Raw genomic sequence first — 72089 nt, 5'->3', positions numbered from 1 at the left:
AATGTTTTGTAACTTTCAATGTCTTGCTTACTCTGGGCAGACTATCACTTACTTTTACTCATAAAATTAAAGAGGGACATCTGAAATTGTGTATATAAAATATTTCACTTATTTACAAGCATGAGCCATGCCCGAAGATTCATGCAGTTTGAGCAGCTTTAAAGGACTGCAGCTAAAATCAAGGGCAATGCCACTGAGAATTTTCTCACGTAATGCCATATGTCAGGTTCATTAGTATATTTGCTTCTGCCATTTACAAGCACAACTGTAAATTGTACTCTTCCTACCCTAGCAGATTTCAGAGAATATTGACACAGGAGAGTGTCTGACCCCAATTACAGCTCACAAAAGTCAAAGTTACAAGACATAAACACCTAGGACAAATGAACTAGAGGGAAAGAAAAGCACAGTTCAAGAAAGCTCAGAAATAAGGACTATTAATAGCTGTGGACCCATAGGACTAGGAGAGCAGCACACATGGGTAGACAACAGTGCCCTACATTCACAAAAAGGTTACAGAGAGCACAAGCAGGCCATGAATCACACTTGCAAATAGAAGGGCTGCTCCACAAATAAGCTTTCTTAACTTTCTTGTGATAAAAATGAGTTTTTTTGTTGCAGTATTTTTTTTTAACTCTTCCTCTATTGAACCTAAATATGCTAAGTGTTGTCTCAGAGACAAAAACACAGGAACTTAGAAGCACAGGCTCAACCTGACTGCTTTCATATAGAACATATAAAAATCAGTATATACGACACTGATTAACAGACTGCAGATAATTTTTCATTCATATCTTGAATTCCACAGACACAGTAACCTCATGAATACTGCTCATATTTATATATGATAAGGATTAAGGATTTATATAGGATAATTTTATGATTCTAAGATTCAGTAAGCTTTGCTTATTCTGTATGGAAGGGAAGTCCATACCTGTCCATACAATGTTTTTACTATATATAAGGCCGCTGCTAACTCTTTATTCCATGCTTTAAAAGGACAGACGCACAAGCTAACCAAGCATTACTCGAGTCACATCATGCTCAGGTTGTGAACAGACAAAAAGACACATTAAGATGAAGAGGCAAGCTTTGGCTAGGCAGCATGGTGGTGGCTCCCAGCAACAACAATGCTGCTCCTTGCCTCCATTCTCTGCAGCCCTGAACTACTCCCGGTGTAACCACCATAAATAGCCTTTAAAAAGCCATCCTAAAGGCATTAGGATCCAAAGGCTGATTTTTTTTTACAGTAGTAAATCTTGAAATTAGGTTGTTTTTAAGTTTTGTGGATTGGTTTTTCCCTCTCAAAGACTGAAGCAGACTGGCATCAGAGAAGCTTGAATTACTGAAACCGCTGGTAATGTAAAGTATATTTTAATGTTTCAGCTCCATTCAGGTGCTAGATTAGGTGTATTTATGGAAGCACTTTCAGGGACCAGAGATTTGGATTTTGGCATATGTGATCAAAGTAATTCTATAAAGAGGTGCTAAGGCCAGAATCTGTTGACCTTTATATTTGTGAAAGTTGTTGGTTCAATAAAGGTCAAGATGTGTGACAAAATTCAAGCCTGTCTGAGCCAATTAATGACAAGTAACCAGACCATTAAAAATCTCATTTATGCTGAGCAGTCAAGTGGGTTATATGAGAGCAGTCTGTACCTGAGGCAGCCTATACATTCAGTTACAGGCTTGCAACAGAAAGATAAAGGATACAAGGATGCAGAATGAAAGAATGCTTAGTTTTAAGAGGAATAAGAAAATATTTCCAGGTCTACCAGCAGAGACAGAAACATACAAATAAATATATACATATATCTTAATGAAACAGTAGTATTTATCTAATTGTAAATATTGGTATTTCGAAAAGGAAAATTAGGAAAATATTGAAAATTAAGAATTCATGGATATATTGCCTATACAATCATTGATAAAACTCATGGGAATAAACTCTTATACATGGCCATATGCAGATCATTAAATATCAGTGATACACAGCAATAAAACATTAAAGAAATAGTTTGGAAGTACCAAACAGTTCAGGGATCTCCTTCAAAACTTTGAGAAACTGAAGAAATAAAAAAAAGTATGGCAGTGATCATGAGGGAAAAAAAAGGAAAATGAAAACCTGAAATATACTATTAGTGTCTAGTAAATCTAATTTTAGTCCCTAAAAATACTTGGGCTTTTTGTTTGTTTGTTTTTGTTTGTTTTAAGGGTGGAGAAAATAAAATGTTGGTATTAAGCCTTTCTCTGCTTCAAGGTCTTAAATGTTTGTATTTAAGGCCCACTGAAACCAAAGGACAAAAGAGCCAACAGATTTCTTTTATTCAGACACCTTGGATTTTATGATAATGGCAAAAAGATTTCACTGTTTCAGATTTCAGTTTCTCCTGAGAGTAGCAGTAATCTTTAGTTCATAAAAACGTAAGAAATTGTGCTTTGTTAGATAAGGCATGATGCCAGTGAAGGGGATATGTCCAAATATAAAAGCAGCTTGTACGTATTTTCTGTTAAATAGGGACATATAAACTATAGGTTTTATTTCAACTTTCACATAACTCTTTGTTAAAACCAGCACTAAATATTGCAAAGTATCAGTTGTATTTCTAGTAAAATTGTGTTCCCAATAGGCACAACAAAAATTATATCCACCACCATCTCTGCAGCTGAAAGCCCTGCGCTGGGTTTAACTTACCGACTCCAGTGCCTGCACTGCCCACACAGACATTGGCTTAAACATCAGTAGAAGACAGCTTCTGCCAAGGACCTGCAAGCTGGAGCTGGAAAGGAAGGTGAGGCATGTCCCAGCACCGTGGGGGAACAGACCAGCACAGCTTGGAGTTGCAGAAGCCACAGCACGAGGAGCTGCAGCCCCAAGATCAGACCCCGCCTGAGGGCCATACAGTGCAGGCAGCTGCCCCATGATCGGGGTGTGGGAATGAGATCAATAGAACAAAATTGGTGTTTTGGGGCCATATATGTGAGGCAAAGGGGCAAAAGGGAAGATGTTGTGGGGCAGGGTTGATAAAACAGCAAAAAACACCTCAGGGTTGCTGTGTAGATCAACTGTTCTCTCCCACAGCAGCCAGGAGCACCAGCCTCAGTGGCGCTGCACTGGCAGCTGCGGCCCTGGTGGCAGGAAAATGGTGCCTGTCCTCACACCCCCTGAGAGACACGAAGAAGAAAAGCATTTGCAGCATGTTTTCTCAGAGTTGCTTAAATTATCTGACAGTGCCCTTTCTTCTAAAGGCTCATCAAAATTCCCCTGAAGGCATTTTGCTGGTTTGGTAAATTCCAATTTGCAGTGTGCTGTTTTTAAAACAGTCTGACAGACACCTTCACAGATTACACATAAGAATCAGCGGCTTTCAATTTTTATGCAGCATAGAAGTTATACTTTCTTAATTGGACACTGCAAATCACATACAATGTGCGTCTGCTACCACGAGGCAAGGCTGTGTTGTCCCCATGCCTGGTGGCCTTCTTCAGACAGAAAACGGATTCTGGTACTGTCACAGACCTTCTGTATGGTCTTATGCTTTGCATCCATGTGGTTTCTACTTCTCATGCACATAAACCTAAGGACATATTAGTCTCTAATAATGCAAATGTATGACACTGAATGCCCTAAAAAGCAGCTACCAAGATCAGGACCTGGGACCCATATCACAAGGTCCAGCTTTGTCACTTTCTGGAAAAGCCTTTTAAAGAAAACTCAAAGTCACCTACAAGGGCAACATTTACCTCATGATTTCTTTCTTCCTGTCACCACACGTCTCCAGTGCTGTTTTAGTCCTAATTCAGCAACTCTTCTCCCTTCTCAGCATGTGCCCAAGATAACAAACGCCTAGAGGTGTTCCTAACCTGCCTCCCTGCAGCCTCTCCTCACCACAGGTGGGCTCTCTCCTGGAGCCTCTTCCCTTCCCTTTTGTCCTCGTGCCTCTCAAGCACGTTTGGCTGCCTGCTGTTCTGCCAGCCTTCTGGGGAGGCCACCTAACTTTGTCCCAGCCCCAGAGCTCTGGGCTTGGGAGAGACAAGGAGGACACCAATGCCTCATTCAGCTGAAGGAGGAGAAGCCTTTTGCTTCCCTCCACACCACTTCCCCCCCATTGCCAAGACTCATGCAGTGGCCATTTGGCACCACCTTGTTTATTCCAGACCCCGCTTTTTACCGTACTTGGATCAATACAGGTTACCGGCGCTGTGAGGAGGAAATCTTTTTTCTGTTTTGAAAAAGCACAAAGATGCTAATAAAAAATAATAACGTGTAAAGATTTATCCTTCGGGTTTTTGTTGCATGGCATGTGACAGAGCAGAGCAGTACTCCACAACAGACGTGAGACCCAACAGCCACAACACCTACTCTTCAAAGACATGCACGTAATCAGGCAGTCAGGAAGCAGATGTTTTCATCAAAGTACCAGCAATGCCTGGTCACACCTTAAACTCATAATAAAAACATGACAGCTTTTGGTTTCATAATTTTCTTTCCCATAACACCAGGTAATAGGCAGGTGATAGGAGATCTGGTGGAAGCCTCAGTGCAGGCTGGCTGATGAGTTTCCTTTCTTATTTTAACTTTTATTCAGAAAAACACCCTTACTTTATTAAGCAAGCATATAAGCTTTTGTTTTAATAAGCGTAGCTGAAAAACATACATTTCTATGCATAGAAAATATTTGTATAGTTTGCTGTTACCATTTTAACCTTTGCACCTAAGACCTTTCATTGATGAAGTGAGGAGTATCTTAACATTTTCCCACTTTGAATGAGATTTATTTTCCTGTTCAAAATTTGTTTGCCAATATTCATGAGACTTATGGTTTTAAAATAGTGCAAAATTTTTGATTTTATGATGGATGCAATAATATTGTATTCTGCATTCCGTCTGTGACAGCAAAGCAAGTCCCAAGAAAAACATGTTCATCCAAAATGAAGGAATTTGAAGCAAGCACATGAAATGCTTGTTTCCTTCACAACCGTTATTTTTGTGGGTGTTGCTGGAGATGAGATAGACCTTAACAGAATGTCTTCTCATAGCCTTCTGCTAGACTGCAGATCTTTAAATAAGACCAAGCAAAGGAGTATATATAAATACATCCAAGAATAAGATGCAACAATGGAGTAAACTACTTCTACTTCAGCCTTTACCAGGAAAAGTCCCAGTAAATTATGAGCCTAAACAACTTAGTGTTTTGGTTTGTTTGTTGTTTTTGAGTGTGTTGTGGTTTTTTTTTTTAACAATGTGTGGCAGAAATTGTACTTTGAATTTGGGGGATCTGCAAATTATATTTATGAAAACTTACATATTTGTTTTGTGCAATGCTAGGTCACCCACAATGTTCATGAACTTATTTATAGCAATGAAATGCTATCGGAATTGAACATCTGAATGACTAAATATTCAGAATATACTTCACATTCCCCAAAAAACCCAACCACCGCATCCTATTAACAACATGCAAAAATCTGTACTCCCAGGACTCAGACAGGGATAAATCTATTGTGTGGGAATGTCCCTGGAAATTTCAAACTTTAAATAACGCACATAAAATTTGGATTTTTTTTTTTTAATTTGGAGCATCTTAGATATGATGCAACTGTGCAGGATCTCTTTTTAATTCTTTTTTTCCTTTTTTTTTCTTTTTTTTTTTAACAGCCAGAAAACGTGTTAACTACTGGAGAATCTGCAACATCCAAACTGGAAATTCTGCAGAAAGCCAATCCCTTTAAAAAGACTTGGTCTGTACATTCTCAGCATTTATCTTCCTCCAAATACCATGATTAAAGAAACTGAAAACTCTCTATTAGTATTTCTGTAATGCAATTTAAAACTTGATTCCTCTCTGCGTTTTACAGGTATTAGATAGTACAATTGCCTTTCACACAGCATGGAGTTGAAGCACTAGCTTTACAAATAGACACAAAGCCTGAGCATCTGAAAACGAAGTTAATAATGTGTTTTTCCTAGCCTAACTCCTTTACCCATATATCTTCAGAATAACTGATGAACAAATAAGCTGCAGGTAAACTAGCAGGTTTTCAATTTATTAGTACATTGCAGCTTCTGTATACTTTATCTTAGTCTGCATTTTATTTTGCTGACAGCATCCTGTAACAGAATGCAGCTTAATTGTGCTCAGCAGGACTTTACTTCTGTGAAACTCTGATTTTGGACCACTAAATGTATGAATTAAATCTAAACATAGCTAACTCTACTATTTCCAGTGCTTAATTTAATAGCCTATGTTACATTATGGTTATATTCAAAAAGAAATGTAATCACAAAATGATTTGTAGATGGTCACAGTTGTCTTCATAATGAGCATCCAAATAACTAGCAAAAATTGATCGTGGAGTTTCCATGCCTTGGGAACCAGTGTACAATATATGAACTCTTTGTAAATCTGTGTCAGTCTGCAAACTATGTTTTGACTGCACAGCTCATCTTTGCCATCTCCCATCCTGAACTACAGTTTACAAGGGTGACAGGAGAGGATTAACAGCACAGAGATGACAGAATTAGGTAACTTTCTATTTTAAAGGACACACTCTTAGATGTCTCTCATCATAGGCAATTCCGTTTGCCGATTTTTTTTTGTTGTTTGTTTCAAATTTAAGCTCTGTGTGGGTGGCCACCAAACCAAAAACCAGCTGGCCAAACAAATGATGAGAAGGCAGGAGGGATAGAAGATGACACATGAGAAAAGAAATGCAACATTATAAATCAAGAAGTCTCTTGGTAGAAAGGTAAGCTGACTTGCAGCAAAAGCAGCCAGGCAAGACTCCAGGTGTCTAGAGGGAAAGGGAAAGGGAAAGGGAAAGGGAAAGGGAAAGGGAAAGGGAAAGGGAAAGGGAAAGGGAAAGGGAAAGGGAAAGGGAAAGGGAAAGGGAAAGGGAAAGGGAAAGGGAAAGGGAAAGGGAAAGGGAAAGGGAAAGGGAAAGGGAAAGGGAAAGGGAAAGGGAAAGGGAAAGGGAAAGGGAAAGGGAAAGGGAAAGGGAAAGGGAAAGGGAAAGGGAAAGGGAAAGGGAAAGGGAAAGGGAAAGGACCACAAATTGGAAAAGGCTGTCCTGTCCTTGACCTTTCAGGGGCCTTCACCCTCAGCCCATGTACATATGAGTGGTGTGAAGGTCAAGGTGGCTCAATGTCTTGTGTTGTCTCTAGCACTGTCTCTCTCTACAGATCCCAACAAGGAGTAATTTGCTGCAGAATCTATCTTTGACTAGCTCTGCTTTAAAGCAGGCAAGAGATTATTCCTGGAGCATGGACTTGACCAGACTGTCCAATACAGGCTAGCATTCTGCTAAAGGCATGGCCTGAGCTCTTTTATCAACCCTCCTAGAGACTGGGCACAGACTCACAAGGGAGTTGGGAAAGTCAGAGCCTCCCTGTCCCCTCCCCAGGAACACAGCAGCCAAAGCACTCACCCAGGAGATGGTGAATTGTATCCAGCTCCATCTCCTGATGCCAACTCAGACACATGTTCCTCCCAGAAAGGACCGTAGGTGTAAGGTGGGACCTAAAGAAGTCCTGAACTTTGCAGTCAGTCTTGTCATTTTGGCCTTTCTCCTATGCTCTAAATAATCTCTCTATCACCTTTATTTTGCAAGCACACCTTCCCACCATGAGGCCATAACATCCAATGATGACATTTGCCCTCTGTTTCTTCTCTCAGAGCTGTTCTACTTCTTAGACTAGAAATGTTCACAGAGCCAGAGAGAACAGCATGGAGCACAGCTCTGCAGGCTGACATCACTAAGTGCAGAAGGTTGTAGTTTCTAGGCCCTGCTCCAAGGTCATTCACAAATGTCACATTAAATGCTATTTGGACAAAATAACATTCTTGTTATATCTTCTGGGGAAAAAAAAAAACAGAAAAAAAATCCATATAATGTGCTCCAGAACTTTATTAAGTCCTATATTATATATAGTAACTTTATTAACTAGAATACCAGTTATAATAAAAAAGTCAACAAGGAACAACTGCTTTACAATAGGCATAAGATCAGGCACATTATGGTTTATGTAGTGTCCTCTGTCTTATTCCAGAATCTAGCTCATTAGATCCAGTCTAGGTTGCTTTCATCATCTTTTAAATTCCCATGCAGTTTTTAAGTTACAACCACAGCAAACACAAATTAAAGATTCAGACACTTTTAAACACACTCTTTAAAGGGCACAGCTATTCCAAACCACAACAAAATATTCTGTAGAAAGTCCTGAGCTGGTACTACCTCCTTAGGCATAACAATGAAACAGAACAAATCAGAGATTGTATGAGCACTCATCTTGGAAGTGCAGACTATCAGCTTTCTTCACAAGGTGCTACAAGCCTCCATTAACCATCCCAAGAGGAGCTAGGAGTAAAAAAGACCTGGATCTGGGTTCACATTTTCACTGTCTCTAGGGCTCAGGACTCTAGGGATGCCCAGGATGGGTGCTAAAACAGCATTCCATGAGAAGCTCTAAAATGATGAAAAACCTGTATTATTTATTGAAACAATTAATTAGGTTTTGGCTACACACCTCCCAGGTCAGGCAAATATACACTCATAACTTCCCAACATTGTTCTGAGGATTTCAGCTCTAGTGTACAACTATTCAATGGTAGGGAGGATTTTGGTGGGTGCTTAATTCCAGATTCTGTACTAATAAGATCTGGGTATGATGTTTTACTATTCTTGGGCATGGGAGGTGTGTCCTGGGAGTAGGGGCATCCAGGCTGCACTAATGCTCATGATACCTTGCTAATCTACCTCAAAGGATACATGTACATAATACCACGGACTTCACCACATTTAAATTAAAATAAAAAAGTTTAGGCACCTACTTATGGCCCCGACTCAAGAAAGCTCTCCCAATTAATCATTCATCGTAAGCGCAGACTCAAGGCCTAGCTTAAGTGATCTTAAGCATCTTTGAGCACTGCTGTCTTCCAGAGGAGTTGTTTTTCAGACCTTATGTGCATACTCAGGGGGATAGTGGCAGGTATAACAGAAATCAGCCAACCTTTCCACATCGCCTGCCTTTTTCCATGTGCAAAAGCTGAAAAACACATCTGCCTCACTCTGAGTATAATTGCTACAAATTGAAAATAACAGTGTTTCCTTTCTACATTGTTTCAGCCTCAATAGCTGTACAGACACCGAAGATTGAAATCAAGAGTTGTAGATGAGAAATTTAGATACAATTGACTGTGAAGCATCTCATTTCAGATGAATTGTTTCACTTTAATACGTACAAGGGTATGGGTAAAGGATGTTTTGAATTGCAAAATCCAATCAATGAAAGTGTAAAAGAAATTAGTTACATTTTGCAAAACACAAGAAAAAATGTTTTCAATTGAAGTAAAAAGAATGGTTCCTTTCTCATGAAATAGGAGGTTTTTTAGTAACCATTCTATGGTACATAAATCACATTCAGCCTAAATGTACACGTATTAAAGAATTTCAGTAGCTGCTACAGCTCAAGTTCTTACCTTTGCTGAATAGCTAATTACAGCAGCCATTTATCATTCAAAAAAGGCTTAGAAAAGATAAAAAGAGAAGAAAACAAAAGAGACAACAAATATATTTGGTGGCCAGACAACTGAATAAGCTATGTCCTCAGCTGAATTTAGTGGGTCTCAGATTTTCTGTTGACAGAAATAAAGTGAAAATACGATTGCTGGGAGATTCTGCAGTATGGCAAAGGTGGTTCAAGCAGCCTCTTGGGAGCTCATAAGCAGCCACTGTGCAAAGCCATAGTCATATTACTGATTTTTACATCTACCATATTAGGAATTTGTGGTAAGCTGATGAAATTAATGGTCTGTTTTACCTAGGGCTCATTTCTTCTTAGACAACTAACCATAAATGAAAATCTCTGTGACTCAGAGTTTGTAATGATGGGGTTTTACAGAGCTTCCTTATCTGGATGCTGTATTCCTTTCCAATATCTCACTGAAGACCTCTGGAGTTCCTAACCCTAAAGTACAATAACAAACACAATAGAAAGCATTTATTGGCTTGAACCACCAATTTCCTCACCTTGCTTTCTACTTTCTTTTATGTAAGAAACATTATCCAGTGCATCTTTTGGGACAGCTTGTGTATAAACTCCTTCAACTTAGATACACAGTCAGATCACAATCAGTTCATAAAAAGCTATCTTTCAGGTACTCAAAATCCTCATCTACCTGTAAAAGTCTCTGTGTAGAAGAACAACGTCAGAGAAGGCAGGAGGGAAGTGGTCAATATGTGAAGCACTGGAAAAAAATCAGAGTGCTAGAGCAAGTAAATGAAATGGAAATGAGCTGAAGAGCTGAAAAAGAAAGACAAAGTTCAGATAACTCAAAGGACAGTGCCCTATTTTGTTTTTATTCAGCCTGCCCTCGTCCCCATTTCTAACAAACTGTTCTGGTGGTGACACCAGAGGAGAGCACTGATCAGGATTTGCATTGCATTGTGTTAAGTTGTTCTCCGTAATGGAATCCATTATAAAAATATGTGCAGCTCTGATGATAAAATTCTGACTATGTCCAACAGTCCCTTACAGGAAAAGGTAGCAATAAGGATTTTATTAACTAAAATCAGTCACGTACAGAACTGGAACTTGTTACAACTACAAAACTGATTGCATTGCAACTGGAGAAAAGACAAGAAGTTATATGTTCTCTGAAGCCACGCACCAAAAAAATGAAAAGCCAGACATTTGTATGGTATCATCATACTAAAATGAGGACTGACTGCTTTTTGAAATCCTTATTATATAGAAAAAGACATTTATCCGGTATGCAAGTAACAAATCAATGTAGCAGCAAGTATAAAACTAACAATGTGTTTTGCAAAATTTACTGCATGACAGTATAGTTTTTGCGACATGCTTAGCATACTTTGGTTCTGATGTGAAAATTAGACAATGATAAGATGATTTTGTGAATACAAAGTCTTATGAGGCCTACCAGGTTTTATGTATTTTTCCTTGAAATAGACCAGATGACTTGTTAGCCTCATCTCTAGAGGGAAAGCTCTTGCTTCATAAAACTTGTACTCATAACTTGACACCATTTAGCAATTTCTGCTTATCGAAGTTGAATTAATTCACAAAGTATGTGAATTACAACACTTGTTACTTGAACAGAAAATGTGCCTACATGATTGCTGTTGAGGTCAGTGAAGGGACACTAGAAGTGCCTATAATGTATTAGTTTGTACAGAAGAGTTTCCAGCTCCGTTTCTTTAACCCCTGGAGCATAAGTGTCTGAAACACATGGAAATAAAAGCTGAAACCTGAAATAAAAACTAAAACCTGAAATAAAAGAATCAAGGTAAGGTGTTTTCAAGAAATGAGAAGACAGCTGTTTTTGATAGAGTATGGAATTATTTTAGGCTAGATAATATTATTCACTATGGATGTCATTAATTTTGGGATGCAAGAATACCCATGATTAACATGGACAGATCATTTGTTCAAGTGCATATTTCTAAACTATGAAGTTCTCATCACCTGCCAGTGTTTAATACTTATTTTTTTTTTACTTCTCCATTTAGTATAAACTATGCAGCAGCACATGAGGCTGCTCTTTCCTCATACATAAAGTGGTGATCCACTAGGCATTTATTCCTTTTTTCCATTATGTTTCTGATGGTACTGGATGGACCCCACATGTCCATTTTCATTTCATAGCAGTTGAGCACAAACCTGAACCACAAGCCATTACTATACTACAGAATTATAAATTCCAGCTCTGCCTGAGCATGGGAAAATCCCTCTCTGTTGATACGTTTATTCCTATCTTCTTTAATAAAAGCCTGATTTTGAATCACAATATTCATGGAAAGATCATGTACTTGATGAAGGATGTTATCTTTGTATAACAATAGGATATGTCAGAGAACAATAGCATCCCCTTAGTGAATACCACTTAAGCACAGATTCCCCTTCCTTTCTACATGTTTTTAAATTATTTTTTTCCTGCTAAAATCTCAGTGGAAGAGATCCAATACTGCTTTTGGTTATTTTAAATGTTGTTTAAATGCAATACAAATTAAATTTCTGGGCCTAGCCTCCCCACTATTGAGAAGCTGTAGTTTCTCTGTAGTTGATTTTTTTTTTTTTTTTAGGATGAAGTAAACAGCTACATTACTGAAAAAAAAACCTTTGTGAACTGAAGAGATTTTTGTTAGTATATACAGACAATTCTTCCATCCGTAATATATTGTCCCTACATGTATAGATTAGTACCCGCGCATGCTGACATGCCAGCCAGACTGAAAGAACAAGGAAAGGAGCACAATAGATGCAGGTATATTAACAGCTAAGAGACAATGCCACAAAAAGGGGCAACGGGATGCCCCTTCCCAAGTGAGAGCTCAGGCAAGATCAATCTGCTGAAGCCCTTTATACAAATGAAAAAATACCGTTAACACACATCCTAGGAAAAATCCAAATAAAACCTATCTACAGCACAGCATTAACTCATACTCAGTTGAAACAACTGCTGCATCATAGCCCTGAGGCAATAGGAAGTCAGTGAAGATAAAACAATTCTTTTGTACAGTGTATATTTTTGCCAGGGGCTTGAGGAACCTTCTGCCTACAAGGTGTTTGAGGAATTAAAGCTGTTATCTTGATTGTAATTGTTATGAATGCTTTTGATCAAACAACAACCCTTTAATCAACAAACATGGTTACTGCTGCACAGATACGGCCCACTAACTATTCTATGTTTTTGAAATGAATTTAAAATAAATATGAAAACCAAAGGAGATCCAAGTTTCTCTGGGTACTACAAAATCCCTGATTTCAGATTCAAATGTATCCTTTTGGTGCAGCAGGCACAACCCGCCCTTTCTGTAACAACAGCATGAGCAACAAAAACATGAGCAACATGAGCCTCTTTGAGCCTGGGGTGTTACAACTCAACAGCAAGCAATATCCTTGGGCTGGTACTATCACAAGAGGTCTTGGACAGGGAAGAATACTTAAAATAAAAGAAAAATTAAAAAAAAAAAATCAAACCTCTAGGCAGTTCTGGGAAAGTGTAAAGGAAGTAATATAAAACCTTTAAAGTCTTCTAGATCTGTAATATTTGTGCAGTGGACTGAAAGGACAGGAGGGTAGATTACTAGACAGAGAAGGGGAGTTTTAATTGGTTAAGTACCAAAATACTCAGTATGAAAAGGATTGTGATCCTTGACCGAGGAGAAAAAAGCAAAGTAAGCATGATTTGATTTTAGGACTGAGATGCTCACACAGTGAAAGGCAAGCAAGCCACCACTGGACAATAAATGCAGTCATGAGAATGGATGTTTAAGTAATGCTAGCAATTTGATGGGAATTCAAAGATGCCACAACTGGGTTCCAACATTTTGCACCCTACTATTAGTAGGCACAGCAATACTGCAATTTCCATGTCTTTCAGAAACAGCTGTGCTATCAGACACTCAGGACAAATGAACTGGTACTTACACTTTCATTTCCCTTCCTTCAGTGTATTTAAATTATGCTACACCTGTTTGTTTTGTTGTCATTGTTTGCTTTTGTTTTTACTCTTTTCTGTCTAGTTTTTGTATGAATGAGGATCCCTGTATCTGGAAAGATTCCCAAATGTTTTAATCAGCATTAATTGAATCCTATCCTACATAGGAAGCACTCCCAGTCCTCGTGTTATTCATGTTATGCACCTCCACTTGGGTATCCTTCTCCCTCTATTCCAGATAGCTGCTGACAAATAGGACATCTTAGAGTTACTGCAATGGCCACAGATTAGTATGCTTATTATATAGCTCAGAACCTGTTACATAGCCTAAAACCTACTACATAGCCCAAAATCTTGTGTAAAATTTTTCGTGAGGTTTTACAAGACAAAAGTACCTGGGGAATCTTCACTGGTCTTGATGCAATTCCTGCTACACTATTTTCTTTATTTAAGACAATACCTAGAGGGCAAAGGAAATTAAACTTCTTCCAGAATGAACTCTGACATTTGGGCTATCAGAAACAAGAGAGTCAATACTGAAAGGCTCCCCCTCCATCTTTGATGCATCCTTTTTCTTTGTATTGACTGTAGCTCCTGAACCAATGCACTATATCAGGTTGCCTGATGATCACAATCCCCTGCACCACACAGGTACCATGCAGTAAGTCAGGAATAAGAAAAATTCTTAAAACATTTCCCTATTATTTCCCAGAACTATTTTTTTCATTGGATTCATTCTTTTAACCCCAAACCAAGGTTTTCAATTTGCGCGCCAAGTTCAGAAGCATGTGGCTCATCCTGACTGCTTAATAAACCCTAGTAAAGCCCAACTGCTTTAGTGCAAAAAGATCTATACAGGCTTCAAAGCATGTTTTTCTGAGCTTGTTTAATGGCAATGAGCACAGAGTAGTGGGTTACATCTAATCTGCATTCCCTCTTTCTTTTGGTTGCATTTTACCCTTGGGTTTTGAATTTTGAAATCCTCACCATGCTGAAAGGAAAACACAAAAATATTAGAGGCAAATTGCCTTTAGTGCAGCTCATCATTCACACGTTTTTAAAGACCCAAACACAGCCTCATTTTGACAAGAATGAGGCCTCCAGTAAGAGCAGCATGTGGTTATGATGCTCTTCATCTATCTCCTGTGCCAGCCCTAAATGTTATGAAGTAAGGGTTGCTCTGAATATTCCACTCAGTTCTTACTATAAGCCATCTCTCCCCTTTCAGGAAAGGGTTTCAGCACGTTGATTATATTTCAGTGCTGAGTTTCCTGAAATCATTAATCTAAAGTGACAATTTGACTAAATCCAGTAGCTGCCATTTTACATTGCCAGCAGGAGAGGTGAGGAAGTCAGCCTGCTACTTCCATTCATGAAATGGATAATACAGCTCAAAGAATAGACGTATAATATTTTCTGTCCTTCACTCTACTGCTTTCATTTTACAGTTTTATCTGCTATCTAAAAGCTGCTTGCTTACCCAGTCACTCTTATCTTCCCTCTTTGTGAAACTTCTTTGCAATAAATAAAATGTCTTGTGTGTTTGCTGTGCCTTCAGATCATTTTGATTTCAAATACACTCAAGATTTCATTTCAATCGCCCTTCTAAAAATGGTATTTCATATTATTCCATAGCATCAAAATGGACCAATGTAAGATACCATTTCTGACCTTTTCCCCCACATTTGTTTGCCATATAAAACTAAATACAGACTCTATACATATAGAGAATGATTCTTCATATTTAGTTTATATATATATATATATATGTATATACATATATATATATAAAGATGACCATAAGCTAAGTTGAATAGTAATAACTTCCTATAAGAAAGAGAAACTATAGTACTGATTAATCTACTAGTGAAACAGGTCTTAACAAGATTATTTTCACTGTTCATTGAACTTCATAAAATATTTAGATGATCTCAGAACTTCATCTGACAAACATACTGATGGCAATAAGAAGAGTTTTAGCCTGATACAATGATGCTAGAAATAAAAATGAAGTTCCCCTATTGATAGCATTAGAAATCAGCTTCTTTGCATGAACCTAGGAATATAATTTTGCTTTTTCCATTCATATGCAAATGCACTATGCCAAGTGCACAAAAGATATTCCAAGGAAGAAATTAAAATATTATAGATTCTAATACTAGGGTTATTACATGCCAAACAAGTTTCGTGCTAGGCTTTGTTTCAGGTTATGTGTGATATGACAGCTGTTTCTATTCAGATGGTATTTTAAAGGAAACATTTTCTGTAATTTCAGCTGACTCATATTCAGACTAGCAATACTCCATTTTAAAATACCATTGAGAACATGCAAAATGTTTCTTCACTGAAGACAGCATTTACCGTTGTAATCTAATGCAAATGTTAGTTAGAAACAACAAGCCTGCACAAATGTCAATACCACTTGTCCCCCTTAAGATGATTTCACACCTAGCACAGCAACAGATAATTTGCCAGAAAACATATTAAAAAGCAGTTTAAAATGTATCACTGTATTATCTCTATGGTAAACAACACAGTAGGTCCCAGATGGCTTCCAAGGACCTTACGTTCTAAATAAAGAAAAAAAAAACATAAAAACAATCCCAAAACACATCAAAATCTGTGATATAAATTCAGGTTGGGGCTATTATTGCAATCCTTACATGGCCACTACCTGGACATTAACAAAAGCTTCTTTCTACTAAGAGACAGTCAACAGGTCGAGTTAACATATTATTTTATTTTGAAGGCAGAAATGTTAATTTAAAAAGTAAAACCAGCTTTTCCTCATTTGTTGGCAAGCCCCATCCCATTTCACTAAGAGGATAGATGTATGGACTAATAAAAGGCTTATTTATGTGAAGATGAAGCATGCAGAAGTCTCAGGGAAGGCCACAACACCGAGCTCACTGTCTTATAAGAAGTCACACAAACAACGACCACAAACAGCCCTGAATCTGTGAGGAACGTTAGGCAGCAAAGCTTGTTGGCTAGGCGATATGAGAGCACTGTACGATCCACTGAGGTATGAGCCATATGGTAATAAGAAAATGGCAGCCATTTAGGTGGTCAGAGGAGGACCATTTGCTTTGTGGGCTGTGATCAAAACCAAAAGGGAAAAAAGCAGGAAGACTGGTGAAAGCACCTGGTGCTGCCAACTGGAACAGCTGATGAAATAAAGCAGGTTGGTGATTATGCAGATGTAATCCTTAATAAATCTGTGACAGCATATGGTGAACAGGGGAATGAAGGTGACCAAAACACCAAAGCACGCTTCCTACCAGGGGCTGCTGAAGGTATCTAGAGGGTATAAGAATATGGCCAGACTTGACTCTAAGACTGGTGAACACATATGTGCGCTCAAGAGGAGGATGATAAAGGCCAAAACTAAGGCTCTGAATCTGTTTTAAAATGTCAGTCTGAGCACCAGCAGAATTGTTTCCAGCTCCTTTACATGCAGGATGACCACTCTTGAAGTGCTGTGTGTTTCTCACCATTTGGACATGGCTGAGAGCCACAAGCCAGGGTTGTGCAAAGCAGACCAATACTGACATATCCATCTTGTGATGGAGCGTGCATGAAGCCAAGCTTCAGTACACCTCTTGTCTCAGCACTCTCCAAACATTTTATTTTAACAAGACTATTTCTCCTTACTCTTTTCTCACTCCTGACTGTTTACAAGAGCATGGCCTCAGCTGACAACCCTCAGTCTTGCACTGTGCACTGCTACAATCTCTCCTTCGATGAATCGTATAATTTATTCATCCTGGGGCTCATGACAGGGTCTGCAGTGAGAAAGGCAAATGTGATGGGGTCAGTGGTGGGGAAGTGAGTCACTGACACACCTTGGAAGCCAAGTCCTGACCAACCCCAGTGTTGGCACTTGCTCCATTCAGCAGCGTGGGTGCTGTATCTTACACTGTGAAATACTGATCACATTAATTAAAGCAGCACTCCCCCAAACCATCATTTGGTTACCAACCAGCACTTACACGGTACTGAACTGAAGACACTACTCGGTAAATGTTGCCTGAGTGAATGTTTGAAAAGGTTTGCTTCTACTTGAGATGTTTACCTAATATACTATGCATAACTGTGCCTCCTGAAAGCATCAGGGTTTGCACTCCATCCTTTCCAGAATAAACGAAAAACTACCTACCCAATAGGAAAAAATTGTACCGTAAATTCAACTTCTATATCCCCCAATATCCTGTGGATCTGATCATCATCAGTATGCACAGCAAATCGCATCCTGTGGGACACAGACACTCCCAAGGCTGTGTCAAATCCATCATCGGTTTTGCTAATTGATAAAAGAATGTCTGAGGACAGAAACCAGCTCAGGTTCGTGTCACGTTCCCCTCCCAGACAGCGCTGAAATTTCATGTTGATGCTGAAAGTAGCAACAACAGGGTTCTCCTCAAAGACCTATTGCCATCTGTTGGCAAACCACATCAGAAGGGCATGACAAGAGTCTTCAGCCCATCAAACTCTCATGTGCCAAATGGAGAGACAGGACGCAGCAGAGACATTTGCATGCTGTTAAGCATTTCAGCAATGGATTAATTGAAACTGGCAGATAGAAATGGGCTGATATGGCCTAACCAGAGTGAAATTACTGAACATTTGGCCAATTCGAGTATATGTAATTTTTATGGAATTTTTGTGAGAACGTTTCATTCTGCTTTAATTATCATCAAATAAGCGACGGGTGGGAAACAGAGGCCAAGTGGAAAAGGTGCATACACAGCATAGGCATCATGTTTTCATGGCAGATTCCAAAGCAGAAGCCAGGACCCTCAGGTCTGCATCTCTTGCTCTAGGTTGGGAACTTCAAAAGGAGCAGATCCTTTATAAAGTGAGCTCAGTGGCTCTAACACATTTCAAAGGGAAACACACATCTACTATGGATTGCCCTGCATTGACAATGAAACTATTTCATTCCATATTCTCATTATATTTGCTTTCAGGTCAGTTGAATTTATTTTGTCATATTTTCAGCTCTTATTAGAGCATAGAAGATATAACTGGGTGCTAGTTCAAAATTATTTCTATTCTATTCTAAGTATTTATCAGCCAAAAGACACAAAGTAGTAAGAATGAAAACAGGTACTATTAAAACATAGAATAAATCATTATATTATAAAGCTTGCAAGAATAACCAGGTATTAAATTACTCTTGATCAACACGGTTCCTTGAAAGTCCTACATCTGTAACTGGCACAAATTAAAGTGAGAAGTACAAAGGCAATTTCTTGAATTGTATGGGAAGAAGTGTTTATAACTTCAGATTATGGCTGGACAAGAGCAGACACACTCATAGTACTCTCAGTCACGCGACACTGAAAACTGATTACTAGAGCCATTACTGCACTGCACAGTGCCTGTTAAATTGAAAGCAAAAGCCAAAATGTAAAATCTTTATCCGATCTTATTAAGTGGCTATTAAACAATAGAAATGCACCAGCAAGTATTTCAGAATGACATTTGCAAGCAATAAAGCACATAAGACAAGGCAGACAATTTTCACCCAAGTGTATTACTGTAACACAGACGCTTTTTAGACAGGTGCCAAGGGGCATCAGCAGGTCACTACAAGGATTCTGGTTTTGTGCCGTTTCTAACATCTCTATTTCATGCAGTTACTCTTCATGTGTGTTGCCACTGCAGACCTTGGCCATACTGCTGTGGCGTTCCCTGCTGCCATGGATGAGGCTGCAGCAAGAGATTTCTGTGCTCTGCTGAGTTCTGGCTGCTGAATGGCTTTGTAATCAAGCTTATCATGAATGACTCTTACTAAAACAATGGGATACTTTCTTTTGTAATAGTGGCATAATTGCTATGGGGGAATACAAGAAACAATACAACAATACCAAAGTGACAGAGGAAGCAAGCAGATGTGCCTCAGCACCACTACACAGGCTTCCTGGCCATTTGCAAGTGTTTTTATTTACATTACGTTTACAGCTGCAGCTGACAGCAAGGAGAGCTCGAGGTGTTACTGTCTTGCAATGCAAACCAAGACCCTTCTTCTTTGCCTCAGGTAGAAAACCTCCTAGCTTGGTGATATTTCTCTGGAATTGCTCCCTCACTCAGCACCTCCAAAGACTGTATATTCTAAGCCAACATTGCATTGTCTTCCTTGCCGATTTATCCAGTGGTAATAAACCTTAACAGAACAGTAGGCATATTGTCCCACAGACAAACCTGCTGCAATGACACAATCCACTACCCTATTTTCTACCTCATATTTGTAGGTCCAATTTCCTTCCCTAACCTCCAGGACAGCACCAGCAGTGTGGACATCCCGTAGAGGCAAGGATCTGCACATCCCTACCAACTCTGCCCTCTTTGCTGAGAGCTGTTCGACAATCTGCATGCAATGGAGAGTGCTGCTGTTTAAACAATTTAGCAATTAACAAACCAAAAGACACTGTCAAATGTGCTGTGTATACAGATATTTTCCACAGATTATTGTTGCTGTCTTGTGTTGGAAGAAATGTGTCACAAGATGAGCATTGTTTCCTTTCTCACCGTGGTGTTGCCATGATTTTATATTTGTATGAACAAGCAATGCAAATACTTCATAAAAGCCTTTAATAGTGTTATTCAGCTAACAGTGGCAACAGTAATCAGCATCTTGCATTCAGACACAGAACAATCTGACAGCTTTGCCTGATTGCATCTCAATATTTTGCTAAAAGAAAAGATTGCTGTAAATGGGTGGATTAAAGAAGAAAAAGTATGATTAAACAGGTGTGTATGGGGGACAATCACGGTCACTACGAACTATTCATGCTGTGCAAGGGAAAACAAACTGGAAAGGTGAAGAAAAATAGGCATCTTCAAATTTTGTCCATATTAAATGAATACCAATTGTATCCACTTCAAATGAATTATAAGTACTGCCACTGAGCAGATTTATGTATGCTTTGACAAGGTACTGAATAACCTTCTCATTAACAAAAATAGCTCAAACGTGACAGATGTAAAAGAAATTCTGATATAGGTGCAACTAATTACGTATATTTTGGGGAGATTGGATAGTCTCATATGTGCTGGCTCTAGCAGAGGTGGATATTTCAAAAATCAAGTGAACAAACTCAAGAGCAGCATTATTTATTCATTCATTTTTTAAGAGGTGAAATGCCCAAACCAACTGGTAAGTTGTTTCTTATTTAGTTATGCCTCTTCCATATTTAGGAAGGTATAACCCTAAAATGTGTTCACAAAATATCTCCTGTGTTTTCTTAACCTCATGCTTCACCAGTTCTGCGACACCCCCTTAACTGTAATTATACTTCCTTTGGAGTTGTAACCTAAATAGAAATTGAACTATTCGTGCTGCAAATTGAAGTTCTTCAATGCGAAGCCATATAAATATCATGCATTAGCATTAACCTACTCCCAAAATTTGATAAGATCGCTCCTGTTTCTCAGAAAGATGATACTAATTGCTGTTATTTTATCAAGTCCAGGCAGAAACATTCAAACAAGCAAAGGCTTGAATGACCCAGAAAATTTTCCCTTTAACCTCTGGAATATGTGAATGACCTCATGCAAAGACCCACTAACCAGCCAGCCACTGTCAGCACATGGGAGGTAACAGAGTGACAGCTGGCAGCACTTCACCCGTTAAAATCAGGTTTTGTGGCACTGTGCACTCAAAATAAAAACACTTCAGGGATTATGTAGCAACTGAGGGAGAGGTGACAAGAAAATCCTTGCAAGGATTGTTAGACTGAGGTCCAAGCAACCCATGAACTTTGGTGGTACTCATTTGTGTTCCTGCTACCCTACTCCAGCCCTTCCTGAGCACCCCACACAAACTCCCAAGCCACAGCTCTCCAGAAAGTACCCAACAAGCACTTGCCCCAGCCTCCACAGTACCTTGGCACTTGTTAAATGAAAGGACACTTACTGTTTTATCGCCACCATTCATTTCTTCCCTTCTACCGTCACCTTTACCCTCCCTCCTGCTTCCCTGCGAGCTTGGGTCACTGTAACTCACGAAGCCTCATGCTTCATTTAAGGCACAGACCTTCATCATCCCAGCCTTTGGGAGAGCCAAACCAACAGAAATCAGTAATAATATTTTTGAGCAATCCTCTATTCCATTGTTCATCTAGGAAATATGACTAGTAAATGTTACTTTTTTTTTTTTCTAAGCACTGATATTGAGAGCAGATTCTATGGCTCAGAGGATCGACTTATTGCCACGTGTTACAACAGCAGGACACACAGACATAAAATTGTACTGCTTTTCCACACCTAGAGGAATTTCCACTGGGAAGATCTGATCATCCACCCCACTGCATCACTAAGCCAAAGTAAGGAGAATTTCCAGTTCTTCTGCTTGCCATACTTAACAGCAGAGTTGATATCTGTTATATGAAATCATCACTCAATAAAAACAGAAGTTCTGATTTCAGTAATGTCGGAATTTAACACAATTTGTCTAACTCCCGGGGGAGGCTATTCTGTGGTATCAAAAATCAGCATGTATTCTAGGGGAACCAACTCTGTGAGGGAAAAGGACTGGGCTGTAGGAATAAACACATCATTTTCACCTCTAATTTCTACAATTTCATAATGGAAGACTTTGGAATATTTACTTGGAGTAAATGAATGACTTGTCTATGAACCAGAGGGGCTGGAATTAAGTTATTTCAACAGAAAAAAAAAATGTATTAACATTTGTTCTTGAAATGAAGCATTAAGACAACACACTTTACACTGGGAACGTTTCTGCAAATGCTCTTTTTTTTTTTTTTTTTAATGGATAATGCCAGTTGTTCTTGTGCTGAACAGACCATAAACATCCTCAGGTAATTAATTAGTAAGAGAGTCCAAGTAATTACTTACTGTGGGCCTAGTTATATATCATTACATTTGTTAAAGGGACACAGTCATGATTAACGTTCACTGACAAAATTCATGATATTCATCTACAGAATGCGGAAGATTTGATACAGAAACAACTCCACCATGTAAAAGGAAATTCAAGGAGTCACCCACATGGCCTTGCCTCTAGGATATAGATTACTGCCTAAGCTCAGAGAGGAGCTGTCCTACATTGCTTCAAGGGTCAACGGTAAGACACCTGCCCCTGAGAGCAATGCAGGGTGTGTTCCTGAGCACCCAACCCTGAATCCCCACTTTCCACAAACCCTCGTATTAACTGTATATGTAACATGGCCTGACTTTTAAAAAACCCAGTGACCCTTCTTCCAGCCCATCTTGTGCAGGGAGCCAGGTCTTTCCTACTTTGCCAGGGTTAGCATGGGAAGGTGACTCCTGGAACCAGCCCCAGGCAAGCAAGGGAGGCAGCCAGCAGCTGTGTTGGTTGAGGAATGATGCTTCATTTTGTGTTGCCTTGTGAGTTTCTTTTTTGTTGTTGTTGTTTGAATTAATAAACAGTGCCCTGAGGAAGAGCCTGAAAGTGATTTGAGTTTGTCGTTTAATCCTTACTGCCTGCTTCTATGTTAATCATGACCGGCACCATCTGAAAACTGAAACACACAGCTGCCTCGCTGCCTTCATTATATTTATTAGATAAAAGTCGCCTGCAAAAAGATGATAATAAAGAAAAAATCTTCTATCTTAACATTACTGCAGATAAACCCTGGAAATAGAGGTATGCTGTACTTGTACAGACATTTTCAGGTTAGATTTGTGCTCTTTAATTAAGCAAAACAAGAACAAAAGAGAGCAGAAGCAAATGCCAGTGAAAGTCAGCTCACGCTACCTTTCCTGCCGGTTGTAAAACTGAATTTTAATAGCTCGCTCTGCTATTCTCTTCGCTCCAGTTTCAAAATCACGTTATAGGCAACTACAGCGCAAGTTTAGCATCTTCAAGAGTCCTTTGCAATTTGTCTCTCTAGAAACAGCATCTGTGAATCTGATTGTCATCTGAACCCTTGTGTTACTTTATATCAGCCATGAAACTTCTTATGCTAACAGGGGATAACAGAACATTTCCCTGTGGATTTGAGAGCCCAAACTCCACCTACTGTCTATGGACACTTTGCACCTGGTCTCCTTTGTGAGCCATTATATATCAAGCCATGAGAGCAACAAGAGGATGCTAAAAAAAATAAATACATTTAAATCTTAAATTCTGCATAAATCCCTATGCAGCTAACACTGGGAAACCTTGCTCATTGAAGTGCATTACAAACATGATTCAGAAAGAGAAAAATATGTAAAATATTCCTAAAGGGGCTAACATATTCACCTGCTCAGAGATAGAAGGTATGAAAATAATCATTCTCACCTATAAGTATGTTGCAAGACTTAAAATTTGAATGCAAGCCCTGGGAAGAGTACATGTCCAATAGAGAAGGAACATAAAAAAGTGATCATTTTCAGACTTTCAGGAAGTCCACTTGAGAAAAGAAGAACGTTTTTGTTATCTTTTGGATACTCTTTTTCCTGGCTGTGGGCAGCAACACTACATATCAGCCAGCATCCACCACTGCACTGCTACCATTCCACAGCAGCAGGAAGATTTGCCATCATGTACGTCTGGCATCCTAAACCTCTTAAGGGATGTTCCCTGTCTCAGCAAGACAATAAATACTATGAAGAAAAGATGCTTCAATTCAAAAAGGCTGAAAACAGAGAATGGTGGAACAATTCAGAGACCGGGCACACACAACAAAACACCAGAGACAGCTGCTAAAAAATGGGAAAAGATGAGCATCTCTACAGAAGCTGCCTGGTTTCAGTCACCCCAAGATAATAGCAACCAAGACTGAACTTTAATGGTGGACAGATTGTTCTCACCTGCTTACAAAAGGGCAGCTCCTGGCCCAAATGAAGTGGACAAACACAGGTTTCTCCAAGGCTGGAGAGCAGTCACAGCCTCCCGGCTCCCTCCAGCCTCCCCAGGGAGCGTGAGTCAGTGACGCAGTTTTTCAGACCTCCCCCCTGCACCATTCTCTGTCCCACTTGTGCTTCCAGTCCTCAGGCTTGGATCAGAAAATAGAATTTTGTCTGCTCTGCTGAGAAGCCTTGATCCGGTCTAAGAAGCACTACAGGGTTGTTACAGCTTCCACTGAAATTTCTGGGCTATTTGCTAAGTTTGCAGATGTATGAGCAAAAGACAGGAGCAACATATGCAGATACCTAAGGACAGTGTAACTCCATTGTTAGCTGGGTTAGGAATGGCATCACCAGCTAAGAATATTGCCTCTAAATAATAATTTCTGTTTCTTCTTTCCTTGCTTTTCAATCCATCTTAAATAAATTTATAAGGATCCCAGGTTTCCAAAACACACCTAGAAAAACCAAGACCTCAGCAACAAAGAGTCCAATGACTACCACAGCACGAACAAGTAACCAAAAAGGTAACACATAAGCAGGTGATCGTAAAACCCAGAATGTCCCTGAGGAGAGCCCAGGGCGTCATCAGACTCCCATTCCTGACCCGCATCTGGTCCCTACCTGCTCCCTGAGTGCATGGGACAGAAACCCACCGGAAAACCCAAAAAACAGAAGTCGCCAAGGACAAAATTTGCCATCCAAATTCACCAATGAATGGTTCTCGTGCCTAATCAAGTTTTAATAATAAAACAACTTTATACCATATAATCCTAACACACATTTCAGCCAAGGTAATATTAGCCTTGTCTTAAGAATAAAAGCCATTATTGTCAATCATAACAAGTAGTTTAACTCAGCTATAGTATTTACTAGCCTCTTTGAATGGTGTATTATACCATCTCATTTTTTCTTTTTGATTAAAAGAAATAATTTTCTTTCCTTGTGGGTTTATAACAAATAGGAATTGATTATTCAACATTATCAGAGAATCCATTCATCAGTAATGATATGGTCTTAAAAAGAAACAACCAAAAAGTTGCAACTAGTGAATTCAAGGTCTTTTACCTTTTCTCTTTCCCCAGGTTTCAAGTGGACAACATTATGGTTTTCTTCTTCTCTTGATTACCACTGCAGCCAGTCCATCTGAAAATAGAATAATATAGATTTTCTGAAAAGTCTGATAAGACTTTTTAACAGACATAATTCATGATTTAAGTAATAATTTAAACCTACTAGCAAGCTTGTTTTTTTTTATATAATTTAATTCAGTTGTGACAATAACATACGTAGAAATATGTTGCCAATGAACATTAGCTACATTTTGTGTCTCTTTATTATCTTGTATTTTACCAGGTTGTCAAGAAACATATTCACAATAGAAAGCTAAATATGAATATCTCTAGAGTCCAAACATAGCTGGATGGTACATTCTCTAGCATTTGTATGAAATTTTTAGTAGTTTGCATATACAAGGCTCAGTTTATAGCAACCAAGCCTATATATGAATTCACTTGCATCAAAAGCCCATTTTACTATTTTGTGCAAGGAGAACAGTTTCTTAACTGACAATGCTTGGCTTTAATGAGTCCTATATCACACAAAACACACGGTCTGAGTTTCATGGAAAGAAGACACTACAGGATATAAATGCATCAACCAGAATACATTGTTGTAAATTATTCTTAAAACAATGTTTTGGCTTCAGTCAGGAACAGCAAAAAGGATCTCTAGCAGCACACTTGCAAGTCAAACACTCAGCATCATGCATCATGCCTGCAGGCTGATGGTCACCACGGGTCCCCAGGCAAGTGAGTTCATTGCTGCATGTACCGCATTTCTCTGTCACTAGGAAAATGTCACTGTTGGTTTGATTTTACTTTTATTGGATTTGTGCTGATATACAGTGTTTCCTATGTCTGAACTCTTTGTCTTGTGCGTGGTTTCTTTTCCATGAACGGTTTCTGATTTGATTACAGATACCACTCTCTGAAATAATTTATTTTAGTTAGGACATTAACCCACTGCCAGTCCTCAAGCTAACATGATGACACATGATAACGTAGAGAAAGGGACCAGACAACTTGTTGACTTCATTCACTGTTTTTCTTTTTCTAGAAACTCAAGTAAAATTTTGACAAAATCATAAGTAAGAATGTATTTTTAACAAAGATTCTACTTCTTTTGTCTCTATTACAAAATGAAAATGACAAGGATGTATGTGCTAAAGGGGGGAAAAATGTGATCAGAAAGGCAGATACCTCTTAGATCAGGACCGAGTCTCTGGTCTAATTAATACTATTCAATTATAAATTATTGCCACATAGAATAAAGTGTTTGTAAGGCAGTAATTAGGTATTAGTATTTGTTTTCATGAAGCATCTGGGAACACTACAAATATTACATCCTCTTTGAAATATCTAATGAAAGCAAATACAACACAGCAGAAAGTCACTTTTTCTTTGCATTATTACGTGCACATCAAACATTTATTGGCTACTGAGGCAAAATTAATGCATACAGGAAAAGACCAGATGTCTGTTATTAGGGGGTTCTTCTGAAAGGAACAGAGCTACATATGGGATTTGTTCTGGAAATCTGAGAGATACACTGTGTTAAAATAAAATTCTTACCTGTAGTAACACTGGACATTACAATACAGAGCAGAAACATGATCTAAAAGTTCTCTTCTGTGCCTGCATAAGCAGATGATCAGGTAGAAAAGTAATTCACTCTTCTGGCAGGCCATGAACTGACAATGAAAAACTGAAAAGTGATCTTGAGTATAGATTGCTAAATGTGCAGATGAAATGCTAGGAAATACACAGCACAAATTCTAGAACAGCCCAACAGTGCTTAGAAAACCAATTTATAAACAGCCTTTGCTGGCTCTCCATTACTTCACTCCACACAATAAATGTGGAGTGACCTTGCATCCTAGCATAACATATATGTTATATGTTACTAGCATAACATGTATGTTATATATAACATATACGATATTATTTCTACATCAGTGTAACTGATGTAGAAATGTGACCTCATATCCTAGCATCTATGTCCAAGATTCCTCAAAGAGCTCAGAAAAACTTACGGTAAATAAGCACAGCAAAAGGGAGATCTCCCCTACCGGTGAAAAAACATCTACAAGTGCAGGTTCCAGTGCCCAAAATGACAAACTATTTCATTTAAAACATCTCTTTTGCCTACTTTTCTAAACTCTTATAGGATTACATCACCATGAACTGTTTTCTGAGTCAATTCTTTCCCAGGTACTTTCTCAATGTAAGGAAATGAGCTCAAGACAGCAGGTGGGTGTAAGAACAGTTCAGGGCAACATGACCCATAACGTGCTCTGCAAGAAAAGAAATCAAAGTGTTTCACATAACACTTCACAGCAGTCTCTCTAAAAGTCTGATCTTCCCATATGCTAAAAAATCTTACCTCCTGAAGCCTACAGGGCAGGAAAACACTAGTAACTGTGTAGAGCCCCTTGATATTTACAGCTCTGCAGAACGGCAAAAATAAATCCAGGTCTCCTAAACATGGTTTCAAAGAGAAAAAGAGGGAAGAAGAGGGCCATGCCTCACATCAGACCTCAACACAGCAAAGCTATTAATTCAGGAGCCTGGTGTCAGGTGTGCTGAGTAAACAGACCAAAGATCTGGCACGGTGAATTCTGGCTGGGGTCGGATGGTTCAGAGCAGAGCACGCAGGAGCTGGTCTGCAGGGCCTCAGCTTCAGTGCTATTTCCAGGGAAACAGGCATGGCCATCCCAGTGACTGAGAAAGAGGGAAGCATGCTGCTGCTGCTGGAAAAAAAAATGGCAAGGAGAAAGATCAGAGGATGAGCAAAGCATCCCATGCGCAGCTTCAGTCAGAGGTTCCTGTTAATGGAAGGTTCTGCGAGGTCATCCTTTACACCCACAGCTGGGTCTCCTGAAGAATGCTGCTCTTTAGTTCTCTGCCCATCAGAAAATAACTGCATTTAACACAGCACAACAAAAGATTAACAAAACCGTACTAACCACCAGAGAAATGTGTCCTACAAAAGTAGCTCGGCGTAAATCAAAGGAAATTCTTTCTATGCATGAATAAGGCTCAGCTCTGAAAAATCTCTGAAAAAAACAGTTCTTGCCATTAAGGCATTTGACTAACAACTAAACATTCCCTTTACACTATCATATTTTTAGCAACCAAGAGGACACATTACGTGCATAAACAGTAACACACTTAAACAGCTTGGCACATGGACAGCAGAGCCCTTGGGACCATATCGGGGATCTTTGAATGGAAATTGGAACCTGGTTCTTTTTCTAATCTCTTCTCCAGCCTCTCCTGCTGGAAGACGGACCGTGTGCAGTCAGGCTGAAGCATGCTTTTCGATGGAAACCACAGAAACAGGAATGGGAAGGGAGACAAAAAGAGACCTGGCCCACTTTGGTGGGACAGAGAGCTGGAGCCAGAGGGTTTTCTGCATCCCCCAGCCCTCGCTCCAAGCCAGAGCTGGCAGTTACACACTTTCCAGGTTTGCCGGATACAGAGCACCCCTCAGCGTCAGCTGTCTCCAGGAACCCATGGATGAGGTGTTTCAAACTCCACCTGGATATCCTAAGCTAAATCACATGCAGAAACCACAAACTCTTCAGCATCTTCTTGCTGACAAAACAGCACTCAGAAGAACCATATACAAAAGCATTATATTCAGCTTACTGTATAGAGATTTCACACACAGGTTTTGTACAGACTCCCATAAACGTTGTGCAAGCATCTAATGTTTCTCATAGCTGGTTCACATCTGAAGATTGGTGTTTCACTTTCAGTTATTTAGTGCAAAAAATCCCCTCCTTTTGGGCTTGCATCTGCTCCACAGCTTTCCCTGGCTGCAGGCTCGGGGAGAAATGAGACACGAACTGCTCACAGCATTTTTCCCAGCGTGTTCTGTGTTTTCTTGCAACATCTCATCAACTGCTGCACACGTTTTATTGTCAAAGGCAGATGGTCAAATTGGTGACATGAAAAATCTCCCAACTGCCACTGCCTGAGAGTGTCCCTGACACACTGGGGACAATTTAAGTGAAATTTCAAATCAAACCAGGGAAGCCTCTAAATTCACCCAACTGGAAACTGTTTACACAGACCTCTGCAAACAGAGGCCAGTAATGCTTCCAGCTTTGTTCAAAGTCACTGTGATGCCTCCAGGCCTGTTTTATCCTCCAAATATTCTTTAAAATGCTGAGAAGTTTTTCAGCTGTTCCACTTTCTTCTTGCCCTTGTTGGGCTTCAGGGGAAAACCAAATTTGTTTCTCCTCAGGGAGAGCAGAACTTAGGTGGGGGGAATCAGAGTACCAAATGTATTTCTCTTCTTCTGCATCCCTAACAGATGGGAAGCTACTCTTCTACTGATGAATCTTCTGTCTCAACAAAGAAATACGAGCCAAAACCCCGAGGGAAATGGGCTTGAGGTTTTTTTTTTTTTTTCCTAATTTTGGGCAAGCTCAGGTAGATGGAAAATAAACTTCTCTCCCTGTGCATTCAACCTGACTGCATTCAGCCACAGCATTTGATGCAAACACCCTGAAATAATTTCAGAAGTAGGTGCTGAAATTAATCTCCTCCCAGTGCAGCAGCACAGGATCACCCAGCACAGAGACATGGATCTCTCTGGGCTCGATGCCCTTCTCGCACAAAGGCCACCGCAGCCTGTGCTGGCACCTCCAGCCTGCCAGTTGTTTATAAGTTAAAACTTTGACCTGTATTTCCTCCCATTTCTCAGATCTGCATTGTGGGACACCGTGGAGGCTGAGTTGAATGCTCGGGGGAAATAAACAGGACTCCTTGCCCCACAGCATCCATTTCCACCCACGCACCACACTGCTGCTCTTTGGGACCAAAGGCTGAGATATTGCAAAGGACTCCTGTTTCCTGCCTGCCATAGCTGGAAAAAAAGATACGGGATGAGCTCAGAAATTCCCTCTGGCTGTAGGAACAGTCCAGTCCACAAGTTTAGCTCTCTACATCTACCAGACTCCAGGCTCAGCCAAATGGGCCAAGAAATTAATTTACCAGATCAAGCCCTAACCATCCATGTCTCTTACCACTTCCATTTTGACTGCAGAAAGACAGAAGCTGGGAACCTTATGCTGAGATATTACAAGAGAACAGCACTTCAATATTAAAGCATTTCTCCAACTAGGGCTACAAATTGCAGTAGGTCAGGAGCTGCTGTTCATGCAAGTGCATAGTTTCTGCCATCAGCACTGCTATTAGGCTGAAGGCAACAAATGTGACTCTGCTTTCAAAAAGATACATGCCAAGGTCAAAGCTTGTGTCATCACAAACGCAAAACATGAGAAGCCTACACATTGCTTTCAGCAAGAGTTCATTTCGCTGACGTGCAGTTTTCTATTCATTTAGGACGTTTCTGTCTAAGATTAAAAGCCAGAGGGTACACTCTGTGCTGACCTTCCTCCAACAATTAAAAAGAACACAAAATCTTCAGGATTCAGAGGGAAAAAAAGTTGATGCCAATTTAGTCTTAGATAATGCAGCATCAATGAGCCCAATCGATATCACACACAACACTCAGCAATTTAAGCATCTTGTTACATTTCTTTTTTGGGGGTATGCATACTAGCAAAAGAAAAAAAAATTTGCTCTAAGGATCAAAGCATTGTAGAGAAAAGCTGATAACTTACTACAATTGCAGCTCAGTATTATATTTCTGAAAAGATGCTACTGGAGTAATTTGCAGCATTTGCTGAGACTCATTTCATCCACCAAGATCTCAAACAAATATTCTTCATTTTTGGTTAGCTATTAATTGGACTGGAAACTTTTATTTATCCTGAAGGATAGCAAAGCCAGCACAAGAAGAGTTTAATAAATATTTTCATCTGAATAAAAAGCATGGTTCTGTCTGGGAGCAGAGCTAGGCTGGCTGCATTGTGTTATTCTCAAAGCCAAGTTCAACCCATCAGTTTTCCAAGACTGCACAGAATAAAAGGGACAGAAATTGGAAGTACATTTAAGGCCCTATAAATCATGACGTGTAAGGCAAATTCACATGATTACCCTGCATTAGAGGCATTTTATTTTATTGTTTCAATTTCAGTAGATTTGGATTTTTTTCCCTCTTCAGAAAGAGAAGCTATAATTCATCACGTTTAACGGGACTGTATTCTGACCGCTGCTTTGCAGCTGCCTGACCGATCTGCATTGGCCAGAGGGTCAGCCCGTTCCTAGAACGTGGCTCTTTTCATTCTTTTATGCAGAGGTTCCCCAGAGTCAAGAAAAATCAGAGACAGAGCACAGAGGGAACATCTGGAACAACTCTCTCCTTGCATCTCTGAGCAACCTTTTGTAGACCTCTGTCTGGCCGAATTTCCAAATGCTGGTTTGTTCTCAAAACGCTGCCCTCCAGCAAGTTCTTTTTTAACTAACTGGAAGTTATCGTACCAGGCCTTGAGCTACACTTTATTTTAAAATAAAACATTTAAGGAGAGGCCTTTCATGGCCAGGCTGCTGTGACAAGCCCCTCTCAAATGAAGGATTGCAGTAGCTCTACAGAATATACATTGCTTGATACCTGAAAAACTCCTTATACTTGCAGGAAGTGGTGAGCTATAATGAATGGCTCCAAATGACCTGTTTAACAGGGAGAACACAGCAGCAGTCCTAGTTCCCACAACTGGAGACTGTCAAATGAGATCTAATGCAGGACACAGTCAATGCAAGTCAGGTACTCTGGTTTTAACCATTTAGACTCTATTTAAGACTGCCAGGATTAAAACTCACACTTAGAGTTCAGCATCTTAGGGATGCACTAGCACTACACAGTATTATATGTTTAAGTTACTTTACACACTCTGGATCCAAAAGAGATACTCTCCTTAGGATACGCACCTATAAACAGTTTTTGAAAGAAATTCTCAAAATGCAACCACCAGTGCAGAAGATATCATCTATCTTTGATATCACAGCAAATACCTCTACAGCCTACCAGTGATCTGTATTGTGCATGTCCTCACTCAATGTCTCGTGGCATTCCAGCCCCCCCTGAGATAAAACATTATCTAACTGGGCACACACCAACCATTACTACCTGTTCCTGGCTCTTCTGCTGCCTGTTCTCTCATTACTCTACTTAGAGGTAAGCCTGGTCAAAAAAGAAGAGACTAGTCATTTGATGATCTCCGTTGTCCTGCATACAGCAGGATCTGGACATAAAGTGACCCAGGTTACATGTTAATGGCAAAGGACAGCCCAGACTCTACAAGAAGTAATGTTTTAACATCAAAGTAGCTACCTCATCCTCTCTCATGAAATGACAGATGTCACCTTTGAGATGCATTTTTGGTAACAGAAAAGTGCACTCCCCCAGAAACTAGATGTTGGCAAAACACAGCAAATAGAAACGTAACTGATGGATGTGTTGCTTGGTTGTGCACCTCTGATGTTTAATAAAAATGCTGTTTGCATCGCGTGCACACACAAGACTAGTTCATCTGTCAAATAGTCACTGCCATGGAATTAAATTAGGGAAAGTTACTAATTAAGAGACATGGGGGTTGCCTAGTAAAATAAACTGAAACTTTCTTTCTAAAAGCTAGCACCAACACAAAAGTAAGCTTTCAATGGTATGCAGACCAATGGCATATTAAGGAGCTAATTAACACTGAGCAACACAAATTTATGACCTCCATTTAAAATAAATAAATAAATAAATAAATAAAAGACACCAGTATCTCTGATTGCCTACTTGAGAAACAATTGAGAACCGGATTGCTAACATCAGACTCCCACCATGTGTTTCAAGTAAACATTGATTGGAAATGTCAAAGAATCAAAATCTCATTAACAGGAATTTGCCCTGTATTGATCTGACCCTCTGTCCAGTCAGCAGAAGCGTTGTGCTGTGTTTCTGCAGAGGAGAAACAGCAAGAATGGATGGTTAGGCGAAGAGGAAAACACTTTAGGAAGAGAGACAGATATATAAAAACCCTCAGGTGATCCCACTGATCTACGATTACTTCATTACTGAACATTTTATTATCCAAACAAGTTTGTGGTGGTGTGTTGGGCTTTTTTTGTTCGTTTTCTTTAAGCTATGAACATGAATTATTACTGTTACACAGTTCCTATCACAAACGGAGGAGATATTGAGTTTCAGACTGCCCATACTCAGACAAGTCTACGGCACTGCCTTGGTATGAAACTGAGGCTAACGTGAAGAGAATCAGGCTCTTGGGTTACACCCAGACACACACACTTTCTCTCAGTGAGAATTTTATATTTTAAAAACACAGAAGCATCTTCAAGCACTTGACAAATAAAAAGTGGCTCATGCAAATTCATGCAACTCCTCTGGTAGTACTTCATGCCAACGGAAATGTCACTATTTTTTCCCAAAAAGAAACATATGTTGAATAGCCAATGAGAAATTGCAGACTGCAGATGAAAGGAAATTTTCAATTCCCAAAAACACATGAATAAAATCATTTGATGATGTGAAAAACAACTGAAGCACAGAACTTCTCAACTCTGTCCAGGCACAGTCCCAGCACTAGGCTTTTGTGCCTGCCATTCCCTCTGCTGCCTTAAGAAGCAATCTCTCATTTTCTTCCCCCATTCTCCAACTGACGGACCTCCCCAGCCTCCCTAAAGACTTCCATTTGCTTCTGTTTAAAGGAGGCATCTGCACTGACCTCGCTCTGAGACTGCCTCTTCCCTGCATGCCTCCAGATGCTGCCTTTTTTTCCACTGCCACATCACCACCACTCCCATTCCCATCCCTTTTGGTACAACTCATGCTTTTCATCCTAGACCCTGCCTCAGAAGCCTGGGCATCCATGCTCCCTTGTAACCTTCTCTTATCCATTCCTCTGCTCCAGAGTAGGAGGTAATCTTCATCTCCAAAAACCAACTGTTATACAGCCTTTAGTGCACGGTGTGCACCTGAGCTGAAGCCATTCAGCTGCTCTGGTACCACTCAGGTACCCCAAGCTCCCCAACACTCATGAATTACAAATGTTAGATGCAAAATCACTATTTATTAGGTTAGTGGTACCCATTTTTTAAGTACTTACAGTAAAATTCTACCGCTCTTGTTTCTAAAGTGTCTCCTGCAATCTCCTTTTAGAGACCATTTTATAGTCTGACCTTTCCTAATTTTATCCCTCAATCCATCCTAATTATTCCTTGCTTACTGCTCATACTCTTAAAATAGTTGTCTGATTAAGTCAGACCTTTCATTGTCACTTAGTTAAATTATACATATCAGACTCTTCCTCCTTCCAAGTATGAATTGTATTCCCAAATGGGTTTGATTTTTAGACTGTCACTGTCTAGGAACGAATGCCACAAAAAGATTTTAACTGCAGGTAATGATAGTGTTGTCCACCAAAAAAAATCTGACACTACTTCAAGCTGTCAAAAAATAACACACGAGAAAGCTAGCCTTTTTTTTTTCCCCTTTGTCTTCAGACAAAGCAAAGCAGGTGTCTAATTAACATTCTGCAACCCAAATTTGTGACCTCTGCAAAGATGAGAAACACAAATATTTGCACTGTCTCTACCTGCTGCTCTCTGGAATTCCTGCTCTTGTTTGTTGTCATGCACCAGCTGACTGCTGATCTTTGTCGACTGTTTCCTTGGTTTGTCAGTGCCTCAAGTCAGAAACCTTGTAAAACATTCAAATGTATGGTAATATGTCAGAAATTTTACAGCAATAAATCAGAAAGCACACAGAGCGAGATAAAACCTGCATCCTCATCCTTAGAAACAGAGATGGAGTCCCACCTTGCAGAAGACACTACAACATAATCAGGGGTCAAGCAACTTGTATAAGTAACATGACAACTGATTTTATCACAGATTTCTCATGCAACCACAGACAAGTCAACAAGACTTGTTGCAATTGGGTTTTCTGGTTACAAACAGAAAGATAATAGGACTTCCCTCTGTCATATGGGTGTTGCAAGTATAACTACGTTAAAGATTACTGGGTGCTCAAAAACTATTGCACCGGGCCATTATAAAATCTGAAAATAATGATACAACGTAAGGGGTAATGCATAACATATTCATTTTGAAAATGTGACCTTTTGCTGTCAATCCTTCTTAAGCTAGAACGGGCAGATGTGAATTTTTCAATTTACAAGCCTGAAAATTGCAAATTGAAAAGAATTCACTTCTGCCCTCTACTGTAAGATAGCTAAAGCATGAGTGACAAGCAGACATACTCTAAATATAACAACTTTAATTTCTTTTGAAAACCATTTGCAAAAATTTCTGTTTTCTCCAATTCTTCTCCAAAGTGACAAATTCTCAATAGCAATAAGAAGATGATGAGCAGACCTGTGTTTCCATCAGATATGCTCTTTGAATGTGGTGTTTTGTAACAAAGGAATCATTTAGTGATTTTGCAAGTCAATGAGCCAAAATAGAATAATTAATGTCAATGGTAGATGAGGAACCCTTAGTGGTAGTCAGAAGCTAATTGCCATTAACACACAGTACTGCATCTAATGATTCTGGTTTAAAATAGCTCCTGTATAGAAACTGCACAGTTGTGTGGAATTATTTGCATTCTTTACATGGCAATAAACAATTGATGACAAGACCTTTTTTCTGATGTATTTGATTTGTGACAGAATTAATGCTGCAGAATTGATGTCCAGCTGTTGAGTTTCCAATTCCTCTTGGTTCAATATTAAAGCTCCCAAACATTACCGCATTTCATGTTATGGCTGTATACAACTGTATCTGAAAGCTCAGGTTTAAACACTACAGGAAATATCAACTGGTCCTCCAATAGTATTTTATATTTTGTCTTTTAACTAGGATCCTGTAGAACAACGTAAATTTGCTCACAGAAAAGGGGAAGTGCCTTGGACTCTACACTACCTAGTGTGATCTAAACTTTGCAATAAATCATGCTTTAGTGCATAAACTGAGCTTTACTTGGAAGACTGACATAGAAGTCTTCTGAGGTGAAATCAAGGTGTGGAGCTACAAGGGTCCACACTGTCTCCCACCCTTCCCCACTCCACCAATACCAGCTCCTTTTTCAGTACTCCTACCAAGTATTCAAGATCAAGCATGCATGCACCTGCAGAACTGTTATCCTACAATGATTTCAGTCAGACTCCACATTGTCCTGAACAGAGGATAAAACGGAAATATCCTTCACGCTGCCAACCAGGCATGCAAATTCCTGAGTGTTTCGGCATTGTTTGGTTACCTGCATGTGGTAAGTCATATCTCTATTACAAGATTGCACACAGCACTTGCACAGAGATACCCAAGCTAGCTCTCAAAAGCTACATTAAGTCCTAGAAGCCACATAGCCATGTCAGAATCCCCTCTTGGCTATTCAGTGTCGTGTCAGGTACCATTAGAAATACTAGAATGTTCTTTCCCATACCATTGCTAGCACACGTGGGCATGTCTTCAGTGATGTGGACCAAACCTACAAATCAGCCATCATGAACATAGTAAATTTCACTCAGCAGACATAAGGACCATACTGAGACACGCATAACAAGGCGACCACAAAACCCAGCTTTGGTGCTGCTCACATTGAAGAAAACTAGCAAAGAGAGAATTTTGTTCACAAAGCATAGAGAAAAGGGAGTTTTCTGCTCATTCTTGGAAGGTGCAGAACAAGTGATACATGTTTGCTCAGTTATGTGCCTCAGACAGAATAAAAATCATATGCACACTAAATGGTTCATCATGCTACATTTATTAATTGTAAGTGTCCATGTCTCTAACGTGCATGTTTCTAGAGAAACAGCAGCTGTTTGACTGCAATTAAACACAGGACTTTCAACAAACTGAAGAATGAGAAGTGCAAGGGCAAACAGAACAGATTTTCTGTAGGTCATTAGCACGACCAAACACAAAACCTTCAGCATTTACACACTTGGGGTTTGCAGTGAAAAACAATAGATTACAGCAAATGGCAGCACTGTCATCGTTAAGGTCAGCTGGTGGAAAAGAAATCCTCACAGAAACCCAGGTAAGTGCTACACAGACCAGATTAATATAGTTGCAGTAAGATAGGTGCTTACTGCTCCTCCACCACCTTTCTACCCTTCTCACCCACACTACTGCATGGGGCAGGCAAGTCTCCCAGCCTTGCTGCAGGGAATTCCTAGCAGACCCCCAAGTGATAGGTAACAGCAGACCACAGCCTGCACTTCCAGGTAGCCCATGGCCACCCAAATCAGATTTGAAGCTTTGCTTCTCTCTTTCAGACTCTCCAAGTCGAGCTACATAGGACTTGACAGTGACTCACTCAAATGCAGAGAGGACACAGCCCCTGAATTCACATGGTGTGACCTGCTGGAACTTGAAGCAGAGCAGCTCCATGACAGCAGCCACAGTGACCACCAGAGGCAGGTCCCAGGTCCAGCCAAGAAGTCAGCCAAACGAGGTCAGGACCAGCAAGGCACGGGTCTACCTACAGCACAGCTCAGGCAAGGGCCAAAGGAGAGGTGTTTGAGCTTACAAAGACCTCCTGGACCAAGGGGCAGGGGCTCTGGGTGGATGAGGTTTCTCCTAGCTCTTCTGAGCAGTCAGGGGGTCAGACTTCAGCGTCAGCAGCCAAACCCCCAGGCAGGGTGGGACATGCAACCCCTATAGATATACTGGGGCCCTGACAGATCTCATCCTTGCAGAAAGAATTTCTCAACCACTTGAATCCATGTAGAGCTGGCAGCTTAGTGCCTACCTTCCCTTCCACTGTACTTTGACTCAGTAACAGCCCCCCCAGCCCCACAGATTAGCCCATGTCTAGCATTCAGTGCATCATTTGGCCATCACCAAGGCTCATGCTTCTTGAGAGGGATAGAATTCCCATTTTCACTTCATCAGCCTCACAAAACAGTAGGGGTCAGTAAAGTGTGCAAAGCTTTGACCTCTGGGTAGGTGCACAGCGCCGTGGCAGTGCTCAGAGCAGTGGTACCCACCATGGGGAACCTCAGGAACTTCCTTGCAGCTGCTTCTCATTCTGCAGTCTCGGTGATCCTACCACACCTTTGCATTCTGCAAGTGTCTTGGCACACCTACACCCAAAGCGTTCTCATTCTATATTCTTCATCTTTCCAAAGAACAAATATCCTCCTGATACATTTTTCGTTTATTCAACTCATTAATCTTCCTACTTGTCAAGAGCACTCAGAACTGAGCCAAAAACATCCATCCCTTTGTCATGAACCACCTCCTGGGATCAGCATAAACACCCATTCGCAGCAAATCGGTGTTCGCAGAGAGCCGACCTGTGCCCTCACAACTCACCTGATACTTCCAACCTTTCTCTCATGTACAACAGGGAATTTGGCATAAGGGATGCCCTCTGTATACCCAATGCATTTGGGGAAAAAGTAGGCTATTTTCCTTTCTCCATTCATATCCTTCTGTTCTTTGAAATCTATAGAGGCAGTTAATCTTTCTTCGGTGGGAATTGCAGCCACATCTTATTTTTATGCTATCGATCACTACAATGTCTGTGTGGAACAGTAATGTAACGTAATTCAGTCATGAAAATTATGAAGTCTGTCACAGACAGGGACGCCTCTAAATGTTTGGAGAAGAACCCAGTCCCACAAAAATAAAAAGAAAATAATAAAAAAAAAAAAAAGAAAAGTGAGAACTGAGGGAAGAATACTAAGGATTTTCAAATATCCATTCTAATTGCTTCCCAAAGACCTTGCAGAAGGCCAGGAGAGATGGAAGCAACAAATAACATGCAGGAAAAGCCTTGCTAACAAAACTGTCTCCTTACTGAGACATGTGACAGGGATCTGGGGATCTGGAATCCAGGTGACAGAAGCTATGTCCTCACTAATGATTTCCCACATGGTTTTGAACAAGTCTCTTTACCTCAATTCTTCTTCCCATCTTCGCCTGCTCTTTTATTTCAAAATTAAAGCTTTCTAAAAAAGTTTTGGGAGACAAGACTCATTCATTCCTGTTCATGTATTGCAGACTCAGTGGTAGCCCCAACAAGTTACCAGGACATATTTATTTTTTATATGGCACCTAAGGCATCTCTACTTGTGATAACACATCCAGCCTGGAAAAGCAGCCACAGCAGCATGGGAGCCTGTGTAACTGTGGTTTAAGATTAGATTCAATACACTTGTTGCCAATAAAAAATTAAAAATTAATAATAATAATTAAAAACTACTATAAAAACATAGGGAATAGGGCTTTTTAGAGGATTTTTTTTTTCACTTCCTTCCTGGGTTCAAGAATAGCCTAAAAATATTCTTTAAAATTGTTTCAAGACTGATTAAACCTGACAAGAGATTTGAAGCAAAGGAAATCCTCCTAAACTCTTGGAGTTTATCAAAGTCTGTGTACATTGAATTTGAAATCAATAATCCTGCATGATCTACAGCATAACTGCCTGCCTCCTCTCTTGCAGCAACAAAATCACATTTGGGAGGATGCTGTCTAGATCTATCTAGCATAAACAATAATAGCAAAGCCATTAGGCATCTCCAGCTTTAGCATGTGCTTGCAAACAGTACATACCAAAACTATAAACAACTAATACTGAATAGCCACCAGTGCAGCTAAAACTGGATGTTCCACTTAAGACCAAGTTATCCCCTACCAGTAGTCTAGAGAAGAGCCTATATACCTCTAACTATGCCTATAAAGCCATTATTCTGCCTTCTCCCAGTCTTGAAAATTTGCTATCTTCCCCACCACATAAGAGTGACAACTAAGAATCTCATGCCCAGCCCTAAGTTACACAAAATGAACCTTGAGATTTCCTTGTCAGAAGACATCGATCAGGCTAAACATCTACAGACTGAGTTACTTCTGCTAAGTCAAGGTGTGAAACTACTCTTCCTCTTTTTGCTTGAGCATTCCCACTGTATTACACAGTTCAGCATGACAAAGTCCGTAGGACAATAGCAAGTTTAAGTTTTGATGGCATTAGTGCTTAATCATGGCAGCTGATAAACTCTACAGCTTCCTAAAGTGCTATACAGTTTATTATTGGTAGCAAAAATAACTTGCTAGAGGTGAATTGAGCTTGCCTGAGCACCTCAGTTCATGCATCAGACACTAAAAACCTTGGAACCAAAAAGCCACTCTTCATAAACACTGGATAGACAAGAAGAGACACCAGACAATGCCCCTCACAGCTCCTTAGCACAGTATCAGTGTAAGTGATAAACTTGTTTCTAGTCTCCTAATTAAACCATTTCCAGACATATGTTCACCATGAGACATGAAACTTCATTTATTTTCCAATTGTTACTATAGTAAGGAAAGGAAGATATTGTTTAAATCTGTACTGTTGCAAAAGTAACCTTAAGAAAAGTACTTTTTTTTTTTTTTTCATTTTAGACTTATTTGACTAACTTGCTTCTAGCAGCTTCTGATTAAAGCTTTTTGTCAGTTTTTGTGAGAGCAATAATGAAGGCTACGAAAGTCCTATCAGCTGAAATTTGCTCCCACACATGGACATATTCAACTTCCAGCCTCAGGAATCAATGATGACAGATACTAAAGTTTACCTGATTAGGAAAATATAATTGAGCAGATGAACACAAACTTGTCCTAAAATATTCTTCAACTAAACTGATTTTAACTGGGATCTATTCAGGATTAAGTTAGGAAGTGGCAATGTAGAGCTGGACATTAGGTCAAAGGTAATGATGTTCTCTATCTGGCTCCAAAGCCATTTAACAACATATTTGCATTGTTATCAGCAAAATGACCTACCATTTATTTGTCATTTGTTTCACCAGGTCATGAAAGAAATGATTGTATTAACTGTGATGCATATAATTTAGTAGGAGCCCTTGTATGTTTCTCTCTCAATAACTCATGTTTAAATTTATGGTAGGCATAAAATTCCCATGGTAAGTGCCTGTAAGAGAACTAATGCATCTTGCATGACTCTTATTGACAGCAAAAAGAACTCAACTTGCAGCAAGGCCTAGTTAATTGGTACCTTTGGTGTCAAAGAAGACATTGAATAAATGTTTTTGAATCACTTCTCTTTGTTTGAAGTACATGGTGAAATTTACAGTGGTCTCATTTGGACTTTATCATAAGCTTTTTATAAGAGGTTCCTTTAATCTTTACTTGGTAGATTGGATTGGGCCTTGAGAAGAGATTAATTTACAAAGTACCATCTTTAGTCTTCAAGAGAACGAGGTCATTCCAAAATCAAATCTCAGCAGGTACAGAGTATGGGTTGAAGGTAGCCTCTTTTGTACATCTGCATACTGAAATATGAAGCTATAGCAAAAATAATCAATTTAGTGATGAGAGTAGGGCCCTAGCAAAGAAACCTGTAAGCACAAACAAAAAAACACTGCTGTGACTTAGACTAACAATGTGAGGGGGGTGAAAGAATATTTTCCTCCACTGAATTTCTGTAGCTCTTTTTACTCATAAATGTAAACACTAACAAACGGTGAACCTGAATGACAAAATCACAGCAATCTCCCACCCGCATGCATATATGCATGTATTCAACTCTACATACAGACAGAGAAGACACCCACCACAAATAGTTAAACACATACAGAAGTCTTAGCAGGATCTGAACTTGGGATTCATTTTAAGTGTATCAATATTTTATTGTAGTAAAACTCAGTGTTGATTTTATCAGGGACAGCACACACCTGACAAAGCCTCAAAGACAGTGACAAACCTCAGCACGCTACAACAGCCATAGGGGAGAACAGCAGAGCACAGAGCTGAATGTAAGAGCAAAGGGAGCCCAAAGAGATGCCCAAGACATTGCTACTGTTCTCAGTGCTCAGCTATGAGAAAAGCCAAACTACTCCAGTCAGCAACTCTTTAGATAATATAGGTATAAAACAGTTCCTTGAGGTCTATGAACCATCCAGGCAAGAGGACTTTCTTCTGCTGTAATTGCTCCTATGCCGTGAAGGGATGGGGTGGGAGTGACAGACCCAACTGACAAAGCTGCAACAATTAAAAAAAAAAAAAAAGAAGAAACAAGCCTTAGAAGAGGGTGTGGACTCTACACCTTTCCTCATCTACTTGTGCACAAGAAAAAAATGAAAGTGTGAAATAGTCAGAGAAGTTGGATATCCTACATAATAGAGCAAATCCCATACAGTGATCACACATACCATCCCGGGTAAGGGGCATACAGGACAAGGACTCAGTCTCCTTCCCGCCATGTAGCCCCTTGAGGTTTTGTGTGTTCTTCCCTTGCTATGGGGGACAGGGTTCACACACCTCAGGGGGGAGAGGGTAGATGACATCTCACACAGAGAATTTTAAAACTGGCAAGAGAAGCTGAAAGATGTTGACCTAATAAAGACTCTCCCTCTGAGCTGAGTCTCACAGTCACTCAGGTGGATGTTAAAGACCACACAGTGTGTGTCTGAAAAAAGGACAAAATTAAAAATAACAGCATGATGTTTCTGCCAAAGACCAGAAGAATATGTGGTTCTGAGTACAGAAAGGGCTCCTTAGTTGTTGAGGACACATATCATTATATTGCTATAATATGCATTACAGTATAGTGCCTGCTATGGAAGGGTGAATGATATCTGATCTGGCATAAAATTAAGAGAGCAGAAGATACAAAACTTGAGCCTGCGCAAACCTGATCACTCTCAGGTAACCCATCAATACACCTGGAACACCTCTGAAGTGGCCAAGCCACTGTAGATTAATGCTGCACACCACAAATCCGTGGTGCTTCTCAAAGGCTTGCAAACAGCTACAGCTTCTCAGAAGTGGGATTTACTGTCTTATAAGCTGTGCCATATTAAATACTCATATAATGCCTTTGGTACCAAAGATTTGTCATTAATTGGTTAACTCTTGAAGACTTTGGATTAATATTTAAATTGAGAGCAGTAATAACCACCCCAGCCATTTCTGTCCATAAAATGGTAGCCCCATATTACTCACATCTTCAGGACAGTCACACTGAGTCACCCCTTTCTCTTCTTTATGATCTACGCTGCCAGAGCTCTTCCATTCTTTTAACTTATGGTCAACAAACACACTGATTTTCAAGAGTTCCTTCACTACACATGTAACTTTGATAGTCTTTGGTGCAAATTAAAAGAAAAAAAGCTTTGCAAAAGGACTAAGTCACTTCTAGTGGGAATACCTCAGAAATCTAAGCAAGTATTCTTGGCACTTTTGTCTTCTATGTTTTGCTCATGTGAATAAGAATTAGCTCAACCAGATGCTTGCAAATAAGTGATTAAAATCGCATGTAATATCAGCAAATCAAATCAGCAGGTTTTATTCACAAGAACATTCTCAAATATTTTATTATTGCATTCATTCAACTCCAATCAGAGTTCCTTTAGCTCTACTTCTTTCTTGCAGCAACCTCTCCTCCTCTTGGCAGCTTTTACCAGATTTCTTGAAGTTTCACTTCTGCTGCAAGTCTCTGTTATGCTTTGTATTAAATCTGGTTTTGTGTTAATTGCACACTTAACATATCAACAGAGTAACAGCTAGAGGAAGTTAGACTGTGTTTCTCTTTTTCTAGTAATCTTCACTGCAAAGCACCACAGAGGAGCAGGGAGAATACACATCTTGAAACCGTCAAAGAACAAAAGAGTGCAAATATGAATCCAATAAGAATTTCCAATAACATTCCATTACACCTTGAGATTCAAGTCTATGTTAAGAGCTCTTGACCTTTTGTAGCAGAAAAGTGAAAATTCTGTAGCCCACTTTTAATTTTTCTTTTTCCCAGTATCGTATTTGTTCAAACAAACCTAGCTTCAGAAAGGGGGTGGGGAGGTGGAACTGTACAAAGCATTACCAAGATAGAACAGCAATGCCTTCTTCTCTGTATGCATCACCTAACAAAATAAAAGCAAGGACACTGATTAGGCTTTAAGTGATGGAAAGCAGGGTGAATGTTCTGCAGGCTACAGCTAATGAGGAGACAATTTCACAATAGGCCTATTCTTTCCTGAGCACCAGTATTACAGGTCAGGTGCTCAGTGTGGGAGTTGCTAACTTTCTCACATAAAAATTCAACAAAACAGCATAAGGTAGTGACTACATAATACTGCAGTGCAGTACAGGCAATGCCCCAAAATTCACTTCCTTATATTTGTGGGATAAAAATCTCATTTCCGTCCCTGCCCCTTGAATAAAGAGAGATGACTCACTGGCTTCTAAGTTCCCAGAAGAGAAGTTCATGCTCTGCTCCCCCAACCTCCTCTGTTACCACTTTGTTTTCCTTAGGATTTAACTGTTGTCCCATCTTAAGTCTTCAGCAGTAACCTAAAGGCTGTTATTGCTTTAGCTTTTTACATCCCTATGGCTCAAGGGCGTTTTCACTTTTGTTTCTTCAAAAGAGAGAGAAAATTTCTTCCATATCTTCTATATCTTTCTATATCATAACAGCATTTTCTACAGGAGCACACTCCAAAGAAGAGTATAAGGATAAGATAACATAGAAAGGAATGACAGAAAAATCTCAGTTTTTACTACAGACCCTCAGTGCACTGATGGAGTATTTGCCATCAGGATCTTGCTCACAGCTAATCTGCAGTACCAATACATTGCAAGACCACAGGAATAGTGAATTAGATGCTTGCAAGATGCTGTACCTCAAATGACATAACTTGTCAGGATCTCCTGAGTACTGCTTATTCTTTAAAAGGCAAAATCTTTTATAAAGATTTTGTTTGTAGTTTAAAGTTCAGAAACACTGGAAATTAATGATTTGTAACCAAAATGAAATCTATGTCCCCTATTGATTTTGTTTTAGTTACTTGGAAACAATATTGATTCCCAAGAGATGCATCTAAACACCTAGTCCGAAGCCTAAAGAATTTCCATACCATTGATTAATAGGTGCTATCTATCACATTCAGTTTTAATGAGTCATTTTCTCTCCAACGAGATAGTCTATTCTATTGAAAGGTCAAATGTGGATTCCATACAAGAGAGAAACATTAACACACAACTTCAAAGCATCCGATTTCTTCGCAGCTTTAATTAAATCATGAACATTTGTTTTCCTTCTCATCCCCCAAAAGTTATTTTATTAACATGACTTGTTTTTTTGTTTTGTTTTGTTTGTTTGTTTTGTTTTTGTTTTTTGTAGTCAGCTTTGCTGACATTTGACCTATGCTTTGGTTGGATATTCTTTAAAACTGAAAATATTTTTGCCCTGTGGTTTTATAGGGCACAATGGAAACCTGATGCTTGATCGGGTCAGTGCATTACAAATAATAATGATCCTCATTAAAGAAATCTCCATTACTCTATGAGCCATCTAAGGCAAAAGCCATTATCTGTGAAACACTCAAACAAAACCAGCAAAATTAAAACCGACAGTCAATACAAAGCCATTCATAAAGCAAGCTGATTTGCAACAATATTCACCAACCCATTGGGAAATACACGGGTATTTCCCATATCACTAGGAATTCAGTAAGTAATGCAAGTGCTTATTATACATACAGCTTGGTAAACAATGAGAAAATTTCCTTCAGGCCTCAGAGAGAATAGTTTTAAATAAATCCTTATGCATTAATGATACTTGCAGCATTACTCAACAGCACGTAGAGAGAATACATGTTGCCACAACAGAAAGACTGAAAAATATGGAATATGCACCTACAGAGGTTCAGGGTGGCATGGCAGGAGGGCACAGCACCATCAGCCAGTTGCAAACCCACAGCTGGAGGCAGCGAAGCCCTCATGCAAAACCCTGAAAGGTTGAAATAATAATAATTCAGGTTGAAAGGGCCCCTGCAAGGGCTCTGCCTTAAGCGTCTGCTGCCTCTTGCCCTTTCATGGAACACCTCCAAGAAGAGCCTGTCTCAAACCCCCCGCACCATCCCTTTCGGTGGCCAAATTTAAGATTCCTCCCAAGCTCCTGGGATGCCCAACGCCTCTCAGCAGGTTGTTACTCTACTCTGTGCCCTACTGATGGGTGTTCCCAGATCACCAACATAGAAAGCAATGACTTCAGAAAACATTGGTTCTGCAGTACAGCAGAGCACGCGGGCACCCACTATGTATGCACATAAATACCCTTTTTTTAGGGAGAGCGGGGCATCTTGATGCCATGGAGCTGAGCAAATCGTGACTGGTATTTGGTGATCTAATGATTGGAACTTATTGATTCAAGAGATTTTGTTTTGTCTTTTTCAACAGTTAATAAGCACTGGTTATACTCAAAATAGTTTAAATTTCAAACATGCATTTTTCTTTATAGACGTCAGTTTCAATGTATTATGAAAATATTCATCACTGTCTAAAGTTACTGGGTCCCTACTGAAACAAATCAAATTAACAAATTAAGTGCTAATCTTTGCAATTATATGCTATCGACAAAGTTTCTGAAAAAATGACGTGAGGGAGTCACTGTCTAAGCATTTGAGCTGGAGTCTCATTATGTAACAAACCAAGCCTTGACATTTTAGTTACCTCTCCAATAGATTTCAAGAATATATCCTCTTTAGTTTTGCTTTTTTCTTTCCTTCACTCCAGTTCAGTTCAATATTTTTTTTTCCAAAGTAAAAGAACAGCTAGGATTCAAAAATTCAGATTTTTTCCCTTTTATAATCTATTAATAAAAACTAGCTTGGACAATCTGAAATCAAAAGAAAAAGATTTTTGACCAGAAATCAGTTCACTTCACCAAGTGCTGAAAACATTTCCTTTTATAAATCTGTGCTAGATGACACTTTCAAGGAAAATAGGAAATATATTTTGATTATATTTTTCTTCATTACTCAGCACATTTACTGTTGATTTATTTTAAAGCACCATTTTTCTGCCTAAGTTTAATTCCAGCTTCTATTCAAGAGCCAGAGCAAAGAAGAGTCAAAATGAGTCTAGTAAATAAAGAAGAGTTATTACAACCTGGACAGCAAAGCCAACTGTAAAATTAAGGAGCCAAGCTAATGTGTGTCAGAGCTATGCATCTTTTCACGTGATACAGCAGATACCTCGTTTGACTCTGTAAAACTAAGTGCCAGATCTTGGATAATGACTTTACTCCATTGAAAATCCACATTCTAATTGTTTACCAGTTAATCAGTACAAACCTCCCTTCAGAAAAATAATCCTTAAGAATATAAATAAAAGACAAGAATACTACTGGTACAATGTGGAAAGGTGTTTGATTGCTGATTCAGATCACCCATTTCCACCAATGCTCTCTAGACTTACCCGATGAACACCAAAACGCACCAGTATAACCTCCCCAAACCTGAGCTCCCCTTCCCGTTGACTGTCATGAGTTCTGGTTGGACCCTCCCTACTTTAGCATGCCCACAGAAGATAACAACAAGAGAATTTTATCCCCTGAGCAGACATAGGGCAGGGGTGGAAGAACTACGTGGAAGAACCACCACTTTTCCCAGCAAAGCCAGTGCTCGTGCCCACAAGCTGTGTGAAGTTTGAGCCTTTTTGGAGCACAGCAGAGCTACAGTGAGCAATTCTGCTTTCCAAAACTCTAGGCACAACAGCAGAATCCGGCAGACTAGTGCCACATATCACCTATATTAAATGCAACCATACTAAACGGCAGCCAACAGTAATTCTCTCAATCTATCCATTAGTCTTCAGGGACTAGAGGATGAACTGCTGACCATATACCACACTGCACAGGATCTGCTTTATTGCTAAAAAATTTGGCACTTTCTTATCACGTCATAAATCAGCACTTGGAGAATAAGCACATACGTTTTCCAAACAGTACATTAAATCAATTGTCACCAAGAAAATAACAAGTGTGGTAATGACATGAACAATCATATCCTGCCTAGGAGACAGAGAATATAAGCTGTTTCTTTAATTGTATTTTGGCAGTTGCATTCAGACTGATATAATCAGGTTGCATCAGCAATTCTGTCATTATCTCCCTTTAGAGATTTATGACCCCCCTCAAGAATGGCTTAAGGCTAAACCTTGGTATCTGAGGTCCATATTATGACATTGCGTGTTTGCACATCAAGAAGAAACACCAAGTGTCCAAACCCAGGTTCTCCTCTTAATAAAACATGATGGCATGTTTGTTTGTGTTGTGTTTGTCTTTTTTTTTTTCTTACGCAGTTCTTTTACAGCATTACAGACTCCGAGAAATAGCTGGAAAGGGAAAATCATTAACTGGAACAGCGACAGCTAATCAGTCTGCAAACACCAGCTCGCTCCCACTCCTGCAGCCATAGAGAAGCAGGGCTCCACCACACCAGCTGAGGCTCCTCGTCCCAGGTGTTTGTAGGTGAGAGCTTTGCTAACAGCAGCCCAGACAAATCCAATTACTCCCAAACTCTTAGGATGGGAATTATCACATTTTTTTTGTAACGGTTATTATGGTTTTAGGGTAACTGTTAATCTGAATAAAGTCTTACAGATCAAAATAAATTGTTTTTCAGGCAGTGGTGTTAAAAAATAAATAAATAAATGTTTTAATAAAATTCTCCTTAAAAGCAGTTTTCCTTTAAAGGCTCTTTCCTGTTAAAAGCTCTTCCTTGCTTCTTCCACCTGCCTGCATATCCCAGGGCTTGTTCTGCTGCCTCTTACAGTACCTAAAACCAAATCCTGCAAAATACAGGGATAGATCCAAAACCAGTTAGGAGGTACTCACAAAAGTCATCATGGATAAATACCAGCTACCAAAAAAAGATACTCTCAATATATATGAGAGTATCTCCACTTGCCGAGGCGATCGGCTCCGCGGCAGGCGCGTTCTGCAGCGGAGCGGGGGATCGGGACACGCAGGGCTTTTTTTCCGGCATCGAGGCCGCTCGAGGCAGCCGCCAGGACCCGGCAGCCCTCGCGAGGGAGGCTGACGAGGCGTAGGCGGAGCCCGCAGCGCCCCCTCCCCGGCCGTTCAAAAGCAGCCCCCAGGGAGCGCGGCGACCAGGGCGGGCAAACAGGGCAGTGCGCGCAGGCAGAGCGAGCAGGGAGGGCAGAGAGCGCAGAACATTCCCGTCCCCCCCGCCCATACGAACAAATCCTCTAACGGCTGTCGACCGCTAGCTGGGCTGCAATGGTCTACACCAGGCAGAGTGCTCTCTCTAGAAAGTCTGTAACCACCCAGACTGACCACCTGCTCAAAAATGCGGCAGTTCAGGTCTCTGGGTGCAGGGAGTGTCTGAGCCTGTTGCTGCCACCTGAGGGAGGCAGAGGCACCGTGTGTGTGAGGTGCGAGCAGGTGGATGACCTGGTCCGCCTGGTGGCAGAACTCAGGGGGGAGGTGGAGAGGTTGAGGGCTATCAGGGAGCGTGAGCGGGAGATAGACTGGTGGAGCAACTCCCTGCAGGGCCTGAAGGAGATGTACTGGGGTGAGACACCCCAAATGGGGGTGGACCCCCTGCCCTGTTGGGCAGAGGGAGGGGGCCTAGGAGTTAAGGAGGAATGGAGACAGGTCCCTGCTTGACCTCGCAGGAGATACCCCCTGCTACCGCCCCCACCTTCCCAGGTGCGCGTACACAACAGGTTTGAGGCCCTAGAGCTTGAGAGACCGGTGGGTGAAGATGAGGTAGAAAGTCTACCCAGGAGGATACCTAGGGCGAGGAGGTCGACTCCACGCCTCAAGACTGCCTCCACCAAGAAAGATAGAAGGGTAAGCGTTGTAGGCGACTCCCTTCTCAGGGGGACAAAGGGCCCTATTTGTCGGCCTGACCCTACCCATAGGGAACTACTATCTGCTTTTGATAGTCCAGGCTGGCAGTGGTAATATTGAAGAGAGAAGCCTGAGGGCTATCAAATGGGACTTTAGGAGACTGGGACGGTTAGTGGATGGAGCTGGAGTACAGGTGGTGTTTTCATCCATCCCTACAGTAGCAGGGAGGGGTACAGAGTGGACACGGAAAGCCCACCTGATTAACACGTGGCTCAGAGACTGGTGCCAACACAGAAATTTTGTTTTTTTTTTTTTTTTTGACCATGGGGCGCTTTATTCGGCACCCAGCCTGATGGCTGCAAACGGGTCCCTATCTCTAAGGGGAAAACGGATCCTAGCCCAGGAGCTGGCAGGGCTCATTGAGAGGGCTTTAAACTAGGTAAGAAGGGGGACGGGGCTGAAATAAAGCTTGTTGGAGCTGTGCCAGGGGGAACAATGGCAAGGCCGGGGGAGAAGGCAGTGGCCCGACTGAAGTGCATCTACACTAATGCACGCAGCATGGGTAACAAACAAGAGGAACTGGAAGCCATCATGCAGCAGGCAGGCTATGACTTAGTTGCCATCACGGAAATGTGGTGGGACCACTCTCATGACTGGAGTGCTGCAATGTCTGGCTATAGGCTCTTCAGAAGGGACAGGCAGCACAGAAGGGGTGGTGGTGTGGCTCCCTATATCAGAGAGTGTTTTGATGTTGTGGAACTTGAGGCTGGGACTGATAAGGTTGAGTCTCTGTGGGTTAGGATCGGATGGAAGGCCAACAAGGCAAGCGTCCTGGTGGGGGTCTGTTATAGACCGCCAAACCAGGATGAGGAGACGGATGAGGAGTTCTACAGGCAGCTGGCAAAAGCTGCAAAATCATCAGCTCTTGTTCTCGTGGGGGACTTCAACTTCCCAGACATATCCTGGAAGCACAACACAGCCCCGAGGAAGCAGTCTAGGAGGTTTCTGGAGAGCGTGGAAGATAGCTTCCTGATGCAGCTGGTTAGAGAGCCTACCAGGGGAGGTGCCCCCCTAGACCTTCTGTTCACAAACAGTGACGGACTGGTGGGAGATGTGGTGGTCGGGAGTTGTCTTGGGCAAAGTGACCATGAAATGGTAGAATTCTCTATTCTTGGCGAAGTCAGAAAGGGGACCAGTAAAACCACTGTCTTGGACTTCTGGAGGGCAGACTTTGAGCTGTTCAGGACACTGGTTGGCAGAGTCCCTTGGGAGGTGGTTCTGAAGGGCAGAGGAGTCCAGGAAGGCTGGACACTCTTCAAGAAGGAAATCTTAATGGCTCAGGAGCGGTCTGTTCCCATGTGCCCAAAGACGAGCCGTTGTGGAAGAAGACCGGCCTGGCTGAACAGAGAGTTGTGGTTCGAGTTTAGGAGAAAAAAGAGGGTTTATAATCTTTGGAAAAGAGAGTGGGCCACTCATGAGGACTATAAGGCTGTTGCGAGGCTGTGCAGGGACAAAATTAGAAGGGCCAAAGCTCATCTGGAGCTCAATCTGGCTACTGCTGTTAAAGATAACAGAAAATGTTTTTATAAATGCATTAACATGAAAAGGAGGACTGAGAATCTCCATCCTTTACTGGATGGGGGGGAAAACTTAGTTACAAGGGATGAGGAAAAAGCTGAGGTGCTTAATGCCTTCTTTGCCTCAGTCTTTAGCAGCAATACCAGTTGTTCTCTGGATACCCAGTACCCTGAGCTGGTGGAAGGGGATGGGGAGCAGGATGTGGCCCTCACTATCCATGAGGAAATGGTTGGCGACCTGCTACAGCACTTGGATGTATGCAAGTCGATGGGGCCGGATGGGATCCACCTGAGGGTACTGAGAGAACTGGCAGAGGAGCTGGCCAAGCCGCTATCCATCATTTATCAGCAGTCCTGGCTATCGGGAGGTCCCAGTTGACTGGTAGCTAGCAAATGTGACGCCCATCTACAAGAAGGGTCAGAGGGTAGACCCAGGGAACTATAGGTCTGTTAGTTTGACCTCAGTGCCAGGGAAGCTCATGGAGCAGATTGTCTTGAGGGTCATCATGTGGCACTTGCAGGGCAACCAAGCAATCAGGCCCAGTCAGCATGGGTTTATGAAGGGCAGGTCCTGCTTGACGAACTTGATCTCCTTCTATGACAAAGTGACGCGCTTAGTGGATGAGGGAAAGGCTGTGGATGTGGTCTACCTTGACTTCAGTAAGGCTTTTGACACCGTTTCCCACAACATTCTCCTCAAGAAACTGGCTGCTCTTGGCTTGGACTGGCGTACGCTTCGTTGGGTTAGAAACTAGCTGGGTAGCCGGGCCCAAAGAGTCATGGTGAATGGAGTCAAATCCAGTTGGAGGCCGGTCACTAGTGGAGTCCCCCAGGGCTCAGTGCTGGGGCCAGTCCTCTTCAATATCTTTATCGATGTTCTGGATGAGGGGATCGAGTGCACCCTCAGTAAGTTTGCAGACGACACCAAGTTAGGTGCGTGTGTCGATCTGCTCGAGGGTAGGAAGGCTCTGCAGGAGGATCTGGATAGGCTGGACCGATGGGCTGAGGCCAACTGTATGAAGTTCAACAAGGCCAAGTGCCGGGTCCTGCACCTGGGGCACAACAACCCCAAGCAGAGCTACAGGCTGGGAGATGAGTGGTTGGAAAGCTGCCTGGCAGAGAAGGACCTGGGAGTACTGGTTGATAGTCGGCTGAATATGAGCCAGCAGTGTGCTCAGGTGGCCAAGAAGGCCAACAGCATCCTGGCTTGTATAAGAAGCAGCATGGCCAGCAGGTCTAGGGAAGTGATTGTCCCCCTGTACTCAGCTCTGGTGAGGCCGCACCTCGAGTACTGTGTTCAGTTTTGGGCCCCTCGCTACAAGAAGGACATGGAGGGAGGTGCTCAAGAGAGTCCAGAGAAGGGCGACAAGGCTGGTGTGGGGTCTGGAGAACAAGTCTTACGAGGAGCGGCTGAGGCAGCTGGGGTTGTTCAGCCTGGAGAAGAGGAGGCTCAGGGGTGACCTTATCGTTCTCTACAGGTACCTTAAGAAGGAGGCTGTAGCAAGGTGGGAGTTGGTCTGTTCTCCCATGTGCCTGGTGACAGGATGAGGGGGAATGGGCTAAAGTTGTGCCAGGGGAGGTTTAGGTTGGATATTAGGAAGAACTTCTTTACGGAAAGGGTTGTTAGGCATTGGAATGGACTACACAGGGAAGTGGTTGAGTCACCATCCCTGGAGGTCTTTAAAAGACGTTCAGATGTTGAGCTTAGTGATATGGTTTAGTGGAGGTTTTGTTAGTGTTAGGTCAGAGGTTGGACTGGGTGATCTTGGAGGTCTCTTCCAACCTAGATGATTCTGTGATTCTGTATGAACACATGAGCTGCTCTTGTCTTATGACAGCATGGTAATGGCAAAATGCTCATCTCAGACTCTGCAACAGATGAAGCAGTTGAGATTAGCCAACCAAAAATCCTTATGCACTACTAGAAAGGTAATTAAAGCTGAAGTTCTGTCTCTGCACTGGGGAAACCTGCAATTAGGGAAACCACCTGGAACTGGGGAACCAACCGGGAACATTCCAGGCACAGGTAATTGGAAGGAAAACAGAATAAACAAGGTTACTTATAAAGAATATACTTGTTTTTGCTTCATGTTTTGAGATACAAATATTCAAAATCCATCCTTTCGAAGCACATACTTTAGGAGCAGAACTGTATAGGAAAGCAAGTCTGTTGCAGAGCAACAACTATCCAGTTTTAGAAAGATGTGAATTTCAGAAGCGTTAAAAGAATACCACTGGTGTAGTCTTTATTTTTCCCCAGAAATTCACAAACTCCAATGAAACTTCTAAGCTATCTATGTGCTATAAGGCACAGCCCTGTGAGGAAGAATTGCAGTTCAGTGGCCGGTGCCAGGCAGGGAAACACCTGCACATAGACAGGACCATGCACACTGGACCAGGAGGTCCCTGCAAGACTGCCAGGGCACCATGCAGGCTGCTCTGCTCACAAGAAACTCACTGCAGTGATTCAGCAGAAACCACTCAGCCCTTCCTAGCAACCTAGCACTCAGGTCCAGCTTGCTGTGAACACAACGAGTGCCTTGACAGAGGGCACTCCACTGTCATCACCTCTCCCTGCTTCCCCCGAGTTTTCTGCTGGGCACGAGTTGTGCTGCGACACCAAACTGGGCCAATGCTTCTGAACTCCCATCTAAAGAAATAACCTTTTTTCCTAGGGATGAAGGCATCCATAATCCTGTCTCTGCTAACAGGAAAAAAAAAAGAGATGCTCTGAAGAATGGTGTTTGAATATAAGCACTTCCTTGAAGTGCTCTGTAGTCCCTGTACCTCTAATGGAAGTCTGAAGAAGTCAGTAGGTTCCCACTGACTTTGATGGGATTTGGGTTTGGTCTTTGATGAAAAACCAGAGCCAGAATATTTAAAAGAGCTCTAGTATATGTAGTTATTGCTGTATTACAGGGCTAGTAAACAAAATCTTTACCTGTATTACGTTCTTTCCCAAGGGAACTTGTCTTTAAGAACGTACAGATCTGTGACAGAATGTTATCATCACTTTTATCCGAGATCCTGGGAGAAGGAAATATGCCAGAAAAAGACAATAGGAAATTGATTACCATCAGAAGAATGAAAGAATGACTCATTGGATGGCTCCTTGAATAAAAAATACATGTTCACAGGCAAGTGGAGAAATCCTACCTTGGGCTTAGGTGTTACACAGGGAGGGAGAAAGGATTTCAAGTGATCCCTAATAAACTGATTTGATACATCAGAGGAATGAAATCCTGGTCAAAGATTTAAGTGAAAACAGATTTGGGAACAGATTTCACATTGTTTAGGGACTTTCATTCGACTTTTAAATGCTTTCATACTTTTTTAAACCCCCCCCCCCCCCAAAAAAAAAAAAAAACTCTTGTCATGATTAAAACCTCCAAAATTTCCCTTTGCAGAAAAGCAGTGTCCCTGAGGTGCCTGGCACCAAGATATAATTTGAACCCTGCACCTGTTTCCACCTGCACGAAGCAGAGATCTAAACACACACTAAACAGAAATGGCTGTTATAGAAATGAAGAATAAGGAGACATGTAAATATTGCTAAAATAACATCTCATCGGTTTTGTCTTCCTAAACAGCATTCTGACATGATGGATGTACTGCTGACACCCAGTGTTATATTGGTTGCCACTTTTAAAGATCATGTTTAACTCTAAAGTGCAGAAACAGCTATGTTGTAGGCACTAATAAATAGTGGTTTTTGACAGCCACAGAAAGGTGAGAAGTTAGACACATTCGGCCAAGTTATATTAAACCCAAAATTTGGGGTTTATAAAAAGCTTTAGCAAAAGCTAAGACAATCAAAATGTTCCCAGGATATTATTTCTTTTCATTTTAATAAAATCAATGAACAAGTACCTCTCTCAACGTATAATTCCTGGATCTCTAGTCCACCAAGGACACTAATAAAAACGGTGATGCACTAACAAGTAATTTCTACCATACAGCAGGTACTGATGGCAGACTGGGTGTATGATGGCATTAACCACAGCCAGAATAAACCAAAGCTCCAATATTTCCACAGAAGTACCCCACTCCCTTATTTCCAGCACTGTGTACAGTCCTCATGTTGTCACTGCCCTGGGCCAGATTCAAAGACATTTTTCAGGTACTGGATTCCAAACGTCATAAACACATGCTGACTCACATTAGGTTTCTGCATTACAGTAATTCACCATCCGTGCTCCAAAGTGAATTGAATGGAGTTTATGGATTGGGACAGAAAGAGGGAGGGAGGAGGAGGAATGCCTGTAATACCTCCTAGGGTTATACATTCGTACCAAAAATTGAAAAGCACCAGAAAACCTGTTTAGTTGAACAATATTTTGTGATACTGCACATTTGATGGAAAGAACATTCAGGTACTTATCTAGTAATAGTCGTGGGTTGTTTAGATGGATGGAAAATAAAAAGAGCATGAGTCAAGGCCATAAACCTTCTGATTTATAAAGAGATGTCACTGTATTAGTAAAAAGGTGATTCAGGTGTGATCCAGGAAGCCTTGAAGTAGATGGGACTTACAACTAAATAAGAACAAACAGGTTGTGAATTTTTATATACTCTGCCACCAAACAGTCATACCACAAAACATCCATTCCTGTAAATGATCCGATATTCACAATAAATTCAGAATGAGTATTTCAGACACAGATTGCAAATGCGTTTTGCTAAATACTAGTACCTTCACTTATTCTTCATGAGGTGACTAAGTGTTTCATCTTTCTTCATCGGAAACAATCACCCCATGGGTACCTGCAAATAACGCTGGGCGCTCGCTGTGTGCAGCCCAGGGAGAGCAGCAGTTGGCTCACGGGATGGATGTGACAGAAGAATATGGAAATGCACAAGTAAGGAAAGCAAGCACTTGTCACGAGCAGAAGCTTCATAAATCTTTACAATTCATGGAAAGCGCAGAGGCACCTCAATGCATGCAGTTAAGCTATACCAACATGATTTCACATGATTATCCATCATTAGGACATTCCTGGATTCCTTGCAGGATACAAGATTTCCCAGTGCTCTTCAATTAACCTGCATCTTTAATCTCACTTCACTGGAGTAAAGGAGGACTGATAAGAACAGAGCTTGCTGCTCCTACGTCCCTGCCCCTTTTCCCTCAAATTCCTTCCCAAACAAAGGCAGGCAGAGCTGTGCTCATGGCAGGAGGTACAGAAGCCACCATCAGCGTGGCTTCCCAGGGCCTAACCCTGTCTCTATCACAACAGGGACCTTCTGGGACTGAAGAAGTCGATGAAGGCACATCACCTGGAGCCAAGGAGAAAGAAGATGCAGGCCCATGCACTGCTCACAAGTACAACAGAGCAACGCTGCTTCTCCCCCTACATGGGTCTTTACGCCCTGAGAGTGCCCCGCAGCGATCTAGGGCCAAACATCACCACCAAGACACAAGCCCTAGCCACAGCTGGGATTAATGCTTCTAGGATCTCAGGGGTAACACAGCATTACCCACAGAGATTAATGGGATTCATGCTGTGGGGGATCTCATCCCATTCCTCCGTGTTAACGTATTTCTACTTTACAGACCACAACATCAGCTTTTCAATGTGTCTCTAAAGAACACTTACACAAGTACGCCTGTTAGTCTCTTTTAGCAGTTACAGCCTGAGTGTCTGCAGCAAAAAACAACACTGAAGATCCAGTCAGACATCAATAGTTTTGGAGCTGCTCATAATTTGTTTATAACTGTTTACTGAAACCTGGAGTCCAGAACACTGGGCAGGGTTTGAAGGACTGAGGGTAACTACAGCACAAGCTCTGTGAGAAGAAACTGGTTTGAGGACACTTTTTTAAATGGCTTTTGCAAGCCTCTGAAATGTCACTTCATTCCAAATCATTACTAATCATTTTTGGGATCAAACTAAGTTTCTAGAAATAAATAGAAAACTGGAATGGGCCAAAACATTTTGCCTGCAACCTGTAGCTCAAGGGTATTGCTAAAGTAGATATTAAAGAGAGCAGCAATTTTACCATGATATGGCAAATCATGCTCTTGATATTCATGTTGGATAAAGTAAATCTTGGCATACTACCAATGTTTTGAAAGAATATAAATAAAATTCTAACCTTATTGTTTTTAAAAAGTAAACCCCATTATTTCCTCAAGTTGAGACACCAACACCAGAAACTCTGTGGATAAGAACCAGACTGCTCAGCTCTCTCATCACTAAGCTTCTCGCTTATGACCACTGCTTACAGATATTGGACAGCCTGCAAATACAGAAAGCCGTAAGAACAGCAGCAGTCAACAACCTTCTACTTTAGACCTTTTAAGCTGAGTTAAGATCAGCCATATGCAAGAAAACCTGTTATTCTCCTGCTAGGTAATTACTGCCTCATTATCTTGCACACTTGGGATTCCAGCAGCTCTTTATAGAGCCTCTTTATTATTATTATTATTTTTTATTAGTTTTTTTTAGAGCTCTCATTTCCCGTTAGGGCCAATATAGCTCCTGACAACAGAGGACCTCTTCCCATCCTAGGAAGGGAACAGCTAAGGGAGTAACGTGGGTTACTACTTTTCTGTTTGTTTTTTCACTCTTTCAGCTGATTCCCACAGGTAACTTGTATTATCTGACAGTGGTGTCGTAGGTGCCAATTTGCCTGAAGGTGAGAGACAAGCCATACCTTTCCAAGGCGGCCCGCAACACTCAGAGACTGCTGGTATCGAGTCAACTGACTTTCCTTTCCAGCTATTTTTATAGTCAGTAATGAAAGAGTCAGATTGCTGCTGCTTTTCCAGTGTGTACATCCATCCTTTTCCCCAAATAATTGGGACAAATGTGAACCCAACATTTTTCCTTTTAATCGCATCCTATTGGGAGAAATGAGATTACATAAGCTATTGCTAAAGGTTTTCCTGTCATTGTACTTCCACTAAAAAAAAAAAAAAAAAAAAACCTTTCAACTTCACAAAATTCAACCCTTTACTCTGAACATTTTCAGACGTCTGGTATAATGGTACCTGCTCCTCCTCGTTACGCACCTGGAAACTTTTACATGGGAGCCCAATTACCAGTCTCTCACCAGCTGCATGAATACAAAAAAGCAGCTGTAGCTCCCAAAATAGCCATAATTTAAAGCCTTCTGAAATCAGCCTGCTTGAAGAGACATCTTGCTGTTTTGGTCAGCTGATTAACTAGTCCAAAAGACCCTGAAACACTGGCATGCAGATATCCAGTGTAACGTTTTTCCACTATCACCAAAGAAGAATTACACTGCACCCAGTCCCAGCTTCTTCCCGTGCCTGAGGTGGAAAACGAGTGCTAAGAACCACTTAAAACATGCAGGGATATTTTGCAGATACATATGCAGATACCACCTCTAGCTTCGGAAGCCCACAAGCTGCTGGAGGCTGGCAGCATGACTCGGGGCACCCATTCCCTTCGTTGTCACAAGTGTTCACTTCCATCTCTCTGTTTGCAGGCAGCCCGGAGGGTTGGGCTCCCACCCAGCCCTGATGGTGCAAGAGCAGCTTTGCCTGGGAGTCGTGAGCTTACAGAAAGAGCTTTGTTCAAGCTGCCTGCAGACAATACTCCTTTGCTCAGCTAGTCCATTTATTTGTTTTTATGAAAGATAAAATAATTTGCTGTTGAAAACTTTTTGTATAAAAACCTGCTCAGCAGATATGAAATTAATTTGATGCTATAACCAAACGTTTTGAGAAACTGTAGGAAGAGACAAGTGTGAAAATTACAGTTATTTATATTCAGGCAAATAGCCGACAAGACTGCACAACAGCCCAATAGCACAATAGCAACAGCTCGGAGTGAAACAAATTAGCCTGGCATTTTTAATTAAAAAATTTTCAGCTTCCTGGACTGCACCGATTTTCACCACTTTCTCCATGCTAGATTAACAGAATACCTTTGAACTGTTTTTACATAACAAAGCATTCCTATATTAAATATAGAAAATATTAAAATGAGGTAGTTTATTCTTTAGAGGCTTTCCCTTGACATACATGCTGGAGTTGAACTTGTTTTTAGTGATATATCCTAGAAGAAATTGGAGGTTGGTGAAACTAGAAGCAGCTTTTGAATGCTAAATGAAGGGCACAGTTGTTTGTTTCATTATTTTTAAGAGTTTGGATAATCTAGTTCACTCAGATCACACTGCTGAGTTCAGATAACATCACATGATTCCCTGACCAAAGAAAATTAGTTGTTTTAGTGCTGAACGATGAGATGCTTACATTTAGGATGACACTTTAACTTGTGGCATTTTATGTTTTCTCCTTGCTCAAGCTCCTGAGAGATTCTTAAGTTTCACTGGTTGTTTTGTGTGGTTTCTTTGTTTGCTTGTTTATTTTTTTGAGTCCTTTTAACTTCTTCCTATAAAGCCACAAAAGCTAACCACTAAGCCATTCAAAACTGAAAACAATTTAAAAAAATTAACATTCACATAAAGTCTAAGCAAACGATGTGATTCTCTTGGGCATGATGCAGGACTGCTGCACCAGTTGGGTTTGGCAGTATTTTTATAAGTATTAACACCTGTGAGAGTCCAGTGACTTCCCAAGCTTACCACAAATGCTTATACCTCAGTGAAGCTGCACAGGTCTAGGAGCAAACTTCTGCACTTCCCTGAATGAAAGTGGGGGCAATGAGAAGAGTCGTCCAACCTTTTATAAAGGAAATCTACCCCGAAGTTCCTATTTACTCCTTTATCCACAAAATGATAGGAAAAAAAAAAAGCAAAAGCCAAGAAGCAAGACAGAAATAGGTGCTCTCCCAGCCTGTGCCCAGCCCACTGTGGCAGCAGTGCCAACCCCATTATGCTCCTCGAGAGGCATCCAGCAGGGTGCTGGGTTCGCTTCCCATGGGATGTATGACTTCTGAGCATATGGGAAAGGGAAGAGGATCGTTTCTTTCTCTTGTCCTCTTGAACAATGCAAATAAGCATTAGAAAGTCTCATTCTGTACTAAATTGTAATTGTCAGGTAGTCACCATTCCCCTGCCACAAATTAGGCAATTATTTCTCCATTTAGGGAAATGCTCACTTGCCGATTCTGTCCATTTTTTTTTGTTTAAACACAGGCCTCAAGGGTCTCAACAAATTGAGGTAGTTCATGATCATTGCCAAGACATGAAATGTGTTTATTTTTCAGCACATGTTGAAACAGGAAGGAAGGAAATGAATCAACAGTATAACTCTGTGCTGGGAAGTCATATAGGTTTTCTAGATATAAATCAATTTGTCCTGAAAAACATTACAAATAGGCTGGTATTTCTTATATCTTATCAAAACAAAAAACACAACCCATAGAAATAGTGTATTCTGTTCCTTCCTCCCTATTTTAATAAAGATTTAAGCTTTTTCAGGTATGAGAAGTATAGCACATGTCTGGGGAGGAGAGGCTTACGTGATCTGAGACCATAAGTAAAACCGTTAGTTTAACTGAGTTAAATGACTCAAGTTTAATTTAAAGAAATTTAGCATGTGTTGGACTTTTTTATATCTCAATAAATAAGAGATGCTTATAATCTTCCACATCATCAAAATTCATTAAAGCATCATGTATATTATGTCCAAGTATAGAATGATGCAGGGCTGACTGTGAGGTCCCTTCCATTCTGCCCAGTATATTCCTGAAGAGCTGTACGACAGGAAGCTTGCAGACATTAACAGAGAGCAACTACGTGTCTCTGTGCTCATTAACAAGCATACAAAACAGGTATGATGACAGGGAGGAGAAAACAATCAAAAAATAAAAATACATGAAAATTATTTTTAAGTGGATTCAGAACACAAATTCACCAGCATTACACAGGACAGTCTGGGGTGCATTGGGCTTCTTCCCAGAAAATTTTGACATGTAATCCTTAAATAAATAACCCTTTGTAGCTAGTCTGTCCTGCTGCAACTTGGTGGAACACATGACGTTGCAGTTATCTGCCCTAGCACTGACACAGTAAGTGTTATTGTTGGTTGGCTGTTCTTCTTGGCTCAGTTGAGACTGCCTGCTGAAGGTTCAGAAGCTGCTGATTACTTGAGGAACTAGGCACTGGAAGACCTTGGCACTCAGTACACTAGCAAATCTGTCTAATAAATGTTTTGATGTAGCTGCACCAACCTTACTGCCTGATCCACTTGCACCCCCCTACTAATCCATCTCCATCTTGATAGATAGAGATGATAGAGAAACATCAATAAGTTAATATTGTTCCTTACCAAGGCTTAATACATTAAACTATCCCATGCCAATGAAAGAAAACAGTACAAACATCTCAAACATATTTACACACAAAGTTAACAATGCTCACTTGCTCAATAATATAGCAATTCATTTCTTAAATCAAGTGCTTTTTTCCAAGATGAGAAGAGAGAAATTAATATAAAAAGGTCCTCACTTTTTTTAAAGCCTAATTTGATACCAAATACTTCTATTGAAAATCAGTTTTGCTACTGAGCAGGTTTATTATTGTCACAATGTTACTTGGGCCTTTAACACTGTATTTCCATGTTTTGAAATATTAAGATTTCCTTTAATGGTAAATTATGACTTTTCTGATGTGTTGTACTTGTTTGGGGGATAGCTAATATCCTCTGTCATAATTTTTTGGTCTCAGATGATTACAAGCATGTCATCTTTAATTCCATCTCACTGTAGGGGTTTTTCTAGCAGCACAAGCAAAGCAATGTTCAGTGAAATCCTGTATTCAGATTTTTCCTAGTAGAGTTATTTTGATGAGCATTATTTTGATGAGGGATATTGTAACTGAATGGAAAAGGAATATACAAAATAAAGACATACAAAATAAATGCAGTGAGCACATAAGATTGTAACGCTACAATATTTAGCTTCCCCCTCACTAACTATGAACTTGTATTGCTTGATGCTAACCTCCTGCAAACCTTGCTTCTCATCATCCAACGAAGTACAAATCTTAGCTAACTTTTTCTTATAAAGAATTTGCATTTACAAGAACTTTGCTACCATTCATACGGTGAAGTCTGCATCATGATTTCCATGCAAGACTCATAGGAACAGCATAACCTAGCTGTGGATGTCATTTTATCTCATGAATCCAGCCTTCAACTTAACTCATGCTAGATGAAAACAAATCTTAAAATATTCTATCCAGCACCAGCACAGCATCTTTAAGCAGCACCACCTTTCTATCACACTTTATTTCTCTTTGCATTTAAGGCAGCACTGTCAGTAATCATTCAACATTTTTCAGGAAGAGGCTGGAGTAAGGAAAAACACAAACCCAGCAAATTAAACAGAAGTGGAGTTGCCAGTAGTGAAGCAATCAAACTAGTGGGCTTGCCAAATAAACCATTACGTATTTAATCAAATGAAAACCACTTAAACAACTAACTGTGATTGAGCCTACATGTTATGTGTGCTATATTACATTATAGCAAATGAAAATCTCTACAAGGCAGCATTAATGCAGTTGCATCTGTGTTGAAGATGAAAGAAGCGACAGCTATATAAATTAGAGATTGTTAAGTTTGTGGGTTTGTTTTTTGTTTTGTTGTTGTTTGTTTTTAAAGAAAAAGGCATTTATACAGAACTCTCCAAAATGCACCCACAGACCTCTGGGAGCAAAACATCTTGATCTTTCCAGTACTTCATTCCAAACAGTCTGAAAACAGCACCAGAGACAGGTTTTACACAGAGATGGGCCCAGATGGAAAGTTTCCAGTTTGAATGTGGGTGTATTTAAATTTGTAACTTTGGCTTATGTTAATAAGCATTTTAACACTTATGCCTCCTGTCACAGGAGGAGAAAAACAGTAGGCTGAGTTACTGCATGATAAATAGGAACAAAGGAGAAAGAACAGCAAAACTAAGTGAATCTCAAAGAACTTCCTGGTCAACCTCAGCTTGGCTACAGATAGGGATGATAATTCTTGTTACCATAATACAGATCATCTTCATGCAGAACTTAATGATGCCTTTACCAATTTGAGAAAGACTGCTTAAGTGAGTGAGACGTAAAAACTAATAAAACTCCCTCTTCATAAGCAGACTCGCAGAACAAATGTATTTTTTTTCCAGTTTATTTTAAATTTTGCATTTGCAACAATAAATTAAGGTTTAAAATATCGAGAAGTGTTCCCTCACACACAACTGTCCATCATGGCAAACTGAGAAGCAAAAAGATTTTATATTACCTTCCAAAATCAGATGAGGATTGATGGCACCTTTGATTCTAACAAGGCTTAGGAAAGGCAGTTGTACTCTGTTGAGAATGGTGTTAAAATGACTTTCCACACAGATAAGTGACAGCAGCACAAATACTCAGCAACAATGTGTCACAGTTTGATTAATATGCAATCCTTTAGATCTTCTTTAGTTTATCCAAGGTTTTGGTTCACTCTGGGGTGGTTTCTATTAACTTATCTCCATTCTGTGTAAAATCATCTTTCATACATTGACAGAACTTTGCCTTTGAAAATGATAGTTCAGCAAGAGATGCAAATATATGTAAGCACTACCTGTACAATCAAAAAGTGACTCATTTGTAATTGGTGTTAATTATATACCACTTGTAGATGCATTTAAAATGTCTAGTCCATCTGTCTTTCCGTCCTCTCCTCGTGCTCATTCCTAATATTCTTTCAACTGCTTCTGGTTGCATTAGCTGTACTTGTCCAACACATGACAGGATAGGAAAAAAATATATCATGGATCAAAGTATTGACTTGAAAAACTCCACATCACTGACAATCTTCAGCTTAAGAGTTAGGCTAAGGGTTTAATGAAAGGCTACAAATGCAGTACAAGACAAATAGCTGTTTCTTACAAGCCTCTTTACCGTGCAAGGTCCCCATTATCATTCTCCAGCAGCAATAAATTTCTGTGGGAATTAAAGATCTCTCAAACCACCCCATCAACCAAAATAACACTGTTAGATACCACTAAATACTGCCTCAAGGGAAGATGCTGCATTTCCAAAGTCCCGTTAACACTGGGAACTGGAGAAACCCTCAGTTTCCAAGGAAGAGCAAGCTTTCAGCAGAACTGCCCTGCCTCAGTGCTGTTATTTTACACTATATAAAAAGCAGCAACAGTTGATCTTCTCTCAGTACCTCCCCATCACCACTACCACCTCCCCTATGCTCCTCACTTCAATCTATTAAACATTATCAGTTAACAGCCCACCAAGAGTGGTTATAAGCTATTACCACTCAAATACCCAAAAATCCAGAAGCAATCTTTCAGTATGGCAGCTTCTCTCTGTTTTAGTATCCTGAATCCAGTAACTGTGTCATTAGGGATCATTAAGACCCCTTGGCTTTGCTCATCACTATCCTCAAAATTCCATCTCTTTTCTGAAAGAAGAGAGGGGTGAGCCCAGCCTGGGATTTCTGCCACCCACGTTTCACTTCAGTTTTTGCCATTGTAGACTACAAAGTCATCTTGGCAAACACTTCCTAAGCACAACTGGATTTTCCTCACAGTTTTTAATTTAGCTTTTCAGAACTGTTATAGTCAGATATTCTCATTTCAAGGACTAGCACAGATCATTAAAGAAAGGGTTCATTTACTCCTAAGAATCTTGCAGAAAAGCTTCTTCCCAATATGTGGCCTTCCTCTAGTCCTCCTTCTTTCTTCCATAATCACTATTTGCAATTTATTATATTTGCTTAATTAAACGTGGCATACAACTGATCTTAAGTCTCAAATTTCAACTTATCCTGGTCCTTGTACAAGATGTTCTCATTTTATAAATTAATTGACCTGAAGCATGGAGAAGATACTAAATCTTCTCCTGGTTAGTATAGCCTAATATAGCTACTGTAGTATTATTCACTGTTGTGTAACAGTATTTTCATTTCACAGCCCTATTTCCAACATATTGCAATACAAGGAAACAAAGTGAGAGAAAGGAACTGAGGTGTTTGCCTCCCCAGAAGCCAGGTAAGTGTAAAGTTAAAAGAATTAGAATGAAAAAAAAAATGATAGCAAATTCCATTTAGATAAGAAACAGTATATCAGTGGCTATCCACTTTGTACGTTGAATCTTGCCTGCAGGGTGTGAAGACAAGCCAAGAAAAACAGTATTTTTCCCATCTTCTCTCTTCTTTATGACTTCCCTATATCATTTGTTATACACAAAGGCTTTGTATATGAAAGGTTGTTTACCCAAATTCCAACACTTGATTAAATGGAAAGAAAAAGGCAAATAAAGATACTTAGTATTAGGAAATGACTTGAAAGGTTCCGTTTAGAAAACACAAACCTGTGAAATCAAGGAAAAGAGGAGCAGTTCCCTTAAAATCTCCACATCTTCTGCTTCAAAGTTATCATTCTATTTGATTACTTTTCATTAAGCATGCCAAGATAGGCAACATGGGATTTCTGGAGCACGGTACCTTTAGTAGCCAAGGGTTTAGGGATTTGTTTTTTCTCATTTGTTTGCTTTTAAGGTGAGGAAATAGCACTGGTGAAGGAGGCACTGGAAGCTAGGCCTCATCCCAACAGGCGAGTGCCCTGCAGAGCCACAGCCTCACTGTGCCCTCCCAGGCCAGCAGGCTCTGCACCCACAAGCACCACAGAAAACATCAAGAAAATGGCATAGTTCGCATGCCCCTGGAAGACATGGGGTGTGGGTTCAACAGTCCAGGGATGGAGCTTCACCCTGAGCCCCTGATCCTCAGAAAGTGCTTTAACCAGCAAGTGAGAGGTGGTGAGCGCTCCCACATGCAAGGCCCGAGCTGCCACGCAGCTGTGCACAGGGTGCCTTGTGCTGAACACCACATTGCTGGGTTATAAGAGGCCACAGCATGCTTGTGACATCCAGGCCCCTTATCTTTAATCTCACCTGCGCATTCCAGAGAGGCGTTCCTAGTTACAGACTACAGACATGTGCTGCTGCAGCTGTGCACAGAAACACAATGTTAGGCCCAAAGCAACACCTGACAGACCAGGAGCAGCTGGTGAGCTGTTAAACACTTGAGCAACTAGGTGCTGTTTTGTAGATCACTCCAATAGACTTTGGCACCTATACTTGGTTTAAATGAAAGAAACTGGGGTTTGGGATTTTTTGTTTTTTTGTTTTTAGAATCTGGCCTCTAGTTCTGGAGGTGAAAAATCCAGCTTAGAGAGTGTGTTATGCCTGTGGTGATGGCCTGGAAGTGAAACTGTCTGAGCACAAAGAAAGCATCTGTCACCCCCCTGAGATAGTCATAGCTGGTCTGGCGTGTCATGGCAGACCCTGCTGAAAAAAAAGGGGGGGGGGGGGGGCAAGAGAAACTAAGCCAGACAAGGAAGGAAACTAAATAAGTGCAGAAATACTCTCTCCGAGCTGATGAGCTGGCTGGCTTAGGAAGGGCCGTAATTATTCATTGGCTGTTCCTGAACGCATCCTGAGAGAGTACGTGTGGTCTGCTGTCTGGCTAGAGAAGGGAAAGAATCCTTCATCCAGCAGTGTAAATGTCAGGACTGCATGCTACCTGCCATTTAGTCACACGCTATTGTTTTATCAGATGCAAGGTTATTTCATCACAGCCAAGGTGTGTAGATGTGGCAGCCTGAAGCTTTTTCTGCACTGTCTGATAAATCAATGAGAAGCCCCAGAGCCCACGCTGGAGATGAGCATCAGGTGTAACGTGTCACTGGCCAGCTCTACCCAGCCACACAGTCCAGGCTACGCAAGGGTCAGGAACATTAAGTAAGGAAAAAACATCTGAAATACATCAGTCTTACAAGGGTGTACTGCAGGAAGACAAATGGAATTAAAAATAGACTTTTCCTCAAACTTCAGCCAAAATAGTTGAAATAATTTTGAGATGATTCACACACATTTTTGCTTTTGAATTGTGTACTACGGAATATCCAGAGTTGTTCCTAAAGCTGGATTTAACCACACTTCATGGTGACAGGTGTAATACAAATAGATGATAATTTGGGAACTAACACACCTACTTTTTAGTAACGTGTTAATATTTTTATATTCATTTGTGGGTTTTTTGTTTGTTTTGGTTTGTTGTGTTGTTTTTTTTTTTAGGATGCAGAGGGTCTCACAGGCTGCAGTAATAGGTGAAAGAATTGCAAGTACAAATGAATAAAAACTGTAATTGTTTCACACAACCTTGAAGGCTACTCAGAAGCTTTAACAAACAAAGTGGCTGGCTGCTTATTTTGTAGAGTCATAAGAATTATTACACTAATTCCCTGAAGTTTCCGCTACCTCACAACTTTCCAGGTTCTATTCAGAGAGAGAGTTTTTACATTTATAATTTTCATCCTTAAAATTCCATCCAATTTGAGTAGGCTCCTGTGGGACAGAAATGAATCTAATACATCTTACTATAAGAGAATGTATTTAGAGATGCTATTGATCCTGCTCCTTTCTGATTTTGTTTTTTTCCTTCTTACGTATTAAGGCAGGAAGATACTAAGGCAGGAAGTAACACTGGGTCTTGTCCAGCCTGAAAACAACCTTTAAATTCTATTCACTTTCTCTCACATTGAAATCCAGTATCTGGAGATGGATTAAACTATAGGCAAGCTTTGACTCTTGGTCTAAGGAAATAGAGAAAGGGAGAAAAAAAATACTGTGTACTCCTGCCCTAACCTTTTATTATCTTCTGTGTAAGCACAAGGGAAACATTCTTTGCGATTTCAATTTGCTAGCTTTTAACAGGCAGCCACTGGTTATCCAACATGAAGTTATTTTTGTGGGAAAAGCTTACAGAAAAGAACTATTCACACAGTATATCTGAAACTAGCAGAGGAGCTGGTGAACATTGTTGATTCAACAGAATTTCAGCAGAATCTCTTCCCTGTTTGTAGCTGTCAAAAATCATCTCTACTCTCTAGGCTGATTTTCTTCTTTTGAACCTATCTGATGTGGAAACTTCGAGTGACCATTTTACTCATTACCCCCCTGCCCTGACAGCACAGATTGAGAAGAGTTAGGACAGCAGTAGTGTTACATGGAAATCAGGACTGTAGGACAAAAAATGGTAAACTTTGGTTTCATCTTTCTATCGTAATCTGTGAAAAAGACAAGCTATCTTTATGATTGAAATCTACTTTTCCCCTCTAAAAGTGATGCCACCAGTTTCAGCTAGCTAGTAAAGCTATATGCCTGTTCATACTGGTTCAAAGGAAATAAATCAGCTCTATGTTTAAGTAATTGCCCCAACATAGCTCCACTAAAATGCCACCACCAAATAGTCCACTCGTAACCACTCTAAAGAAATAACTCTTGCCTGGATGCTTTTCCATTTGGATTCTGCTTCTGTCTGTATTGTTTTTCTTCCACCTACCACCCACAGCATAAACCAGCAGTAGCTATAACTAATAAAGCAAGTATAGTTATAGAGGGAATCAGGCTACCCCCCTAAACCTTCTCTCAGGACTGCTCCAAAATTCAGTTGCTGAGAAGAATGTATTCCAATATCGATTCCCAAGCGAAGACACGGCTCATTATTGTGGTGTTGCAAGAGAAAAGATAAATAAGATCATGTGTCAGACTGGAGAAACATAACCTAAAGCTCTTTCTATCTATGGTGTTTCAACAAGAAATGTCTTCACAGCTGCTTTTAAGAACTGCAGCAGAACAGTTCTTAACAGCAGAACAAAGAGGCACTTGAATAGAAGTTGCATCTGTTCTGTTTAAAAATTAGAGGAGAGAACTAATTTAAGCAGCCTTATAACTATGTGAAAGATCCTAAATTTGTTAGTAGTTAAGGTACATTCAATCAACTCTTCCCCTGCTGTCAAGGAAAGAAATGCATTTTGATTTTGCTTTCCTGGATGCAGTGAACACCAATGAGCACTGTCCTTCAGCCTTGTTAACCATGACACTGGTACCCAGACCCTACCATGGGACACCCAAGCTGGGATCTCACTGATCCCAGCCAAAATGTACAGAAGGTCCGGGAAACATTACCCAGGTTCCTCCTGGAGAAGAGGAACACAACATGGATGAGCACAGAAATATGGTTTCTGGCTTATTACACTAGGGATACTTGGGTATTGTGGTTTTTTTTTTGTTTGTTTGTTTTCTTCTTCAAAATAAGGAAATAGTAGTGCCAAGCACAAGCAAGAGGAGAATTGATGCCAGCCATCTGCCATGCAGATGTCTTTAGGTCCTAAGCATTGATTTTCACAGGCTTTCCTCCGGCCAAGGAAAACAAACAGCCTCAGCAGAACTAGGATGCACAGCTGATGTGGCGCCACTCTATTTTCCTTTGCATATTTTCAGCATATTTGCTTGAGCAAGACTTAATCTGTTCAGTTCTCTAAAATACAGCAATAGAAGAGAAGAAAAACATTAGAAATAGAAACCTCAAGCCTATTTAAAACAAAACAAAACCAAAAAAAAAAATATAACAGTACAATGTTCTTCCTTTCCCTTTAGGTATAGGAGATCCACTGTTAAGTTTCACAAGCTTTGACAAATTCCTGTCTTCCTCATCAGTCTTTAGGTATATTCTTCCTGCCTTATTACACTGGGAAAGAGTCCATAAGTATTTTTTGTTTGGTACATTAAAAACTGAGCTATAAAGTATTAATTCAATATCAATTTAAATTTAACTAGGCAACTTCGTAACTACAACAAAAATTCAAATTAAGAAAATAGGGGAAGGGAGATCAGGTGATCTGGGTTCACCTGAGCTTAAAACCATTTCCTTCTACGGGACAGAGGAATTTATCACTCCAGTGATTTCATTTATTAAGGTGACATCTCTATTTGTAGTTTGTTTTGCTTGTTTTCCCCAGATATACACAGGAATCTCTCACCTTTAAAAAAAAAATTAGATTTAAGTGGTAATAGCACTCCATACCCTGAATCTACGATTACTTTATTAATTATACATTGTTCTCAAAGCATAATTATGTAAAGTGCAACAAATTTGGTCTGATTTAGTTTTCCCTTATGTGGCAAGAGTACATTCATATTTAATAAGGCCACAATAACAAAAGTGAAAGTCTAAACTCCCTGCACTGCCCATGGTTATGAAGACCATAAATTAGAGCTTCTGTTTGGGTCCTTTGAGGGAAATGCACCAATTAAAAAAAATATATCCAAAAATTACTTCTTTTTTAGTAGGGGAATAAAAAAAATAAACATTACACTCCAACAGCTTTACTACAAAGCTGGTGATATTTTCACTCAAAGTCACATCAATGACATTTATTATATATAAGCTTTCAGATGAAACACTAAAAACATAATATTGTTTTAGCCTGCCAGCAATAGGCCATGTATTTTTTAAAGTATTCTCCTTAATGTTTAGCATTCTTTAATAGCATGTTAGCTCCCTTCTCCCTGCCATTTTAACCACATCCAGGTTTTTCATAAATCTCTTTATTTAAACTCTCAATTTGTCAGTTCTATAGCTATAGTCACTGTTTTGGACAGAAGATACTGAAAACAGAAAAACATGTCGTTCTAGACTAGAGAAATCACAAAAAGGGCTGATGCAGAAAGAAGTTTTGCTAATAAATTCAAGATTGTTATTATAGATTTGTAAATGCTCCTCGGTGTGCAAAAAAACTCTTGGTCAGCATCTTATGAAGGAGAAGGGAAAAAAGCAAACACACACCCAAAATTATCAGCCAGATTCACTACAGACAGCACAGCTCAAGCATCATTTATTGAGACATAGAGGGGCAGCCAGAGGAAAAGTATTGATGAACCAGGTTAATTTGTGACACCTTTAAGGGGACCCAGAGTTGACAAAGGAACTTTTGAACGTGAAGAAAACCCAGCAACACATCAAGAAATTTGTGTAGGAAATACGTGCTGTGAGGAGTCATGCTGCAGATAAGCTAGAAGAGCTGTGACAAGAAGCTTAAATCTGAGGCAAGGGGAAGACAAAGAGGACTGTGACATGACCAAATAAAAAGAGAGCAAGACAGAGAGATAAATTTCAAAACTAAGATTTTCTTCCCCCCTCCCTGTAACCTTCAAATAAAACAACCCCCATCTCTCTCCCGAACCCCATACTGTGGCTTATGAGAACAATCCATTATCCCCATTAGCCTTGTCAGGCTTTATTCTGGAGCACTGTCAATGCACAGCCCATAGACCACAAAAGTGCTGGAGGAAACCTATACAAATCAGGCTTCAAAACAGAGGCAATAACAAGGTAAGCATGCCGCTTTAGCAGATGGCAACCTGCACAGTCAGGGAATTTGAAAGAGTTTCAGTTCTAGCACCTACATTTCAAATGAATTTTCCTAAGGACAGGAAGAGAGGGAGTTTGAGAAGCTGAAAACTTCTGTAGATCATTCCCCAAAAGGAATTCAAAAGCCTGTAATAGTCTATCTCATCTAATAGCCTTATCTTTGTTTTCTTAAGGGCTTTGCCAGCATCTCACAAACCATTTTTGAGAATTGATAATATTGCAGTTTTCTATGAAAACAGATGTCCCTTTTGCAAAAGCCACAGAAAAGAAGCAGAATGGAGAAGGATTCTGGTGGATTCTGATGGCTCTTTTCCATCAGGTTCACTTACATCCAGCTCACAGAGAAAGCTAGGCAGGTCTAAGAGCCCACAGATAAGATCACTGTAAGACTTTGATTTTTCTAGATCTTTCATCGTTTCCATATCTGGTATCTTCATGGGAGCAAGCTTAGCAATAACAGACTGACGTTAGTGTAAATCTGTGCATTTCATCAAAGTCAGCCTG

Source organism: Cygnus atratus, chromosome 13 (genome assembly GCF_013377495.2).
Source record: "Cygnus atratus isolate AKBS03 ecotype Queensland, Australia chromosome 13, CAtr_DNAZoo_HiC_assembly, whole genome shotgun sequence".
Taxonomy (NCBI): domain Eukaryota; kingdom Metazoa; phylum Chordata; class Aves; order Anseriformes; family Anatidae; genus Cygnus; species Cygnus atratus.
This window is presented reverse-complemented; position numbering follows the sequence as displayed.